Source organism: Heterodontus francisci, unplaced genomic scaffold, assembly GCF_036365525.1.
Source record: "Heterodontus francisci isolate sHetFra1 unplaced genomic scaffold, sHetFra1.hap1 HAP1_SCAFFOLD_221, whole genome shotgun sequence".
Classification (NCBI taxonomy): domain Eukaryota; kingdom Metazoa; phylum Chordata; class Chondrichthyes; order Heterodontiformes; family Heterodontidae; genus Heterodontus; species Heterodontus francisci.
The window spans coordinates 526269-592513 of NW_027141485.1; the positions used below are offsets into that span (position 1 = coordinate 526269).

At 44.6% G+C, this 66245-nt stretch overlaps 2 pseudogenes; both read left to right on the forward strand.

The window, feature by feature from the left end:
- Positions 1–52048: 52048 nt before the first annotated feature.
- On the forward strand, positions 52049–55023 carry LOC137363828 (histone H2B 1/2-like; annotated as a pseudogene).
- Positions 55024–62785: 7762 nt separating this feature from the next.
- Positions 62786–62894, forward strand: LOC137363836 (U2 spliceosomal RNA; annotated as a pseudogene).
- The last annotated feature ends 3351 nt before the right edge of the window (positions 62895–66245 follow it).

Sequence of the window (66245 nt, forward strand, 5' to 3'; positions counted from 1 at the left end):
GCGGAAAATGACTCGGGTGATCGCCACAGCGCAGGAATGGGGTATGGGCCAGACCTGTGCCACTTACAGCAACAACGTGAGCGCCTCGCACCTGAGGACCAGAGAGTTGCTGCTCCCACATGCTGAGCTTGTGTTGTACCCTGGCTACTCACTCCTTCCAGGTTTTGGTGCATGCCGCGGCCCTTCAGAACCATATCCCCTGCACCTTCAGGTAGTCTGACCTGACGGTGAAGGGGACAAAGGATCGGTCAGCCCAGTTCCCAAAGAACATGGCCTCTCTCTTGCCGTGGTTAACGTTGGCTCCCAAGGCTAGTGCGAACTGGTCGCAGATGCTCATCAGTCTGCGCACAGACAGCGGGTTCGAGCAGAAGGCTGCGACTTCATCCATGTCCAGGGAGGTTTTAACCTGAGTGCCTCCACTGTCTGGGATTGTCACCCCTCTTATGCTCGCATCCTTCCTAATAGACTCAGCAAAGGGTTCAATACAGCAAATAAACAAGACAGGGGAGAGAGGACAACCCTGTCTGACTCCAGATTGGATCGGGAAACTTTCTGATTCCCACCCATTGATTGAGACTGTGCTACTGATGTTTGTGTCGAGCAGTTTGATCCAATTGCAGATTCCCTCCCCTAACCCCATTTTCGAAAGTACGTCCATCATGTAGGTGTGCAATATCCTGTCAAAAGCCTTCTCCTGGTCCAGGCTGATGAGGCAGGTGTCCACCCTCCTGTCCCGAATGTGGGTGATCGTGTCCCTGAGTGGGTAAAGTACAGGTCTGATCAGGGTGGATCACCAACTCCAGAGCAGACTTGACTCGACTGGCTATGACTTTTGACAGTATCTTGTAGTCTACATTAAGCAGTGAGATGGGCCGCCAATTTCTGATTTCTGCCCTCTCCCCCTTTCCCTTGTAGATGAGGGTGATGATGCCTTTCCTCATGGATTCTGACATGCTGCCGGCTAGGAGCATACTGTCGTATACTTCCAGCAGGTCCGGGCCGACCCAGTCCTACAGGACCAAATGCAACTCAACCGGTAAGCCGTTGCTTCCGGGAGTTTTATTTATCTCGAAGGATTTGATGGCCTTAGTCAGCTCATCCAGAATTAGCGGTTTGTCCAGTCTCTCCCTCCTGCTGTCATCTAAGACCTCTGTGATAGATGACAGTAAGGACTGGGAGGCTCTGCTGTCTGTGGGCTTCGCATCATACAGCCCAGCATAAAAGGATTTGCTGATCCTTAGTATGTCGGACTGCGAAGACATTACCGAGCCATCCTCTTCCTGCAGGCTGCTGATAACAGAGCTCTCTGTGTGTACCTTTTAGAAGAAGTAACACAAGCACATCTCATCCTGCTCAATGGAGCGGACTCTGGACTGGAAGATGATCTTGTAGGCCTCCGTGGCAAAGAGCGAGGCCTGCTGGCTCTTCACCTCATGAAGGTCCTCCTTGACCTTGACCCCCATCGACTGAAGCCAGAGCAGATTTTGCATACTTTTCTGGAGTCGTGACATTTCCATCTGTCTATCTCTCTCGCCCTCTGAACCCCTTTGAAGATAAAGAACCTCTTGATGTTCTCCTTGATCGCTTCCCACCACTGAACTGGAGACTCTAAGGTGGGGTTTCACGGTCCTCCAACCTTTGTAATCCCTTTTGAGTTCCTCAACATTCTCTGGGGTTAGCAGTGTAGCATTGAGCTTCCATGTCCCCCTGCCAACCCGCTGGTCATCCTGTAAGTGAAAGTCAGCCAGTAAAAGGCAATGCTTGGAGAAGAACACCGGTTTGACGTCGGTGGATCTGACCGTGAAAACACGGGACACAAATAGGAAGTCAATCCTGGAATGGGCAGACCCGTCCGTTCTTGACCATGTGTATCTATGCTGCGCTCTGTCTGCAGGTTTGCTGAAGACGTCGTGCAGTTTGGCATCTTTTACTGTTTCTATTAAGGATCTGGACATAGCATCCAGTTTGCTGTCGTCCCTGCCGGATCATCCAGGTGCATCGATGATGCCTTTGAAGTCACCGCCTAGGATGACCGGCCTGGATGTCGCCAGCAGCAGTGGGAGATGCTGGAAGACGGTCAGCTGCTCGCTGCATTGAACCGGGGCGTAGACGTCAATCAACGAGAGCGGAGTATTGTTGTACATTACATCTGCTACGAGGTGATGACCGATAAATGGTTCTCCAGGACACGGGAAGCATCCAGGAGCTCCCACATAGCACAGGAGGTGGACTCTCGAGGTTGAAGCCCCCCTGCCATTCCTTTACGCTCACTGTTTTTCGGCTGCCGCATACGATGATGGGCCAAGTGGTCTCTTTCTCTGCCTTAAACCTTCTATGATTCTGTGATTCTATCATGCTCACTAACATTATCCTCTTTTCATATACAGCACCACAGAGAGAGAGAGAATCAGTCCGACCATTCGTAACAGTGTGTCCATATCACACTGTATTACACATTCTTATGTATCATCAGAGACAGTATTAGTAACACAATAAAGTGCATACATATCATCCTAAATAATGGTATCCCAAACATATCTACAGCATTAGAGAGGGAGTGTCAATAGTGCATTTTCTATTCGTGTGTCCATATCACACCCAATAACTGGATCCCACGTTTTTATGGAGCACTAGAGACAGAGCTGAAAGTGAATAAGTGAGAGAGAGAGATCCCCATCAGCAGTTACAGGCTGACCTGGAAGCCTCATTTTATCTTGAAAGATCCGTGGGAGACAGACGGTGCAGTCTCATCTCTAACTGATATTGTATCAGAAACAGACACATTATTATTCCTAGACTCTGGGTAACAGTTAGAGAGTGAGGTGAACAATGTTCCAAATTTAACGCTCTTGGCCCTGTTGATCTCTGTAATCTTTCAGCTCACACCGCTCGATATGACTGTCAGTGAGGGACAGTTTCAATGTGATGACATTAATCTGGGACTGTTACTGTCAGATATTAACTCCTGCGCGATCGCAGCAAACACAGCGACTCCCTCGGAGGATTGCTTTGAGAAGACGGGTGAATGAAGAGCAAACACACTGCAGGGAATGATGTCAAACTGAGCTTCAGAAAGGGGGAATCCCCCAGCTTGAAACGTTCTCTGACCTTTCCCCACAGCCCCAGTTCCTTTGCTCAAACTCAGAGAAAACTGAACTGGGGAAAGTTCCAGTTTATTTTTGTCAGTTCCGATGAAGGGTCACTGACCCGAAACGTTAACTCTGCTTCACTTTTCACAGATGCTGCCAGACCTGCTGAGTGGTTCCAGCATTTATTGTTTTTATTTCAGATTTCCAGCATCCGCAGTATTTTGCTTTTATTCCAATTTATTTTTTTTTGTAAATGAGTGGGGAAAGAAGCGCATGCGCGATGCGCCTCCTCCAGCCGTGTCCTTCTGCGTCATTTAATTAGTGAGCGGAAGAAGTTTGTTTGAAACAGACGGGAATGGAGACTTAGAGCCCCGGGGTAAGTGAGTAAACAGCAGTCTCCTTCCAGCAGCACATTGCTTTGAGAGCCTGTCCGCAGAGGGGCTCAGAGATCAGCATTGACGATGGAGCAAGTTCAGGGGGAGTTGGGGGCTGTTTGTAAGAGGCGGAGTGGAGCAGGAACATGGAGTGAGCGCGGAAGGAGAAGCCTTTCTCAGGCTGTTTGTGGACAAGGTAACGGAGACAGAGCAGGAAGAAGCTGCTGTTGAAAATCATTGTTGTTTTCTCTCCTCAAACCTGTAATGCATGTTCATGGTTTAGCTCCAGTTTCACACTGTGTTGTTATTGAGCAGTGAATAGAGGGAACAGAGCCAGACAGTAGGGATGGGGACAGTTATGCAAACAACACCTATTGCTGGCGCCAGGTGAGTAGTGTCAAGGAAACATTTTAAACAGCAGCTGTCGGTTTCCGTTGAACGATTGATCCAAGAGAAACAAGGAAATGGCAGATACTCTGAACAAGAATTTTTCATCTGTCTTCACAGAAGTAGACACAAAAAACATCCCAAGAATAGTAGAAAATCAAGGGGCGTAAGGAGGGGGGATCTTAAAACATCACCATCGCGAGAAAAACATGTTTTTGGAAAACTAATGGGACTAAAGGTTGACAAGTCCCCTGGATCTGATGGCCTACATTCTAAGGTTTAAAAGAAGTGTCTGCATAGATCGTGGATGCATTGGTTGTAATCTTCTTAAATTCCCTAGATCCTGCAACAGTTCCAGTGGATATTAAACTGCAAATGTAATGTCCCTGTTCAAGAAAGCAGTAAAGAGAAAGCAGGCAACGATAGGCCTGTTAGCCAAATGTCTGCCATTGAGAAAATACTGGAACCAATGATTAAGTCAGTCATCGCAGAAAACATAGAAAAATTGGAGCAGGAGTAGGCCATTCGGCCCTGCTCTGCCATTCAAAAATGATCAAGTCTGATCGTATAATTCAGTACCCTCTTCCCGCTTTCTCCCCATATCCCTTGATCCCTTTTGTATTAAGAAATATATCTATCTCCTTCCTGAATATATTTAATGACTTGGCCTCCACTGCCTTCTGCAGTACAAAATCATGAGAGGTATAGACAGGGTGGATAGCAAGAAGCTTTTTCCCAGAGTGGGGGATTCAATTATTAGGGGTCATGAGTTCAAAGTGAGAGGGGAAAAGTTTAGGGGGATATGTGTGGAAAGTTCTTTACGCAGAGGGTGGTGGGTGCCTGGAACGCGTTTCCAGCGGAGGTGGTAGACACGGGCATGATAGCGTCTTTTAAGATGTATCTGGACAGATACATGAATGGGCATGAAGCAAAGAGATACAGACCCTTAGAAAATAGGCGACATGTTTAGATAGAGGATCTGGATCGGCGCAGGCTTGGAGGGCCGAAGGGCCTGTTCCTGTTCTGTAATTTTCTTTGGAGAGAATTCCACAGGTTCATCACCCTCTGAGTGAAGAAATTTCTCCTCATCTCGGTTCTAAATGGCATACCCGTATCCTGAGACTGTGACCCCTGATTCTGGACTCCCCAGCCATCAGGAACATCCTCCCTGCATCTAGCCTGCCTAGTCCTGTTAGAATTTTTGTAGGTTTCTATGAGATTCCCTCTCATTGTTCTAAACTCTAGTGAATATAGGCCCAGTCAACCCAATCTCTCCTCATACGTCAATCCTGTCATCCCAGGAATCAGCCTGGTAAATCTTCTTTGCACTCCCTCCATGGCAAGAACATCCTTACTCAGATAAGGAGACCAAAACTGCACACTATACTCCAGATGTGCTCTCACCAAAGCCCTGTATAACTGTAGTAAGACTTCCTTGCTCCTGTACTCAAATCCGCTTGCAATGAAGGCCAACATACCATTTGCCTTCCTAACTGCTTGCTGCACCTGAATATTTGCTTTCAGCGACTGGTGTACAAGGACACCCAGGACTCTTTGCACCTCCCCCTTTCCCAATCTGTCACCATTCAGATAATAATCTGCCTTTCTGTTTTTACAACTGAAGTGAATAACCTCACATTAATCCAAGTTATACTGCATCTGCCATGCATTTGCCCACTCACCCAACTTGTCCAAATCACATTGGAGCCTCTTTGCATACTCCTCACAACTCAGTTTCCTCCCCAGCTTTGTGTCGTCTGCAAACCTGGAAATGTTCCCTCACCCAAGTCATTAATATATATTGTGAATAGCTGGGGCCCAGGCACTGATCCCTGTAGTACGCCACTCGTCACTGCCTGCCACCTGGCAAAAGGCCCGTTTATTCCTACTCTCTGTTTCCTGTTTGTCAACCAATTCTCAATCAATGCCAGTATATTACCCCCAATCCCATCTACTTTAATTTTGCACACGAACCTCTTATGTGGGACCTTATCAAAAGCCTTCTTAAAATCCAGATACAACACATCCCCTGGTTCTCCTTTATCTATTCTACTAGTTCCATCCTCAAAAAGCTCCAGTAGATTTGTTAAGCATGATTTCCCTTTCGTTAACCCATGCTGTCTTTGTCCAAACCCGTTTATGCTTTCCAGGTGTTCTGCTACCACATCCTTTATAATAGACTCTCACACTTTCCCCACTACTGATGTAAGGCTAACTGGTCCGTAATTCCCTGTTTTTTCTCTCTCTCCTTTTTTAAATAGTGAGGTTACATTTGCCTCCCTCAAATCTGTAGAACATTTAGAAAATTATAATACAATCATGCAGAGTCAACATGGATTTATGAAAAGGAAATCAAGTTTGCCAACATTATTAGCATTCTTTGAGGATGTAAGAAGCAGGGTCACTGAAGGGGAACCAGTAGATGTAGTGTAGTTGTATTTTGAAAAGGCATTCGCTAAAGTGCCATGCAAAATGTTACTACACAAGGTAAGAGCTCGTGGTGTTAACGGGTAATATATTATTTATTTTATTTATTTAGAGATACAGTACTGAAACAGGCCCTTCAGCCACCGAGTCTGTGCTGACCATCAACCACCCATTTATACTAATCCTACATTAATCCCATTACCCTCTCACATCCCCAACTTCCCTCAATTCCCCTACCACCTACCTATACTAGGGGCAATTTATAATGGCCAATTTACCTATCAACCTGCAAGTCTTTGGCTGTGGGAGGAAACCGGAGCACCCGGTGAAAACCCACGCAGACAAAGGGAGAACTTGCAAACTCTGCACAGGTAGTACCCAGAATCGAACCCAAGTCGCTGGTACATGCTTACTAACAAGAAACAGAGAACTAGGATAAAGGTGTCACTTTCAGGTTTGCAAACTGGAACTCGTGGAGTGCCCCAGGGATCAGTGCTGGGGCCTCAACTACTTACAGCCTATATTAATGATATGGATGAAGGGATCGAGTGTATTGTAACTAAATTTGCTGTTGATACAAAGAAAGGTGTGAAAGCAAGTTGTGCGGAGGACACAATGAGTCTGCAAAGAGATAAAGACAAGTTAAGTGTGTGGGAAAAATTTGGCATATTAAGTATAATGTGGGAAAATGTGAGGTTATCCACTTTGGTATGATGTAGAGAAAAGCAGAATGTTATTTAAATAGAGAGAGACTGCAGAATGCTGTGGTCTAGAGGGATCTGAGTGTCCTCTTATATGAATCACAAAAAGTTAGCATGGAAGTACAGCAAGTAATTAGGAAGGCTATTGGAATTTTGGCCTTTATTGCAATGGGGTTGGAGTAGAAATGTAGGGAAGTCTTGCTACCACTGTACAGCGTGTTGGTGAGACCACACCTTGAGTGTGTATACAGCTTTGGTCTCCTTATTTAAGTAGGAAAATACTTGCATTGGAGGTAGTTCAGGCAAACATCACTAGGTTGATTCCAGGGATGAAGATGTTGTCTTATGAGGAACGTTTGACCTGGTTGTGCTACACTCATTGGAGTTTAGAAGAATGAGAGGTGATCTTATGAAACATATAAGATACTGAAGGGGCTTGACAGGGTATTTACTGAGATGATGTTTCCCCTCATGAGGGAATCAAGAACTAGGGGGAACAGTTTCAACATAAGGGGGCTCCCATTTTCGATGGAATTGAAGAGGAATTTCTTCTCTCAAAGGGTTGTTGTTCTTTGGAATTCTCTACCCAAGAGGATGGTGGAGGCTGGTCATTGAATATATTCAAGGCTGAGTTAGAATGACTTTTGATTTACAAGGGAGTGAAGTGTTATTGGGACACGCAGGACAGTGGAGTTGAGACTATGATCAGATCTGCCATGATCTTATTGAATGGTGGAACAGACTTGAGTGGCGGAATGGCCTAATCCTGCTACTAGTTATTATGTTCTTGCATTATAATGCCAGGTGGAATTAAAAACTTGACTTGTGCAAAAATCCCTGCTCCAGCAGGTATTCCCATTCATGGAGCAGTGCAGATGTTGGGTTGTTCCTGGATGCCACTAAATTGTTATAAAACTACCAAAGAAAACCTGATCAGCAGAAGCTGAGTGCTGCAGTGGAATCAGACACTGACACTCTTTGTATTACTGATCATCCTGTGTGGTTGGTCATAATGATTATTAATTGAAATATTACATTCATGTCTTTTCTAGTTTCTACCTCAATTGATCTTGAGTAACAAGAGATATTTTTCTTTCCTTCTGTCAGCAAATACTTAAAGGAACCAGAAGGATTGTGATGATTCCCCGGCACAAGGATATGTCCAGTCCACTCCTTCTAACACAGAGTAGGTACATTATCACTCCCAGAGCTCAGAGACACAGACAGGCCATTAGTTCCACAGTCACAGAGAGCAGAAGCAGACAGACTCACACTGATCCCAAGTTCCAGAGACACATTTTCAATCCAGCAGATAATCAAACAAAGCAGGAGAGGCAGAAGTTGTTTCCAATTCACCCCAACTCAGTACTGCTGAAAGGTAGATCCATCAATCTCAGTTCAAAATCACACCCACTATCAGATTGAAAGGCACCGGATCAATCCCACAAGAGTGCACCCTAAGCTACAAATTAAATATGAGGTAGAGCAGCTGATGGAAAGGTACAGAATGAATCCTAATAATGTAGCCCAGACTGCAGACTGAGTGACAGATTACAATGTAGTACAAACATCTGATACAGTATCAAAAGGAAAGTTACAGTATTATGTCAATTAGTGCACACTGCACTACACATTGCATACCAATCCAATAATCTCTGCAAGAGCTGTACTGAATGATATCGTATCAATTGAATGATTCTGATTATACTGAGCATGCCATGTGTGAGTTTGAAATATATGTTGTCATTCACAAATGTGTTCATACAGTTGCAGACTAAATACTAGTCCAAAAAGCTCAGACCACAACTGAGTAAAACACACAGTTAAAATGTGCAGTGGTTTATATTTTAAAATACCAGTGAGACAAGAAAATAGTGATTCATTATGGTGTCCAACAAATAGTTCTCAATAGCATCCCGTAGATACATATTAAGTACAGGTACAGAAGAATTCCACACTCATACAGCACCAGCGTCACATAGATACAGAATGTATCACGTTTGCAGACAATACCAGTAGCTGGGAGATACAAAATTCATCCCACTGTAATGGACTGTCCTAGAGACTGACACATAAAAAATAAATTGTAACACACATTCAGTACCAGAGACTGCCAAATGCAAAATGAGCACTGGATATGCACACGCAGACTGTACCAGAAACTGACTGATACAGAATGAGACCCACACTCATACGTAGTACCAGAGGCTAACAGGTAAAGAATAAATACAATATTCACTTCCAGTACCAGAAAATAATATATGCATAACAGATATCACTCACATACACGAGCAGAGATTGACAGACAACAGAATGAATCCCACAATCTCATTCAGTACCAGATACTGACAGGTACAGAATGAATCCCATACACACTGTACTAGGCACTGAAAGACATAGGAAGAATTGCACAGTCACATACAATAGAAAACACTGACAGATACTGTAGGAGTCACATGCTCACAATCATTACCAGATACTGTTGAAAAGAGAGTTAATCCCACACTTGCATTCATTGCGAGAGACTGAGATACATAAAAGATATCCACACTCACATAGAGTAACAGAGACTGACATGCAGAACTTGAACCACACATATGCATAGTAGCAAAGTCTGAAAGGTATTGAGTCAATCCCATAATCAGATACAGTGTCAAAGACTGATAGGCATATTTGAGTTCACTTCCATAGAATAACAGAGATTTTCATGTACAGAATGAACCTTATTTCACATTCAGTCTGGATACTGATAGATACACAATGAATCCTGCAATCATGTTCAATACCAAGTTCAGACAGACACCATATATACCCCCCACTTATTCACAGTATCATAGACTGACAGACACAGAGTGAATCACAAAATCAATTAATTTCAGAGACCAGCAGAGAGAGAATTAATCTCACTCTCACAGAAAGAACCAGAGATTGACATATATACATTGATACCCAAGCTCACATAAAATGACAGACACATAATTAAAACCATGGCATATAAAATACTTTAGACTGACACATAGAGAATGAATCACACAGTCACATTCTGACTGTAAAGAGTGGTGCATACAGAATGAATCTCACACTCACATTTAGTTCCAGACACTGACAGATACAGAATGATATCCACATTCAGCCACAGTAGCAGATAGATACAGAAGCTGCCACGCATACAATACTCATGATTGACATACAGAATGAATCACACAATCACATTTAGTTGCATAGACTGATACTCAAATAATCTCACACTCAGACACAGTACCACAGACAGATAGATGTAGAACTAAACTCACTGTCACATAATGTACCAGAAAGTGTCAAAATTAATCTCATAAAGTACAAAAGATGGATGGAATTTGTCTCACACTCAATGTAATCACCTACACTGAGCACGCCAAGCGCAAGACGGTCACTGCCATGGATGTGGTGTAAGCTCTGAAACGGCAGGGCATCACTCTCTACGGATTCGGCGGCTGAACAATTCGACCCTTTTCAGCAAACACACAACAAAGGCTCTTCTAAGAGCCACCCACCGTCTCACAGAGCGAGCAGTGACCGAGAAACGGGAGCTGGGATAGGCTGTTCAGAACAGTTCAATCAATCTGAAATATTTCAGAATTCCAGCATTCGCAGTATTTTACTTTTAATTGTTTGTTCAATCAATCTGCTGTGTTCGGGATGAAAAAAAATGGAATCCCCGAATTTGACATTTCAGTTGCAGCAAGGATGTGCAGTGGATTTGATTTTCTAAACGGGCTGTGTAAACAGTGCCCGAGGCTCCACAGTTAGTCCCCAGTCGACACATGCCCTCAGTGAAAAGCCACATCACTCCTCCAGAATCACTCATTGTTTTCATAGAATTTCAAAATGATTTCGCTGCAATGAGGGAATCCGGGAGTTTTGCAGCAGCCGTTGAATCGGTCACTGGAACCAGACCCACTTGTGTTGTTATTTCCCCCGAGACGGTGTTTCCTGCACTGAAATTGACAGGGTTTGTGAAACTGATCAGTTTCAGCTCAATCATTCAGGGACCTGGAATTCCCACAGTTTGAGCCCGCGCTATCCCGAGCTCACTTCTGATTGGTCACCCTCTTCTCATTCACATGTCTTAACCAATCGCAGAGCTTCGAATTAGGAAATACAACAAATCACTGGCTTAAATTGGCAGACAGTTTGAATTCGAAAAAGCCGCCATTTCAGTGTCGGAAAGAAGCGAATTGATGGAAAATCTGGCGTTAGTTTAAAGCTGTTCGTTAAATCGCGCCACGAAATTGTGCTGATAAAAGCGGAATAAAAAAAGTTTGTGATGGGTTATATATATTACGTAGTTTTAATCTGTGATTTTTTGTCTACTTATCTGTAACTGGCGGTAAAAGACTCTATTCAGCAATCTGTAACGGGACAAATAACTCACTCAGTGTGGAAGTAATAAATTAGACAGGCTTTGGGGTGACAGTGAGAAATCACTGAAACAGATGCTTAAACATTTGAAATAGTTCTCAGTCGGTCCTGTTACTGACATTTTGGAATCAGACAGGAACCAGCCCTTTCACAGAGACTGTGGGTGGCTCTGAAAAGAGCCTTTGGTTTATTAGATGACATTTTGGCCGCTTTACTTTTTCTGGGAGCTCTGAGTGCTGGTTTTCTTGGGCAGCAGCACGGCCTGGATATTAGGCAGCACCCCACCCTGAGCGAGAGTCACTCCTCCCAGCAGCTTGTTGAGCTCCTCGTCGTTGCGCACGGCCAGCTGCAGGTGTCTGGGAATGATGCGGGTCTTCTTGTTGTCCCGGGCCGCGTTGCCAGCCAGCTCGAGGATTTCAGCGGTCAGATACTCGAGCACAGCAGCCAGATAGACCGGGGCTCCGGCACCCACACGCTCAGCATAGTTGCCCTTTCTTAGGTGCCTGTGAACACGGCCCACCGGGAACTGCAGCCCAGCCCGGGAGGAGCGAGACTTGGCCTTGGCCCGAGCTTTGCCGCTGGTCTTTCCTCTTCCAGACATTTCCACAATCTCACAAATACTTTCACAAAGAATGGATATTTTCCACAGCATTTACTTTACTTATGGACTGAAAACTCTCCCCATTGGTCGCTACTAAATTCACCTAATTTGCCTATATTCTTCACCAATCAGGTCACTGACAAACAGAAGTGGGCGGGATTTACCGCCACAACATCAGAAGCAGAAAATTTGTCAATTTCAAAAAGCCCGCCAATTTCATTGTCAGAAAGGAGTGGATTAAAATAAATGTCATCCTTAGTCAAATAATTAAAGCCCCTTCCCTTTATTTTGTTTTATTCAACTCTTTCCGTCACCAATTACAGACGCGGGTTTAAAATGTTGTTTAAATTGTGGATCTTTCTTCAATCGCTTTCAAACTGTCCCGGGCGGCACTAAATCCCTGTTCACAGCACTTCCCTGAAGGGAAACATTCAGTTTATCTTCAATCAGAGCCCAGTGTCCTTCTCTGAAAAGAGGGAGCCGGATCGAGTCCTCAAACAGCCCTTAGTCTGCTGTGTAACAACCCCATTCCGGGCTGTTACACTGCGGAGAGTTGCTGTTGATAAAATTATGAATCAGTTCACATTTCAGGAAGAGAGTGAAGGGACTGAGGTCTGACTCTTACCGCTGAAAGCAGCTGTTCATGCCGTCATTCAGGGGCTGTGAAAAACCACAAAAACAGCTTTAAGCAAAAAAGGAAAGGCGGATGAGCGGATTATGGGTTTTCGTTCGGTTTATGGGACAGCAGACAAAAACACAGCAGTGGGACATTTATTATGTTACACATTGTCTAAAAATGATTTCATAGAGATGTTCGGATGCAGCTTTTTCAGAGAGATTGTGGGTGGCTCTTAAAAGAGCCGTTGTGTTTGGGATCTTTTTCAGTCCATTGTGCAGTTTTACTTGGAGCTGGTGTACTTGGTCACCGCCTTTGTCCCTTCCGACACGGCGTGCTTGGTCAGCTCCCCGGGCAGCAGCAGGCGCACGGCGGTCTGGATCTCCCGGAAGCTGATGGTGCTGCGCTTGTTGTAATGGGCCAGGCGGGAAGCCTCACCCGCGATGCGCTCGAAAATATCGTTCACAAACGAGTTCATGATGCTCATGGCCTTGGAGGAGATGCCGGTGTCGGGGTGAACCTGCTTCATCACTTTGTAGATGTAGATGGAGTAACTCTCCTTCCTCGACTTTCTCCGCCTCTTACCGCCCTTTGCTGATGGTTTACTCACAGTTTTCTTGGCGCCCTTCTTAGCAGCTGCTTTCTTCTTCTCCTCAACCATCTTCAGTTTCAATTTCAGACTCAGAAATAAACCAAACCCCTTCCGAGTGCGGATTAAATAGACAATCCCACAGCTCTATGCTAATGAGGGATGGGGGAAAGTAAAGATTGTGATTGGGTGATTGGGAGTGATGTCACAATGGTTTTATATTGTAATTCTACAATTGGTCTCTTTCGCCATCCAATCAGATTAAATATTTGCAACCAATCACAAACACCCATACTGCAATCAGGAAGTATATTTCACAAATACTCTCTCCAGCCCCAGTTTCTGTTGAAAGAGCCGCTCCCTGTGTGGAGCTTCCTGGAAATGTCCTGGCTGTTGTTGGGAGGACACTTATTGACTGATTCTGTGTCGTTGTGTCTCTGCTATTGCATGTGAGTGTGCAATTAATTTCATTTTTAGTCTAGGCTACTGTGTTTGAGTGTTTTATGTAATTTGGTAACTCAGTCTCTGGTGCTGTATGGATTCATTCTGTCTCTGTCAGGTACTGTGTTTGAGTGTGAGGAGATGAGGTGGAGTCTTGCAGCAAGAAAGATGGAAAAGAGCATTGGTGCCGATGACACAGCCTTACATGACGTAGGTTGCACTCGGATTGGGTCAGTGATAGATCCGTTGGCAAGGATTACAGCTTGCATGTCGTAGTGCAGTATGTTTGAGGAGGACATTCCATAATCCCTCTCGGTTGGTAGAGTCGAAGGCCTTTGTCAGGTCAGAGAAGGCTATGTATAAAGGTTGCTGCTTCTCCTTACATTTTCTTGAAGTTGTCTTGCTGTGAAGATTATGTTCACTGTGCCTGTTGATGGACAGAATTCACATTGTGATTCCAGTAGGAGCTCTTCAGCCACGGGGAGGAGGCAGTTGAGAAGGACTCTTGTGATGACCTTCCCTGTGGTGGACAGCAGGGATACCCCTCTATAGTTAACACAGTCGGTCGTGTCAACGTTTTTTAAAGATGATCACAATTACCGCATCACGGCGATCCCCTGACATGCTCTCCTCCTTCTAGATGAGGGAAATGAGACATGCATTTGTGTCGAGTGTTTCTCTGCCATATTTTAGAATTTTGATGTGAATTCTATCTATTCTGGCAGTCTTATTGTTTTTTAGCTGTCCATCTCTAGTATCATGTGTGAATGTGGGATTCATTCTGTACCTGTCACTCACTGGTACTTTGTGAAAGTGTGAGATACATTCTGTATCTGTCAGTCTTCGGTATTGTATGTGAGTGTGGAATACATTCTGTCAGTGGCACTGTGTATGAGTATTTGATTCATTCTGTCAGTCTCTGGAATGTTATGTGATTTTGGACTTGGTCTTAATCTGTCAGTGGTTCTGTATGTGTGGAATTCAAGGTATATCTGTCAGTATCTCAGTGTGTGTGTGAGTTCATTCTTTATCTGTCTGTCTGTGGTGATTTATGTGAGTTTGGCAGTCACTGAATCTGCCAGGTACTGCAGGAGTATTTGAGAATGATTTTGTATGTGTCAGTCTTTGCTACTACATAGGAGTGTGGGATTAATTCTGTATCGGTCAGCCTTTGGTAGTGTGTGTGATTGTGGGATGAATTAATTCGCAGTCATTGGTGCCCAGTATGAATGTGGAAATCATTCTGTAACTCAGCCTGATATTGTTATGTGAGGGTAGAAATCACGTGTATCTTTCGATCCCGGGTGCTGACCGTGAGCATGGGATTAATTCTGTACCTGTCGGTGGTACTGTATCTATCTGTGGGATTAATTCTGTACCTTTCAGTCACTGGTATTGTGTATGAAAGTGGGATTAATTCTAGATCCACCACACATTGGTTGTGTGTGTGTGTGTGTGTGTGTGTGTGTGTGTGTGTGTGTGTGCGTGTGTGTGTGTGTAAGAACATAAGAAGATACGAAATAGGACAGGAGTAGACCATTTGGCCCATCAAGCCTGCTCTGCCACTCAATAAGATCATGGCAGTTCTGATTGTGGCCTTAACTTCACTTTCCTGCCTGCCCCCATAACCATTGACTCTGTTGTAGATCAAAAATCTGTCTATTGCTGCGTTGAATATATTCAATGACACAGCCTCCACAGTCCTCTGGAGAGCAGAATTCCAAAGATTAACAACCCTCTCAGAGAAGAAATTCCTCCTCATCTCCTTCTTGAAAGAGCGACTGCTCATCTTAAACTCTGGCCCCTAATTCTACAAACCCCCACAAGGAGAAACGTCCTCTCAGCATCTACCTGTCCAGCCCACTGAGAATCTTACAGGTTTCAATAAGATCACCTCTCAATCTTCTAAACTCCAGTGAGTATAGGCCCAGCCTGCTCAACATTTTCTCATAAGACAATCAAACATCCCAGCAATCAGCCGAGTGAACCTTCTTTGAAGTGATTCCAATGCAAGTATATTCCTCCTTATTTAAGGAGACCAAAACTGTATGGGGATGGGATGTCACTATTGCCCTGTAAAGTTATGGCAAAACTTCCTTACTTTTATACTCCATTCCCCTTGCTAAAAATGCCAATTACTTGCGATACCTTCATGCTAACATGTTTGTAATTCATGTACCTGGACACCCAGATTCCTTGGTACAGCAGCATTCTGCAGTCTCTCTCTATATAAATAATATTCTGTTTTTCTATTCTACCTGCCAAAGTAGACAATCTCACATTTCCCCATATTATACTCCATCTGCCAAATGTTTTCCCACTGACTTAACCTATCTATATCTCTTTGCAGACACATTTTGTCCTCCTCACAACTTTCTTTCCTACCTATCTTTGCACCATCTACAAATTTAGCAACAATATACTTGGTCCCTTCACTCAAGTTATTAATATAGACCATAAATATTTGAGGCCCCAGCACTGTACCTGTGGCACTCCATTAGTTACAGTTTGCCAATCTGAATATGCTCCATTTATCCCCACTCTCTGTTTTCTGTGAGTTAGCCAATCCCATATCCATGTGTGGATAGTTTTCAGTTTGTATCTGTCAGTGCCTGGTACTCTATGTGAGTTTTGGACTCTTTCTCAATCTCTCAGTGCTACTATTTGTGTGTTAGGTTGCTTCAGATGACTCAGGCTGAGGTACTGTGAGTGAGTGCAAAAATCAACCTATAGTTTTCAGCATCTGGCACTGAGCATGTGTTTCAGCATCACTTTATCTGTCAATATCTGGTCAATATCTATATATCATTATATAACCTTCCATCCCTGGGACTGTTTGCAAGTCTGGATTCATTCTCCATAAAATGTCAGCACAGCAACAGGCCACTGATGTGGTTGGTTTTAAGCAGACAATATGTTTGAAGTTTTGCCAAGTATTAAATATCTGTCACTGTGAACATAATAGTGAAAGATAATGTGTCTTTCAATCTGATACAGGATTGATGTGCAAATGTAACTCAGGCTGTACTAATCAATTTGATCAATGCCATTCAGTCTGACTCTGAGGGAGAATCTTTGACTTGTGTGTAAAATGAGCTCAGTCTGGAATTGTACAGTATCTTCCATCTGACACTGTATGAGGTTTGAGGACTGGTATGTAATTTATAGTTGAGACTAAACTCATCAAATTTGTATCTTTTAGTTTCACAATCCGGATGAGTTTTAAACTGGAATCTGAGTTTGTATCTCAGGTTATACTATATTTCAGAATCTCTCAATCTGATTATGCACTTGAGATTTTGACTTGTATCTAATGTACATGTCTGGACACATTATGGGAATTAATACTGATAATAAACTCGTAATGACCTGTGTAAATATTGGATCTCAGAAGATGTTTTTTTTTAGAATTAGAATTAGAACATTACAGCGCAGTACAGGCCCTTCGGCCCTCGATGTTGCGCCGACCTGTGAAACCATCTGACCTACACTATTCCATTTTCATCCATATGTCTATCCAATGACCACTTAAATGCCCTTAAAGTTGGTGAATCTACTACTGCTGCAGGCAGGGCGTTCCACGCCCTTACTACTCTCTGAGTAAAGAAACTACCTCTCACATCTGTCCTATATCTATCACCCCTCAACTTGAAGCGATGTCCCCTCGTGTTTGCCATCACCATCCGAGAAAAAAGACGCTCACTATCCACCCTATCTAACCCTCTGATTATCTTATATGTCTCTATTAAGTCACCTCTCCTCCTCCTTCTCTCCAACGAAAACAATCTCAAGTCCCTCAGCCTTTCCTCGTAAGACCTTCCCTCCATACCAGGCAACATCCTAGTAAATCTCCTCTGCACCCTTTCCATAGCTTCCACATCCTTCCTATAATGCGGTGACCAGAACTGCACGCAATACTCCAGGTGCGGTCTCACCAGAGTTTTGTACAGCTGCAGCATGACCTCGTGGCTCCGAAACTCGATCCCCCTACTAATAAAAGCTAACACACCATATGCCTTCTTAACAGCCCTATTAACCTGGGTAGCAACCTTCAGGGATTTATGCACCTGGACACCAAGATCTCTCTGCTCATCTGCACTAACAAGAATCTTCCCATTAGCCCAGTACTCTGCATTCCTGTTACTCCTTCCAAAGTGAATCACCTCGCACTTTTCCGCATTAAACTCCATTTGCCATCTCTCAGCCCAGCTCTGCAGCCTATCTATGTCCCTCTGTACCCTACAACATCCTTTGGCACTATCCACAACTCCACCGACCTTAGTGTCATCTGCAAATTTACTAACCCACCCTTCTACACCCTCTTCCAGGTCATTTATAAAAATGACAAACAGCAGTGGCCCCAAAACAGATCCTTGCAGTACACCACTAGTAACTAAACTCCAGGATGAACATTTGCCATCAACCACCACCCTCTGTCTTCTTTCAGCTAGCCAATTTCTGATCCAAAGCTCTAAATCACCTTCAACCCCATACTTCCGTATTTTCTGCAATAGCCTACCGTGGGGAACCTTATCAAACGCCTTACTGAAATCCATATACACCACATCCACTGCTTTACCCTCATCCACCTGTTTGGTCACCTTCTCGAAAAACTCAATAAGGTTTGTGAGGCACGACCTACCCGTCACAAAACCGTGCTGACTATCTCTAATGAACTTATTCTTTTCAAGATGATTATAAATCCTATCTCTTATAACCCTTTCCAACATTTTACCCACAATCGAAGTAAGGCTCACAGGTCTATAATTACCAGGGCTGTCTCTACTCCCCTTCTTGAACAAGGGGACAACATTTGCTATCCTCCAGTCTTCCGGCACTATTCCTGTCGACAATGACGACATAAAGATCAAGGACAAAGGCTCTGCAATCTCCTCCCTAGCTTCCCAGAGAATCCTAGGGTAAATCCCATCTGGCCCAGGGGACTTATCTATTTTCACACTTTCCAAAATTGCAAACACCTCCTCCTTGTGAACCTCAATCCCATCTAGCCTAGTAGCCTGAATCTCAGTATTCTCCTCAACAACATTTTCTTTCTCTACTGTAAATACTGATGCAAAATATTCATTTAACACTTCCCTATCTCCTCTGATTCCACACACAACTTCCCACTACTATCCTTGATTGGCCCTAATCTAACTCTCATCATTCTTTTATTCCTGATATACCTATAGAAAGCCTTAGGGTTTTCCCTGATCCTATGCGCCAATGACTTCTCGTGTCCTCTCCTTGCTGATCTTAGCTCTCCCTTTAGATCCTTCCTGGCTAGCTTGTAGCTCTCAAGCGCCCTAACTGAGCCTTCACGTCTCATCCTAACAGAAGCCTTCTTCTTCCTCTTGACAAGCGCTTCAACTTCTTTAGTAAACCACGGCTCCCTCGCTCGACAACTTCCTCCCTGCCTCACAGGTACATACTTATCAAGGACACGCAGTAGCTGCTCCTTGAATGTTATTGAGGTTAATTCTGTCACTTTGAAACAGGAACAATGTGTCAGTTCTATGTGTGTTTAATTTGTAGCTGAGGTTGCACTATTGTGGGATTGACACACTGATAATTTGATAGTGGGTGAGAATTTGGACTGGGATTTGTGAATCTACCTGTCAGTGGTACTGAGTTGGGGTGACATGGAAACAACGTCTGTCTCTCCTGCTCTATTTGATTGATGGATTGAAAATGTGTCTCTGGAACTATTTCTGCCGTCTGAGACTGTGGAACTGATGTCCTGTCTGTGTCTCTGCGCTCTGTGAGTGATAATGTACGGACTGTGTGTGAGAAGGAGCTGGTGACACTCTTCCTTGTAACTTGGTGGAGGAAACATGACATTTATTCTGGTTCATTCAATTATTTGTCTGTTTGAACAAAAGCATGTTTGTAACTAAAATACAGGTGAGATCAAAGATCCAGAGTTTTAATGAATTTAATCTCTCAAATAATAATGAGCCCCCACAAAGGAAGCCCAGCCATACAAATATTATCATTGTTTGACTGCATTGCAGTAACAGGTTCATCCCATTCTGTCTCCATCCCCCATCGACACACAACCCTAGAATGGCCTCTCCCTTCCCCCACTCACTCCATGTTCCGGGACCAGTTCCAGCTCCAATCCGACTCTTACAAACAGCCCCCGCCTCCCCCTGAACTTGCCCCGGACTCGATGCTGATCTCTGAGTCAATCTGCGGACACGCTCCCAAAGCGATGTGCTGCTGGAAGGAGGCTGCTGTTTGCTCCCTTTCCCAGGGACCGGGATCTCTCCATTCGCGGCTATTTTAAACCATCTTCTTCCGCTCACAGGCAGTGCTGGGGGAGGGGAGCGCTGGCGCAGCTTTCTGCAACAACTCCGCAAACAGAAACATGGAAAATTTCCGGCGCAGAATGAGGCCCTTCGGCCCATCGTGTCCGCGCCAGCTCAAAGAGAGCGATCCAGCCTGGTCCCGCAGTTTATTGTTATTGGACAGAGAAGTGTGGAAACAGAAACGGACAGTCAGAATGTGGGGAGTTACACAAAGAGAATCTATTATAGGCACCAGGTGAGAAGTGTGAAGGACACATTTTAAACAGCGGCTGTTTGGTTTCGCTTGAACGGTTAGACCATGGGAGCGAGAACTGGAAATCTGACCTGTGTAAAAGTCCCTGCTCCGTCGGTCAGTCCCATTCATGGCCCAGTGGATTGTTTCTGGATGTCATTTAATTGTTGTAAAACGGCCAAAGCCCCTGGTATGCAGCAGCTTGGGGCTGAAGGACTGCAGTGGAATCAGACACTGATTCTGTTTGTGTTGCTGGGTTTCCTTTGTGATTGTTCACAATGATTATTCATTGAATAATTATTTAGGTCTCTCTTGTAACTTCCACCACACCTCTTCCTGAATTAGAATAAATACTTTTTCTTTCTACAGGCAAATACTTGAAGGAAGCAGAATAAATATAATGATGCCTCAGCACAAGGGGAAGTGCAGCCGGCTTCTCACACACAGTAAGGACAGTATAATTCAGAGAGAAAAGAGACATCAGTTCCACAATCACTGCCAGCAGTACTAGTCAGACTGGCACTGATCCCAAGTTCCAGAGACTAACAGTCAATCCAACAGTCACACAGAGCATGACAGACTGAAGTTGTTTCCATTTCACCCCAACTCTGTCCCACTGACAGGTAGATACATCAATCCCAGTCCAAAATCACATCCACTGTCAGATTGCAAGGCACTGTGTCACTCTCACAAGAGAGCAGCCTTAACTACAAATTCAATGTCAGATCGAACAGACAAACAGTACCCGATTGTAAAGTACAGAATTAATCTCAATAATGTAACCAGACTGCAGACTGAGCTACATGTTACACACCACTCCACAAATCTCACAAATGGTCAGACTGGAGGAGACAGTATTAATTCCATTACTGCAAACTGAATGCACTGTTATCTACCAGGACATAAAACATATTGTAAAATGAAAGGACACAGACCTGAAATGTTAATTGTGTTTCTCCCTCCACAAATGCTGCCTAAACTGCTGAGTATTTCCAGCATTTTTGTTTATTTCAGATTTCCAGCATCTACAGACTTTTGCTTTTATTTTAAAGTTAACGAAACATTGCATTTTTTTTATTTATTTAGAGATACAGCACTGAAACAGGCTCTTCGGCCCACCGCGTCTGTGCCGACCAACAACCACCCATTTATACTAACCCAACAGTAATCCCTTATTCCCTATCACCTACCTACACTTGGGGCAATTGACAATAGCCAATTTACTTATCACCTGCAAGTCTTTGGCTGTGGGAGGAAACCGGAGCACCCGGGGAAAACCCACACAGACACAGGGAGAACTTGCAAACTCCACACAGGCAGTACCCAGAATCGAATCGGGGTCTCTGGAGCTGCGAGGCTGCGGTGCTAACCACTGCGCCACTGTGTCTTCTCGAGCCACCCCTTGAGAAGTGAGACCTTTTGCCCAGAGATGGGGCTCTGTTAGGTGAGAGTGACTGCCCTTGACATCAAGGCAGCCTTTGACGTGCATGGCAACAAGGCAGCCCTAGCAAAACCAGTGTAAATAGAAATCGGGGCAAAATGCTCTGCTGTTTGCAGTCATACCTGGCACTAAAGAAGATGGCTGTGGTTGTTCAGGTCAATCATCTCAGTCTCCGGCCATTACAGCTGGAATACCTCAGAGAGGTGTTGTAGGCCCAACCATCTTCAGCAGCTTCATCAATGACCTTCCCTCCATCACAAGGCCAGAAGTGTGGATGTTTTCTGATGATTGCACAATGTTCAGCACCATTCATGACTCCTCAGATACTGAAGCAGCCCGTGTCCAGATTCAGCAAGACCTGGACAACGTCCAGGCTTGGGTTGATAAGTGGCAAGTAACATTGGCATCAGATAAGTGCCAGGCAATGACCATCTCAAACAAGAGAGAATCTAATCATCTCCCCTTGATGTTCAATGGCATTACCATCACTGAATCCCCCACCATTAACATTGACTATTGGTTACCATTGACCAGAAACTGAACTGGACCAGCCATATAAATGCTGTGACTGCAAGAGCAGGTCACAGGCTACGAATTCTGCGGCGAGTAACTGACCTCCTGTTTCCCCACATCCGTCCACCATTCACAAGACACAAGTCAGGACTGTGATGGAATACTGTCCACTTGCCTGGATGAAGGCAGCTCCAACAACACTCAAGTAGCCTGTTTGATTGCCCACATCCACCACCTTCAATATTCACTCCATTCACCACTGATGCACAGTGGCAGCAGTGCGTACCAGCTAAAAGATGCACTGCAGCATCACACCAAGGCTTCTTCGACAGTACCTTCCAAACCCAGAACCTCCACCACCAACAAGGACAAGGGCAGCAGATGCATGGGAACACTACCACCTGCAAGTTCCCCTCCAAGCCACACACCATCCTGACTTGGAACTATATCACCATTCCTTCACTGTCGCTGGGTAAAAATCCTGGAACTCCCTTCCAAACAGCACTGCTGGAATTCCTGCAGCTCACGGACTGCAGCGGCTTAAGAAGGCAGCTCACCACCACTTTGTCAAGGGCAATTTGGAATGGGCAATAAATGCTGGCATAGCCAGTGATGCCTACATCACACTAACAAATGAAAAAAGTGAGGAAATAGTGAAGGGCTTTTATAGAATACACGGAGACACGTTTCCACTTGTGGTGTCTGAAACGAGCCAAAAATATAAAATCGACATTCATAAAACCAATGAGGAATTCATGAAAAATGTATTTACGTAGTGAGTGGTTAGAATCTGGAATTTACAACCACAGGGAGAGGTCGAGGCAAATAGTATTGATGCATTTAAGGGGAGGTGGAACAACTGCATGGGAAGAAAGGAATTGAGGGATATACATAATGGGCTTTATTTTTGTTTATTTGTGCATATGAAGCAGGGTGGCTGGAAATATGTGTAGAGCATAGAGAAGTTGGGACGATCCCAGTGCAGTGTTTTGTCTAGATGGATCTGCCCAGAATACTTGTGATGCAGGAGCTGGGAGCTTCAGTACTTCAGTGGAGACAGATACTGACACTGGTTTTCATTTGTGGGTGTTTTTAATGATTATTAATTGCGAAATTAAATTCACCTCTTTGATATTTTGCACCTCCCCTGTTCTTGAGTGAAGACATATTTTTTCTTCATGCAGGCAAATACTTGAAGGAATCGTGATGAATGTGATGGTTGCTGCACTCGAGGCACAAGGAACAGTGCAGCCAGCTCCTCTCACACACAGTAGGTACATTGTCACTCAGAGTACAGAGGGATAGACAGTTCATCAGTTCCCTAGTCTCAGACTGCAGAAGTAGTCAGGCCCACATTGATCCCGAGTTCCAGAGACACATTTTCAATCAAACAATCAAACAAAGCAGGAGAGAAATAAGTTGTTTCCATTTCACCCCAATTCAGTCCCATTGACAGTCAGATACATCAATCCCAGGTCAAAATCACGCACATTAACAGATTGAAATACAATGTGTCAATCTAAATATAATGCAGACTTAGCTATCAATTAAATATCAGATAGAATTGGCACACAGTATTGATTGAATGGCACAGAATCTCATGTAATGATGTATCCTGAGATTTAAATTAAATACCATACTTAAAGCTCACATCCATTCATGATAAAGGATGTTTAAACATCCCCATAGTGTACCCTGAGATACAAGTTACATACAAGTCCAACATTCATTACAGAGAAAGTTTCTAAGGTGCTGAAAGATATTGTAACCTGAGACACAAACTAGATACCAGTTCAGAACTCACCCACACTGTGAAATGGAAAGATACAGAATCAATTCCATTAGTGTAGATTGATCTAGATATTATATACCATTCTAAAAACTCAGACAATATCAAACTGAAATACAGTATCAATTCCATGAGTGTAGATTGATCTAAACATTGCCAGTCCAAAAATAAAACCGTATTAGATTAAGTAATGCTGATAGAAAGTGCAAACTGTGATGTAAATTAGATGCCTGAACTCACCCAGACTGCGGAATTTAAAAATACAGTCGACTGAGATACACATTATTTACCAGCCAAAAACATCTCAAACATTATCAGAGTGAAATAGATTATCAATTCCATTTGTGTAGACTGAAATCCACAGAACAAACCAGTAAAAAATCTCATACAGCGGTATGGTGGTTTTGTGGTGACATTACAGGACGAGTAATCCTGAAGTCTCCACGAATGGTCCAGAGAAACAAGTTCAATTTCCATTACAACAGCTGGGTAATTATAGTATCATAGAATCAAAGAAAGTTTAAGGCACAGAAAGAGGCCACTTGGCCCATCGTGTCTGTGCCAGATGAAAAACTTTCCACCCATTCTAATTCCACCTTCCAGCATTTGGTCTGTAGCCCTGCACTTGAAGTGTATATCCAAACTTCTTTTGAATGAATTGAGGCAGTGAGTTCCAGACCCCCACCACCCTCTGGCTGAAAAAAACTTTTCCTCATCTCCCCCGTAATCTTTCTACCAATCACTTTAAATCTATTTCCCCTAGTCACTGACCTCTCTGCTAAGGTAAATAGGCCGTTCACTTCAACTCTATCCAGGCACCTCAAAATTTTGTATGTTTCAATGAGATTTCTCCTCAGCCTTCTCTGTGCCAAGGAGAACAGCCTCAGCCTATCCAGTCTTTCCTCATAGCTGCATTTTTCCAATCCCGGCAACATCCTCGTGAATCTCCTCTGTACCCTCTCTAGTGCAATTACATCCTTTCTGTAATGAGGCGATCAGAACTGCATACAGCACTCGTTGTGGCCTGACTAATGATTTATACAGTTCCAGCATAACCTCCCTGCTCTTAAATCTATACATCGGCTAATAAAGGAAAGGATTCCATATGCCTTCTTACCACCTTATCGACCTGTCCTGCTACCTTCAGGGATCTGTGGACATTTACTCCAAGGTCCCTCACTTCCTCTACACCTCTCAGTACTCTCCCATTAATTGTGTATTCCTTTGCCTTGTTTGACCTCCCCAAATGCATCAACTCACACTTCTGAATTGAATTCTATTTGCCATTTTTCTGCCCATCTGACCAGACCATGAAGATCTTCCTGCAGCCTACAGCTATCCTCCTTGCTATTTACCACACAGCCAATCTTTGTGCCATCTGCAAACTCATACCCCCTACATTTACATCCATGTAGACTACATCAACTGCACTACCCTCATCTATCTTCCTTCTTAATTCTTCAAAATTCTCCTACAATCCTCCATCACCACACCTGTATCCAGTGAGGTCTGGAAAATGATGATCAGCTCTTCTGCTATTTCCTCTCTTGCTTCTTTTTAACAGCCTGAGGTGCATTCCATCCGGCGCTCGTGATTTATCAACTTTCATATGGACTAATCCCATTAATATGTCCTCTCTCCCTCTGTATGGATCACATCCATACTTCACACCCCTCTTCCTTATCTACAATATATGCATCTTCCCCCTCTTTTGTGAAGACAGATGCAAAGTATTTATTCAGAACAATGCCAGCATCTTCTGCTCTACACATAGGTTACCTTTTTGGTCTTTTCTGTGCCCTATTCTATCCTTATTTTTCCTTTTACTCTCAATGTATTGATAAAACATCTTTGGGTTCACCATGATTTTGATTGCCAATATTCTTTTATGCTCTCGCTTAACTTTCCTAATTTCAATGTTGATTTCCCCCCTCCACATTCTATACTCCTCTCGGCTTTCTGTAGTATTCAGTTCTCTGTGTTGGGCATAAAGTTTCCTTTACTGGCTTATTATACCCGTAAACTCCTTGACATCCATGGGGCTCTAGATTTGGCCTTCCCACCCTTTTTCTTTGTGGGAACATGTTGACTCTGAACCCCTTGAATCTCCCCTTTGAATTCTTCCCACTGCTCTGACACTGATTTACCTTCAAGTACCTGTTTCCAGTCCACTTTCGGTAAATCACTCCTCAGCTTAGTAAAGTTGGCGTTACCCCAATTGAGAACTCTAACTCCTGTTCTGTCCTTGTCCTTTCCATAATTATATTAAAAATGACTGAATTATGATCACTACCACCAAAATGCTCTCCCACCTGCCCTCTTCATTTCCTCAAACTAAGTCTAAAACTTCACCCTCTATTGTTGGACTTGCTACATATTGGCTAAAAAAGTTCTCCTGAATGCACCTCAAGAATTCTGCTCCCTCAATTCCCTCGACACGAAAAGTATCCCAGTTAATGTTGGGGTGGTTCAAATCCCCAACTGTTACTGCCCTATTGTTCTTGCACTTCTCAGATATTTGCCTACATATCTGCTCTTCTATCTCCCCCTGACAGTTTCGGGGTCTATAGTACACTCCCAGCAGTGTGATTGCCTCTTTTTTATTCCTCAGCTCAATCTATACGGTCTCATTTGATAAACCTTCCAACATATCATCTCTCCTCACAGCTTTAATAGTTTCTTTGACCAAAATTGCCACTCCCTCTCCTTTTTTATCCCCTTCTCTCTCACGTCTGAAAACCCTGTAACCAGGAAAATTGAGCTGCCATGCCTGCCCCTCCTTTAGCCATGTTTGTGTAATAGCTATGATATCATACTGCCATGTGTCTAACTGTGCCCTGATCTCATCTGCTTCATTTGCTATACTCCTTGCATTGATTTAGATATCCTTGAGCAGTGCCAACATTTTTTGTTTTGAATTTCCTAATCAGTGTTTCCTCTCTCTTCCAAACTGCATTAATTTTCTGCCTTCCATTTTCATTTCTGATTTTGTCCCATCTGACTCTACCTTCCCGTCCCCATCTCCCTGCCAAACTAGTTTAAACCCTCCCCAACAGCACTAGCAAAACATCCTGCAAGAAACTCCGTCCCAGCTCTGTTCAGGTGCGACCTATCCAACCTGTCCCAAGAATCTAATGTCCTCCCTCCTGCACCATCTTTCCAGCCATGCATTCATCTGTCTTATCCATCTATTCCTGTACTCACTTGCACGTGGCACTGGGAGTAATCCGGAGATTATTACTTATGATGTCCTGCTTGCTAATTTCTTACCTTGCTCCCTCCATTCTGACTGCAGCACAACATCCTTATATCTACCTATGTTGTTGGTTCTGATGTGGACTACCACTACTGGCTGTTCACCCTCCCCCTTCAGGATGCTCTGTAGCTGCTCAATGACATCCTTGACCCTGGCACCAGGGAGCCTACACTCCATTCCTGGATTCACGTCTGTGGCCACCGAAACACCTGATTGTTCCCTTGATGATTGAATCACCTATCACTATGGCTTTTCCAGTCTTCCCTGTACTCTCCTTTGCAGCTGAGTCACCCATGGTGCCATGGGCTTGGCTCTGGCTGCACTCCCCAGGTGAAGCATCATTGTCCTCTGTATTCAGAACTGAATACCTGCTGGAGAGTGAGACGCACTCGGGGTGTCCTGCACGACCTGCCTGATTCCTTTTGACTGCCTGGTGGTCACCCATTCCCTCTCTCCCTGCATACTCTTAAGCTGTGGGGTGACCACATCTATTAACGTGTTATCTATGTCGAAGGAACAAAGAACAGTACAGCACAGGAACAGGCCATTCGGCCCTCCAAGACTGCGCCGATCTTGATGCCTGTCTAAACTAAAACCTTCTGCACTTCCGGGGAGCATATCCCTCTATTCCCATCCTGTTCACGTATTTATCAAGATGCCTCTTAAACGTCGCTATCGTACCTGCTTCCACCACTTCCCCTGGCTGCAAGTTCCAGGCACTCACAACCCTCTATGTAAAGAACTTGCCTTGCACATCCCCTCTAAACTTTGCCCTCGCACCTTAAACCTATGTCCCCTCGTAACTGACTCTGCCACCTTGTGAAACAGCTTCTGACTATTCATTCTGTCCATGCCACTCATAACTTTGTAAGCCTCTACCATGTCGCTCCTCCACCTCCGTCGTTCCAGTGAAAACAATCCGAGTTTATCCAACCTCTGCTCATAGCTAATGCCCTCCAGACCAGGCAACATCCTGGTAAACCTCTTCTGTACCCTCTCCAAAGCCTCCATGTCCCTCTGGTAGTGTGGCGACCAGAATTGCACGCAATATTCTAAGTGTGGCCTAACTAAAGTTCTGTACAGCTGCAGCATGACTTACCAAATTTTATACTCTATGCCCCGACCGATGAAGGCAAGCATGCCATATGCCTTCTTGACTACCTTATCCACCTGCGTTGCCACTTTCAGTGACCTGTGGATCTGTACGCCCAGATCTCTCTGCCTGTCAATACTCCGAAGGGTTTTGCCATTTACTGTATACTTCACACCAGTACTTGATCTTCGAAAATGCATTACCTCACATTTGTCCGGATTAAGCTCCATCTGCCATTTCTTCGCCCAAGTCTCCAACCGATCTATATCCTGCTGTATCCTCTGACAATCATCATCACTATCCGCAACTCCACCAACCTTTGTGTCATCTGCAAACTTATTAATCAGACCAGCTACATTTTCCTCAAAATCATTTATATATACTACAAACAGCAAAGGTCCCAGCACTGATCCCTGCGGAACACCGCTAGTCACAGCCCTCCATTCAGAAAAGCACCCTTCCACTGCTACCTATGACCGAGCCAGTTCTGTATCAATCTTGCCAGCTCACCTCTGATCCCATGTGACTTCATTTTTTGTACTAGTCTGCCATGAGGGACCTTGTCAAAAGCTTTACTAAAGTCCATATAGACAACATCTACTGCCCTTCCTTCATCAATCATCTTCATCACTTCCTGAAAAAACTACATCAAGTTCGGGAAAACTATGCTGCCTCTCGCTAAGAAATCCATTTGTTTCCAAATGGGAGTAAATCCTGTCCCGAAGAATCCTCTCCAATAATTTCCCTACCACTGAATTAAGGCTCGCCGGCCTATAATTTCCTGGATTATCCTTGCTACCCTTCTTAAACAAAGGAACACCATTGGCTATTCTCCAGTCTTCTGGGACCTCACCTGTAGCCAGTGAGGATACAAAGATTTCTGTCAAGGCCCCAGCAATTTCTTCCCTTGCCTCCCTCAGTATTCTGGGGTAGATCTCATCAGGCCCAGGGGACTTATCTACCTTAATGCTTTGCAAGACGCCCAACACCTCCTCCTTTTTGATAACGACATGACCCAGACTATCTACACTCCCTTCCCTAGACTCATCATCCACCAAGTCCTTCTCTTTGGTCAATACTGATGCAAAGTACTCATTTAGTACCTCGCCATTTCCTCTGGCTCCACATATAGATGTAGCTCTCATCCTCACCAATGCAGCACAGTGTTGCCAGTTACCGCTCAAGTTCCAAAACCCAGAGCTCAAGCTGCCAAAGTTGACAATACTTCCTGGCACAAATGGTTCTCCAGGATACGGGAAGCATCTGGGAGCTCCCACATAGCACAGGAGGTGCACGCTAGAGATTGAAGCACCCCTGCCATTCCTTTATGTATTAGTTGACCCTTTGCTACTGCTAAAAAAAGCCTGACAAATTCTACAACACCTTAGAATTATGAATAAAACCTTACTAGTACTGATAAATCCTAATAAAAATCAATACAGTTCACTAGTTAAAATAAACCTTACTGAAAAAAACATACTCACCGACTACTCACTTGTTCCTTATTATTGATACTTTTTTTTTAAAGTCTGCCAGTTGTTGAGATGTGAGAACCCAGCTATTTACACATCCACCCCAACAGTGGTGTACTAACGATTTACTGATTCTCCTCAACAGCATTTGCTCACAACCAATCACCTTGCAGCTTTGCTGTGATGTCACTATTCACTTTGTTTTCACACTACGGCGGCCTGGACTTTTGTCCGCTCCACTCTCGCTGTTTCCCGCTCTTTGAGCGAACTCGAACCCGAACTCGATCTGTCTCTCGCTCTCACTCTCGCTCGCTCTCTGGGGTCTTTATGCTCCATTCCACTCTCGCTGCTCCCTACTCTCAATGTATCAATCTATGTTTGTTTTGTGTTTAATTTAAAATATGAATTAACTGTATTTTACAACTGTAGGTTTTATTTGGTAGTCCTATGCAAGTTGTGGATTGGTATTCAATATTTAGCTCTGTGAAAACGATCGTGAATGAAAATATAACTTCGATGGGCTGGTATGCAAGCTCCAAGTCCTTCAGTTTGTCATATTCGATTTGATACTGTATCATTCAGTCTTAAACTTTGTGGGATTTTTGGACTGTTATGTAATGTGTAGCTCGGTCTAACGTCTGATGTATATTATTGGGATTTATAGCATCATAGGAAATAGGGGCAGTAGACCATTCGGCCCATCGGCCTGCTCTACCATTCAAATAGCTCGTGGCTGATCATCTACCTCTACGCCATTTTTCGCCACTATCTCCATGTCCCTTGATCTCATTAGTATTCAGAAATCTATCAATTTCTGTCTTGAATATGTTCAATGATTGAGCCTCCACAGCCCTCTGGGGTAGAGAATTCCACGGATTTGCCACACCAAGTAAAGACATTCCTGCTCATCTAAGTCTCAAATGCCCGGCCCTTATTTTGAGACTGTGTCCCCTTGTTATAAACTCACTAGCCAGAAGAAACCTTCTATCCATATCTACCCTGTGAGACCCTGGAAGAATTTTGTAAGTTTCAATTAGATCATCTGTCATTCTTTGAAACTCCAGAGAATACAGGGCCAGTTTCAGCAATCTCTCATCATCTTCCATCCCAGGGGATTAGTCTGGTGAACATCTGTTGCACTCCCTCTATGACAAGTGTCAGGCAAATCCCCACCTGCCAAGACTGAGGGACACATTATTTCACCGCATGAACATTAAAACTTAAAAATTGCAAGCCCCAGACTGGAAAGACATTTGCACAGTAACAGATAGTGTTGAAACAATGGGGACCCAGTTGTTGCTTCCCCAACGCACAGAAGAAATGGTCAGACCAGTTTTAGTCACATGACTAACTGGCTATTGCAGAGGTTTGAACTGAGAGTTTTTAAATTGGAGAAAACAGTACTTGAAATCAGAAAGCACTTTTCTCCTGGACTGATAAGACCTCCCTCCTGCCTGCCTCCATCTCTTCCCCACGGAACTGAATCTTGTGAAAACAGATGAAGCTCAAAGAGAGAAAAGTCTCCTACGTGAACAAGGTTTAAGAAGAACACTAGGCCCCAACGAACAGCAAGACTAACTACAATCAAGTGAGCATGCAGCAGAGTAAAATAAAACGTTAGAGGCTGCCTCAAACCTTTCACCTAACAATTTCTTCTCTTTTCTGTCCTTATTTGCATGTGTGTATCGCGTATGCATGCTAGCGTGGGCACGTCGTATATCCGTATGGGTGAACCGTATTAGAGTTTAAGTAAGTTTAATAAATATCAGTTTTCTTCTTTAAACCAAAGAAAGCCTGTTTATGCTCATTACTTTGCCTTATAATTGGAAAGCTGTGAACAAGGATTCACAAAGGGGGAGCTCAAAACACAATGTGTTTAAAAATTAAGCCCTGTTACAATAAGACCAGGTGAAGAAATTAACAGACCCCTGGACACCTTTCTCACCTGGTCGTAACACAAGTATATACTTTCCGAGATAAAGAAACCACAATTGTCCAGAATATTCTCGGTGTGGACTCACCAAGTCATTATACAATTGAAGCAATACATCTTTACTCAGGTACTCAAATCCCCTTTCAATGAAGCCAACATACAATTTGCCTTCTTAATTGCTTGCTGCACCTGCATACTAGCTTCCAGTAGCTCATTAACAAGGACATCCATCTCCAACAAGAGAGAATCTAACCATCTCCCCATGACATTCAATGGTAGTACTATCACTGAATCCCCCACTATCAACATCCGAGGGGCTACCACTGGCCAGAAATTGAACTGGAGTAGCCATATCAATACCGTGGCTAAAAGAGCAGGTCAGAGGCTAGGAATCCTGTGGCGAGTAACTCATCTCCTGACTCCCCAAAGCATGTCCACCATGTCTTAGGCACAAGTCAGGAGTGTGATGGAATATTCTCCATTTGCCTGGATGGGTGCAGCTCCAACAACACTCAAGAAGCTCGACACCATCCAGGACAAAGCAGCCCACTTGATTGGCACCCCATTCACAAACATTCACTCCCTCCACCACTGACGCACAGTAGCACCAGTGTGTACCATCTACAAGATGCATGGCAGAAACACACCAAGGCTCCTTCGACAAAACCTTCCAAACCCGCAACCTCTACTACCTTGAACGACAAGGGCAGCAAATGCATGGGAACACCGCCACCTGCAAGTTCTCCCCCAAGCCACGCACCATCCTGACTTGGAACTATATTGCCATTCCTTCACAGTTGCTGGGTCAAAATTCTGGAACTCCCTAACAGCACTGTGGGTGTACCTACCCCACATGGACTGCAGCGGTTCAAGAAGGCAGCTCACCACCAACTTCTCAAGGGCAATTAGGGATGGGCAATACATGCTGGTCTCGCCAGTGACACCCACATCCCATGAATGAATAAAAAAGAAATCCAGGTCCCTTTGAACATCGACACTTCCCAACCTCTCACCATATAAGAAATACTCTGTCTTTCTGTTTATTCTACCAAAGTGGAGAACTTCACACTTATTCACATGATATTCCATCTGCGATGTTCTAGCCCATTCACTTAGTCTGTCCAAATCCCCTTGAAGCCTCCTTGCAGTCATTCTGTACCTTTCAATCATGTAAATTTTGTCTGTTCTATTTCAGATTTTAGATTTAAAATGTAACCATGGTGACAGAGTTTATTGAGATCTGATAGTGAGTTTGTTTTTGGACTGCGATTGATGTTTCAACCTGTCAGCTGTACTGAATTGCAGTGAAATGGAAACAACTTCTGTCTCTCCTGCTGTTGTTTGACTGTTGGATTGAAAATGTGTCTCTCGACTTTGGGATCAGTGTCTGTCTGACTACTTCATTGTTTGTTCCAGTGGAACTGATGAGCTGGCAGTATCTCTGTGCTTTGGGAGTGATCCTGTACCGACTGTGTGTTGGAGTGAGCTGCTGCACTTTTTCTTGTGGCCAGGAATCACCACATCACCACATCCATTCAGGTTCCTTCATGTATTTGCCTGCAGGAATGAAAAGTAACTCTTAAACCTGAAGATCTGGTGATGTAGAAGATACAAAAGTGATCAATGCAATCGTCCCAATAATTATTATTATGAACAATCACAAAATGAAAACCAGGAACACAAACAGTGTCAGTGTCTGACTCCACTGCAGTACTGCAGTATTCAGCTTCTGTTTACCAGGTGTTTGCAGTGGATTTACAAGAAGTTTGTGTCATTCAGAAACAACACAAGCCCTGCACTGCTCAATGACTGGGACTGTCCGATAGAGCAGTGACCTTGACACAGTCACATTTCTATTTCAATGGAAAACAAGCAGCCACTATTTAAAATGTGCCTTTCACACTTCTCACCTGGTGTCTGCAATAAATGCTCTTTGTCTAACTGTCCACATCGTTATTGTGCGGCTATTTTTCACCCACTGTTCACAATCCAACAAACAGTGAGAGACGAACTAAAGCAGGAAAATTCCCTCTCCTTTGGGTGGTGAAATTGTGACTGATTTTCAATAGTGATTTCCTCCCATTGTGTCTCCCTGAGCCTGCACAGACACTGTCCGAGAATGAACTCTCCCTTCCCCGTGTCCCCGGCTCACTCCATGTTCCGGGAGCAGCTCCTGCTCCACAGTGTCTGTTACAAACACTCCCCGACTCCCCCTCAACTTCCCACCACTCAATGCTCATCTCTGAGCACATCTGCGGACACGCTCCCAAAGCAGTGGCTGCTGGAAGCAGATGCTGTTTGTTCCCTTCCCCCGGGCCCGGGAAGTCTCCATTAGCAGCTGATTTAAAGCATCTTCCCCTGATTGAGTGAATGGCCTCACAGACTGGGTTGGGGAAAGGCTGCGCATGCGCGCTACTCATCATTGTGACTTCCCACGGGGGGCGGGGTTACAGCGCGCGTGCGCAGATCCCTGCAGCAATTCAGCATTCAAACATCAATGGGAACTTTCCGCACTTCACCCTCATCAAAGTCCCAAAGAAAGTGAAGAGGGGCTTGGACTGGAGGGAGGGGCGGGGTAGGGGGAACCTAGAACCCAGAAAGCTGCCCACTTGCCCCATTTAGATGCTCAGTTTGCGGTCATTCCCTGCAGGGGGTTTGTTATTATTGAGCCCCTCCTGGTAAAACAATCCGATAGAAAGAGGGGAGAAAGGAGGGAGCCGGTGTGTTTGCTGGGACCTTGCAGAATTCATTTCAGCAGCAAAAGTCCCGGGTTATATTAACCCGAGTGAAACACGCTCTCAGTGAGAGGAAAACCGAACGGCCCTTTTCATCTTTTCATTGGAAACAAAGTAGAGCCGGAAGTGCGGCGAGCAGAACAGACACACAAGCTCAATGACAGGAGAGCTCGGCCGTCCCTGAGTTTCAGCTCCCGGCTCTTCCATTTCCTCATCCACACTGTCTTTACTGTGGATGTCCAGGGGTTCCTTGTCGGATCTGAGGACTGTATCCATTAAACATTCTGAGTCAGGAGATCCACACACACTCTGTTATCAAGATTTATGGGCAGGAATGTTTCAAAACATTGTCTATTAAATCATTGTATTATTCACAGAACTAATGAGGCAATTGGTTCATTATTCAGGTCTTGAACTTGGTTTGGGTAGACAGAAAACTGAGAGGTTCAGCACTTTTCAAGTTCTTCACTAATATAACTGATTTTTTTGATGAAGAAACAGAAAAGGTTGATGAAGGGAAAGCAATGGATGTTGTCTATATGGATTTTAAGAAAGCGTTTGAGAAACTACCACATCAAAGGCTGGGTAACAAAACTGAGGCTCCTGGAATAAGAGGGTCTGTGTCTGATTCGATTAAAACATGGCTGAAATAACAAAAAAAGTGAGTATTTGGTTGTTTTTCAGAATGGAAGATGGTGAACAGTGATGTCCACAAGGGTCAGTATCAGGACCACCATATATATAAATGACTTGAATATTGGAATCACACAATTTTTACTGCACAGAAGGAGGCCATTTGGCCCATCGTGTCTGCACTGACTCTCCAAATGAGCAATTCACCTCATGTCATTCCCTGTCCTCTCCCCATAATCCTGTACATTCTTCCTTTTCAGATAACAGTCTAATTCCCCTTTGAATGCTTCAATTGAACCTGCCTCCATCACATTCTCAGGCAGTTCATACTTTCACCACTCGCTGCATGAAAAAGTTTTTCCTCATCTCGCTTTTGCTTCTTTTAGCTTTAAATCTGTGCCCTCTTGTTCTCGCTCCTTTCACAAGTGGGAACAGTTTCTCCCTATCCACTCTGTCTATTTTGAATACCACTATGAAATCTCCTCTTAGTCTTCGTTTCTCCAAGTAAAACAGTCCTAACTTCTCCAATCTATCTTCATAACTGAAGTTCCTCATCCCTGGAACCATTCTCATGAATTTTTCCCATAATCTCTCCAATGCCTTCACATCTTTCCTAAAGTGTGGCACCCAGAACTGGACGCAGTGCTTCAGCTGAGTCTAGTGTCTTGTGCAAGTTCAACATGACCTCCTTGTTCTTGTACTCCATGCATCTATTACTAAAGCTGAGGAAACTGTATGCTTTATTAACAACTCTCTCAACCTATCCTGCCACCTTCAATGACTTATACCCTCAGGACCCTCTGCTCCTGCACCCCCTTTAGAATTGTACCCTTTATTTTATATTGTCTCTCCATGTTCTTCTGACCAAAATTTATCAATTGACATTTCTCGACATTGAACTTCACCTGCCATCTGTCTGCCCTTTCCACCAACTTGTCCATGTCCTTTTGCAGTTCTGCACTACCCTCCTCAGAGTTCACAATGCTTCCAATTTTCATAACATCCACAAACTGTGGAATTCTGCCCTGCATACCAAGGTCTAGGTAATTAATATATATCAGGAAAAGCAGGAGTCCCAACATTGACTGCTGGGGAACTCCACTACAAACCTTCCTCGAGCCCGAAAAACATCCATTGATCACTACACTTTGTTTCCTGTCACTCAGCCAATTCCATTTTTTTTAGAGATTCAGCACTGAAACAGGCCCTTCGGCCCACCGAGTCTGTGCCGACCATCAACCACCCATATATACTAATCCTACACTAATCCCATATTCCGACCATATCCCCACCTAAACTAGGGGCAATTTATAATGGCCAATTTATTTACCAACCTGCAAGTCTTTTGGCTTGTGGGACGAAACCGGAACACCCAGAGAAAACCCATGCAGACACAGGGAGAACTTGCAAACTGCACACAGGCAGTACCCAGAATTGAACCCAGGTCGCTGGAGCTGTGAGGCTGCAGTGCTGCACTGTGCCACTGTGCCATCCATATCCCTGTTACTACTGTCCCTTTTACTCCATGAGTTATAAATTTGCTCACAAGTCTGTTGTGTTGCATTGTATCAAACACCTTTTGAAAGGCAATAAAAGCAAAATACTGCAGATGCTGGAAAACTGAAATAAGTTCACGTTTCAGGTCAGTGACCTTTCAGATGCTGCCAGACCTTTTGAAAGTCCATGTCCACCACATCAACAGCATTGCCCTCATCAACCCTCTCTGTTACCTCATCAAAAAAACTCCAGCAGCACAGTTAAACGTGATTTTCCCTTAGGAAATCTATGCTGCCTTTCTTGAATTAACCCACATTTGTCCAAGGGACTATTAATGTTGTCTCGAATTATTCTTTCGAGAAGTTTCCCCACCTTCGAAATTAAACTGACTGGGGAGTGGGACGAGGTGAGTTGCTCTGGCAGAGAGCCAGCACGGGTTCGACAGGCTGAATTGCCTGCTTCTATGCTGTAGCCATTCTATGATTTTATGATTCTAGCAGCAACTGTTGGTGGAGAGGCAGTGATGCAAGAATGTGTTGACAGAAAGCGGAAAGTCTGGGCTGGTGTGTGTTTGCAGCATTTGCAGCTTGTGTTCGGGTTTGTGAATAAAGGTGATTTGGAAGCTGTGTTCCTGATTGAAGTGTTGACTGGAAGCAAGAAGTTGATGTAAATAAAGAGTAAAATGTGTTAACACAAAGCGTTTTGTGATTGTGGGTAGCAGTAAATAATGTGTTGGTGAATTATTTGTGTTAATAAATTCCACTGCGCCCTCTGCTGTAGGCTGCTGTTTATATCCAGCTGTGTATTCATGCTGTGTGTTGGCCAGATAAAATGCTTGTTTCAACACTGTTTATAAAGAAATAGCATTGCACTCAAATAGTCCCAGACATAGCAACACACGTACAAAAGCAAAATACTGCGGATACTGGAAATCAGAAACATAAACAGAAAATGCTTGAAATGCTCAGTAGGTCTGGCAGCATCTGTGCAGAGAGAACAGTTAACATTTCAGGTCTGTTTCGTTAACTCATGTTAACTTTGTTTCTCTCTCCACAGATGCCGCCAGACCTACTGAGCATTTCCAACATTTTCTGTTTTTATTACAGCAACACAGGTGTTGGGAGGCTCAGCCTGGCTACACAATGTTACAAGGACGCTGAGTAACACCATCGACAATGGGACACAGAGAGAAAAACACAGAAACCCAAGAATAGACTATTAGGAAGCAGAAAGTGAGGGACAGACAGAGAGAGAGAGAGACAATGAGACTGAGATAGAGAAACAGAGCACTTGTCTGAAATAAACACAAGAAATGCTGGAAATATCCAGCAGCTCTGGCAGCATCTGTGGAGAGAGAAACAGAGTTAACGTTTCAGGTAGTGACCCTTCTTCAGAACTGACAAATATTAGAAATGTAAAAGATTTGAAGCAAGTAAAGCAGGTGGGGGTGGGTGGGGGGGGGGGGGGTGGGGGAAGAGATAACAAAAGAGAAGGTGTTGATCGGACAAGGTCACAGAGAATAACTGACCAGAGGTCAGGGAACAAAGGCCAACCGTATGTTAATGGTGTGCTGAAAGACAAAGCATTAGTACTGAGAGGGTGTAAATAGACTGTAAAGCACAGAGCACTCCAAGCACAAGCATTAAAAAAATTAAAAAGCAGAAACAGTAGAAACAAACTAAACACACTAAAAAACCTAAAATAAAATATGCAAATTAAAAAGAAAAAAAAGGAAAAATAACTACACATAAAAAGGAGAGGGCGGGGGGAGTGTGTGGTGGGTGCTGTCATGCTCGGAAATTATTGAATTCAATGTTCAGTAAAGGTTTTCCGTGTTATTGTTTTACTTTCTGTTACTCACCATCTCCTGACTGTGACCATTTGCCGTCGTTTTACATCTGCTGGTGGAGAGGAGGCGCTGCAGGAATGGTTTGACAAAGAGGAGAGACTGGGGTGAAACGTGTTTGCAGCTGGTGCAGCTTCTGTTCCTCTGCGCAACAAAGTGGTTTGTGAGACTTGTTGCTGATTGATGTGTTGAGTGGAAGAAAAAAGCTGATTGCAATAAAGCGTTTGAAGAAGCATGATGTGATTGTGGATAAACACTTGATGTTTTCAAAGGAAACAATTTGTGTTCCTACAAAACTTGAATAGCAGAGAATGGTTTCGATCCATCGACCTCTGGGTTATGGGCCCAGCACACTTCCACTGCGCCACTCTGCTACCGGATAATTTTAATTTCAATTGCCTATTAGTGAAATATGTTCAGTTCCCCAATTTGTTTTACAAAATAGGATTGTTGTCAGATTGCTCAACAACCCAGACTCAGCAACACACTCGCTGACCGACTCACCCTCACTGTACAATGGCACAAGGACACTGAGTAACAGCACCGACAATCAGGCAGGCAGAGAAAGACACACAGAAAACCAGGAAGAGATTTCAGGACCCAGAAAGGAACAGACAGAGAAAGTTGCTGAGCAAACCAGCAAGAGACAGCGAAAGATGGATGATTTATGGAAACGTGTTCTCTGTTAAGATGTCCCCTGTGTTCTTTTAAAGATATTTCCTGCTGCGTAATAGAATATTTTCAGTGTTTTCTGTTTTAAGCTCTCCCTCTTGTCCTGGCCAGTATTTATCCCTCAACGTCACTAAAACAAGTGATTATCTGCTCATTATCAGATTGATCTTAGTGGCAAATTGGATGCAGCATTTCCTACAACAGTGACTATGTATTAAACGTCCTTCACTGGCTGTCTGGGTCTTTCGGACAGCATGAGGCTGTGTGTGAGATCCCAGTCCAACCCACATTCCCTGTGTGAGAGCCCAGTCTACCCACATTCCCTGTGTGAGATCCCAGTCCATCCCACATTCCCTGTCTGAGATCACAATGCACCCCACATTCCCTGTGCACGATAAAAATTTGCTTCTTTTCTTTCTTACTGTATTCGCTGTTGTGTAAAGATGCTCTCTGGTGTTATGTAAAATGGTTCCCTGTTGGGTAAAGATCTTCTCAGTTGTGTAAATATGATCCGTCTTGTGTAAAAGTGTTCCCGGTTGTTTAAATATGTTCCCTGCTCTGTAATGCAGAGCTGAGTCTGCACTAATGGAATTGCGACAGCATCTTCCAGTCTGATACTGTATGAGGGCTGGAATATGATCCAAAGCTCAGTCTATACAAATTGAATTGCTATTGTATCTTTCAGTTTCACAATCTGGGTGAGTTTTAAACTGAAATCTCAGTTTGTATCTCAGGTTATACTATCTTTTAGATTCTCTCAATCTGATAACGCACTTTAGACTTAGACTTATATAGAGTCATAGAGTTATACAGTACAGAAACAGGCCCTTCAGCCCATCGTGTCTGTGCTGGCCATCAAGCACCAAAGTATTCTAATCCCATTTTCCTGCACTTGGCCCGCAGCCTTGTATGCTATGACGTTTCAAGTGCTCATCTAAATGCTTCTTAAATGTTGTGAGGGTTCCTACCTCTACCACCCCTTCAGGCAGTGTGTTCAGATTCCAACCACCCTCTGGGTGAAAAACAATGTCCTCAAATTCCCCTCTAAACCTCTTTCCCTTTACCTTAACTCTTTGCCCCCTGGTTATTGACCCCTCCGCTAAGGGAAGAAGTCTCTTCCTATCTAACCTATCAATGCCCCTCATAATTTTGTATACTTCAATGATGTCCCCCCTCAGCCTTCTCTGCTCTAAGGAAAACAACCTGAGCCTTTTCAGTTTCTCTTCATAGCAGAAATGCTCCAGCCCAGGCAACATCCTGGTGAATCTCCTCTGCACCCTCTCCAGTGCAATCACATCCTTCCTATAGTATGGTGTCCAGAACTGTACACAGTACTCCAGCTGTGGCCTAACTAGCGTTTTATACAGCTCCATCATAACCTCCCTGCTCTTATATTCTATGCCTCCGTTAAAAAAGACAAGTACCCCATATGCTTTCCGAACCACCTTATCTACCTGTGCTGCTGCCTTCAGTGATCTATGGACAATTACACCAAGGCCCCTCGGACCTTCTGTACTTCCTAGGGTGCCACCATCCATTGTCTATTCCCTTGCCTTGTTAGTCCTCCCAAAGTGCATCACCTCACACTTCTCAGGATGAAATTCCATTTGCCACTGCTCCATCCATCTTATCAGCCCATCGATACTGTCCTGTAACCTAAGGCTTTCCTCCTCACTATTACAACATCACCAATTTTTGTGTCATCTGCGAATTTACTTATCATACCTGCTATATTCACGTCTAAAACATTAATAATTATGTATCTAATGTATATGTCAGGATGCACTATGGAAATTAATACTAAAACTTATAAAATCATAACGTGAGTAAATATTGAGCTGGTATTTAATTTGAATCTCAGATTATCTTATTGAGGTTAATTCTGTAACTTTGAAACAGGAACCATGTGTCAGTTCTATGTGTATTTAATTTGTAGCTGAGGTTGCTCTATTGTGGGATTGACACACTGATAATTTGATAGTGGGTGAGAATTTGGACTGGGATTTATGTATCTACCTGTCAGTGGTACTGAGTTATGGTAACAGGGAAACAACGTCTGTCTCTCCTGCTCTGTTGGATAGATGGATTGAAAATGTGTCTCTGGAACTATTTCTGCTGTCTGAGACTGTGGAACTGATGACCTGTCTGTGTCTCTGCGCTCTGTGAGTGATAATGTACGGACTGTGTGTGAGAAGGAGCTGGTGACACTCTTCCTTGTGACTTGGTGGAGGAAACATCCCATTTACTCTGGCTTCTTCATTTATTTTCCTGTTGAAACAAAAGTATGTTTTACAACTCAAGTACAGGTGAGGTGGAAGATACAAAGACCATCAGCTTAATGTCTTGATTAATAATCATGATGAACGGCCACAAAGGAACCCCAGGGATACAAACATTATCAAATGTTTGACTCCACTGCAGTACTGCAGCACTCAGGGTCTGTATCCTTGGTGTATTGGGCGCTATGACAACAACGTAATGATATGTAGACAGAGCCCAAACCCTGCACTGCTCCATGAATGGAAACATCCGATGGAGCAGCGACATTTGCAGTGGTCAGATTTCCATTTTTTGCTCCCATGGCATTAACCTGTTTAAAATGAGCCTGTCTTAGTTCTCACCTGGCGACTTACAGATGCTCTTTGTATAACTCCCCACACTCTTCCTGTCTGGCTCTGTTTCCACTCTTCACTGTCAAATAGCAACAAACCGGCTGAGATTGGAACTAAACCAGGAATATTCACTGCTGGTCTGGGGAGAGGAAGCAGCATTGAATTTCAATAACAAATTCTTCCCATTCTGTCTCCATCCCTTTGTCCACACAGCCCGAGAATGGTCTCTCCCTTCCCCCACTCACTCCATGTTCCGAGACCAGTTCCTGCTCCATTCAGCCTCTTACAAACAGCCCTGCCTCTCCCTGAACTTGACCCCGGACTCGATGCTGATCTCTGAGTCTATCTGCGGACACGCTCCCAAAGCGATGTGCTGCTGGAAGGAGGCTGCTGTTTGCTCCCTTCCCCCGGGACCTGGATCTCTCCATTGGCGGCTGGGGGAGGGGAGCGCAGGCGCAGATTTCTGCAACAATTCCGCAAACAGAAACAAGGAAAATTTGGGGCAAACAATGAGTCCATTCGGCCCATCTTCTCCACGCCAGCGCAAAGAGAGCGATTCAGCCTCATCCCATAGTTGTTGTTATTCGACAGTGAAGTGTGGAAACAGAAGCGGACAGTCAGGATGTGGGGAGTTACACAAAGAGAATCTATTATAGGCACCAGGTGAGAAGTGTGAAGGACACATTTTAAACAGCAGCTGTTTGGTTTCGCTTGAACAGTTAGACCATGGGAGCGGGAACTGGAAATCTGACCTGTGTAAAAGTCCCTGCTCCGTCGGTCAGTCCCATTCATGGCCCAGTGGATTGTTTCTGGATGTCATTAAATTGTTGTAAAATGGCCAAAGCCCCTGGTATGCAGTAGCTGGGGGCTGAAGGACTGCAGTGGAATCAGACACTGACTCTGTTTGTATTGCTGGGTTTCCTTTGTGATTGTTCACAATGATTATTCATTGAAAAATTGTTTTGGTCACTTTTGTATCTTCTACCACATCTCTGCCTGAATTGTAATAAATACATCTCCTTTCTACAGGCAAATACTTGAAGGAAGTAAAATAAATGTAATGATTCCTCGACACAAGGGGAAGTGCAGCCAGCTCCTCACACACAGTAAGTACAGTATCACTCACAGAGAGCCGAGACATCAGTTCCACAATCACCGGCAGCAGAAGTAGTCAGACCGGCACTGATCCCAAGTTCCAGAGACATTTACTCAATCCAACAGTCACACAGAGCAGGAAAGACTGAAGTTGTTTCCATTTCACCCCAACTCAGTCCCACTGACAGGTAGATACATCAATCCCAGTCCAAAATCACACCCACTATCAGATTGCAAGGCATTGTGTCACTCTCACAAGACTGCAGCCTGAACTACAAATTCAATGTCAGATGGAACAGACAAACAGCACCTGATTGTAAAATACAGAATTAATCTCAATAATGTACCCAGACTGCAGACTGAGCTACATGTTACACACCACTCCACAAATCTGACAAATGGTCAGATTGGAAGACACAGTGTTCATTCCATTACTGCAAACTGAATGAACCTGATCTTACAAACAACAGATTATAAGATGAAAGGCCACAGACCTGAGAAATTAACTCTGCTTCTCTCTCAACATATGCTGCCTGACGTGCTGGGTATTTTCAGTATTTTATGTTTTTATTTCAGATTTCCAGCATCTGCAGAATTTTGCTTTTATTTTAGGGTTCAAGAAACATTGCATTGTGAGGTGAGAGTGACTGCCCTTGACATCAAGGCAGCCATTGACCTTGCATAGCATCAAAGAGCCCTAGCAAAACTGGAGTCAATGGGAATTAGGGGGAAAACATTTTTTTTTAAAAAGGAAGTTAATACCAAGCATAAAGGAAGATGGCTGTGGTTGTTCAGGTCAATCATCTCACTCCCAGGACATCACTGCAGTAGTTCCTCAGGGTATTGTCCAAACACCAACCATCTTCAGCTACTTCATTAATGACCTTCCCTCCATCAAAAGGCGAGAAGTGGGGATGTTGGCTGATGATTGCACAATGTTCAGCACCATTCATGACTCCTCAGATACTGAAGCAGCCCGTGTCCCGATGTAGCAAGACCTGGACAACATCCAGGCTTGGGCTGATACCTGGCAAGTAACATTCGTGCCACATAAATGCCAGGCAATGACCATCTCAAACAAGAGAGAATCTAATCATCTCCCCTTGATGTTCAATGACATTGCCATTGCTGAATCCCCCAATATTAACATCTTGGGGATACCATTGACCAGAAACTTAATTATACCAGCCACATAAATGCTGTGGCTGTCAGAGCAGGTCAGAGGCTAGAAATTCTTCAGCAAGTAACTCACCTCCTGTCTCCCCAATACCTGCCCACTATTTACAAGGCACAAGTCAGAAGTGTGATCAAATATTCTCCCCTTGCGTGGATGAATGCAGCTTTAACAACACTCAAGAAGCTCGACGCCATCCAGGACAAATTAGCCCGCTTGATTGGCATCGCATCCGCCACCTTAAATATTCACTCCCATTACCACTGATGCACAGTGACAGCAGTGTGTACCATCTACAAGCTGCACTGCAACAACTCACCAAGGCTTCCTGGACAGTACCTTCCAAACCCGCCACCTCTCCCACCTAAAAGGACAAGGGCAGCAGACACATTGGAAAACCACCATCTGAAAGTTCCCCTCCAAGCCACACACCATCCTGACTTGGAACTAAATTGCCAATCCTTCACTGTCACTGGGTCAAAATCCTGGTACTCCCTTCCAAACAGCGCTTTGGTTTTACCTACACAGCAAGGACTGCAGTGGTTCAAGAAGGCAGCTCACCACCACTATATCAAGGACAATAAGGAATGGACAATAAATGCTGGCCTGGCCAATGATGCCCACAACCTATGAGCAAATGAAAGAAAGGTAAGGAAATGGTGAAGGGCTTTGATAGGGTACACGGAGATATGTTTCTACTTGTGTTGGTGTCCGGAACAAGAGCCAAAAATATAAAATCATCATTAATAAAACCATTGACGAATTCTTGAAAACCCTATTTATGTAGTGAGTGGTGAGTGGAATCTGGAATTTGCTTTCACAAGGAGAGGCTGCGGCGGATAGTATTGACACATTTAAGGGGAGGTGGAACACGTGTATGGGGAGAAAGGAATTGTGGGATACACACATTGGGCTTTATTTTTCTTTCATTCATTCATATAAAGCAGGATGGCTGGAAATATGTGTAGAGCATAGAGCAGTTGGGATGTTCCCAGTGCAGTGTTTTGTCTGGATGGATCTGCCCAGAACACTTGTGTTGCAGGAGCTGGGAGCTTCAGTACTTCAGTGGAGGCAGACACTGACACTGGTTTTCATTTGTGGCTATTATTAATGATTATTCGTTGAGAGATTAAATTGATCACTTTGATATTTTACACCTCACCTGTTCTTGAGTTATAAGATATACTTTTTCTTCTTCCAGGCAAATACTTGAAGGAATCATGATGAATGTGATGGTTGCTGCACTCGAGGCACAAGGAACAGTGCAGCCAGCTCCTCTCACACACAGTAGGTACATTATCACTCAGAATGCAGAGCCACAGTTGGTTCATCAGTTCCACAGTGTCAGACTGCAGAAGTAGTCAGGCCCACATTGATCCCACGTTCCAGAGACATTATTTCAATCCAAGAATCAAACAAAGCAGGAGAGAAAGAAGTTGTTTCCATTTCACCCCAATTCAGTCCCACTGACAGTCAGATACATCAATCCCAGGTCAAAATCACACCCACTAGCAGATTAAAATGTAATGTGTCAATCTAAATATAATGCAGACTTAGCTATCAATTAAATATCAGATAGAATTGGCACATGGTACTGATTGGATGACACAGAATCTAACCTAATGGAATACCCTGACATTTAAATTAAATACCATAGGCAAAGTTCACATCGATTGATTATAAAGGATGTTTAAACATCCCCATAGTGTACCTTAAGATACAAGTTACATGCAAGTCCAACATTCATTACAGTGAAATATTTAAAGCTGCTGAAAGATATTGTAACCTGAGACACAAATTAGATGCCAGTTCAGAACTCACCCACACTGTAAAATTGAAAGATACAGAATCAATTCCATTAGATCTAAACATTATATACCATTCTAAAAACTCAAACAATATCAAACTGAAATACAGTATTGATTCCATTCATATAGATTGATCGAAACAATACCAGTGCAAAAATCACATGCAGTATCAGATTGAGCAATGCTGATATGAAGTCTAAACTGATGTAAATTAGATGCCAGTGCAGAACTTACCCAGACTGCGGAATTGAAAAATACAGTAGACTGAGATACGGATTATTTACCAGCCAAAAACATCTCATACATTATCAGAGTGAAATAGATTATCAATTCCATTTGTGTAGACTGAGCTCCACATTACAAACCAGTATAAAAAAAATCTCATATCAGGTTGTTTTAGTTATTATGCTACAAGACTAATAATCCAGAAGTCTCGAGTAATGATCCAGAGACATGAGTTCAAATTCTACGACAGAATCTGAGTAATTTAATTTCAGTTAATTAAAAAAATCTGGAATTAAAAAATCTAGTATCAATACTAGTGACCTTGGAACTACTAGATTCTTGCAAGAAAATCCATCAGATCCAGGAATGTCCTAAAGAGAAGGAAATCTGCCATTCTGACCCAGTCTGGCCGATAAGTGATTCCAGACCCACAGGAATGTGATTCAATCTTAACTGTCCTCTGAAATGGCCCAGTAAACCACTCAGCATAATTGTAAGAGTAATTACTGATGGGCAATAAATACTGACCTTGCCAGCGATGTCAACATCCTGTGAATGAATAAACAAGCAGTATCAGACTGAGAAATAACATTATATATTCCATTGGAACAGACTGAAGTACAGATAACATAGCACGCCATAAATCTATAGTGTTCGAATGAAAGATACTGTCTCAATTATTTATTGCAGCCTGAGCTACACATTACATACCTATTTTTCTTTTTTAGAATTAGAACATTACAGCGCAGTACAGGCCCTTCAGCCCTCGATGTTGCGCCGACCTGTGAAACCATCTGACCTACACTATTCCATTTTCATCCATATGTCTATCCAATGACCACTTAAATTTCCTTAAAGTTGGTGAGTCTACTACTGCTGCAGGCAGGGCGTTCCACGCCCCTACTACTCTCTGACTAAAGAAACTACCTCTGACATCTGTCCTATATCTATCACCCCTCAACTTAAAGCTATGTCTCCTCGTGTTTGCCATCACCATCCGAGGAAAAAGACGCTCACTATCCACCCTATCTAACCCTCTGATTATCTTATATGTCTCTATTAAGTCAACTCTCCTCCTCCTTCTCTCCAACGAAAACAACCTCAAGTCCCTCAGCCTTTCCTCGTAAGACCTTCCCTCCATACCAGGCAACATCCTAGTAAATCTCCTCTGCACCCTTTCCAAAGCTTCCACATCCTTCCTATAATGCGGTGACCAGAACTGCACGCAATACTCCAGGTGCGGTCTCACAGAGTTTTGGACAGCTGCAGCATGACCTCGTGGCTCCGAAACTCGATCCCCCTACTAATAACAGCTAACACACCATATGCCTTCTTAACAGCCCTATTAACCTGGGTAGCAATTTTCAGGGATTTATGTACCTGGACACCAAGATCTCTCTGTTCATCTACACTACCAAGAATCTTCCCATTAGCCCAGTACTCTGCATTCCTGTTACTCCTTCCAAAGTGAATCACCTCACACTTTTCCGCATTAAACTCCATTTGCCATCTCTCAGCCCAGCTCTGCAGCCTATCTATGTCCCTCTGTACCCTACAACATCCTTCGGCACTATCCACAACTCCACCGACCTTTGTGTCATCCGCAAATTTACTAACCCACCCTTCTACACCCTCATCCAAGTCATTTATAAAAAATGACAAACAGCAGTGGCCCCAAAACAGATCCTTGCGGTACACCACTAGTAACTAAACTCCAGGATGAACATGTGCCATCAACCACCACCCTCTGTCTTCTTTCAGCTAGCCAATTTCTGATACAAAGCTCTAAATCACTTTCAACCCCATACTTCCGTATTTTCTGCAATAGCCTACCATGGGGAACCTTATCAAACACCTTACTGAAATCCATATACACCACATCCACTGCTTTACCCTCATCCACCTGTTTGGTCACCTTCTCGAAAAACTCAATACGGTTTGTGAGGCACGACCTACCCTTCACAAAACCGTGCTGACTATCGCTAATGAACTTATTCTTTTCAAGATGATTATAAATCCTGTCTCTTATAACCTTTTCCAACATTTTACCCACAACCGATTTAAGGTTCACCGGTCTATAATTACCAGGGCTGTCTCTACTCCCCTTCTTGAACAAGGGGACAACATTTGCTATCCTCCAGTCTTCCGGCACTATTCCTGTCGACAATGACGACATAAAGATCAAGGACAAAGGCTCTGCAATCTCCTCCCTAGCTTCCCAGAGAATCCTCGGATAAATCCCATCTGGCCCAGGGGACTTATCCATTTTCACACTCTCCAAAATTGCTAACACCTCCTCCTTGTGAACCTCAATCCCATCTAGCCTAGTCGCCTGAATCTCATTATTCTCCTCGACAACATTTTCTTTCTCTACTGTAAATACTGATGAAAAATATTCATTTAACACTTCCCCTATCTCCTCTGATTCCACACACAACTTCCCACTACTATCCTTGATTGGCCCTAATCTAACTCTAGTCATTCTTTGATTCCTGATATACCAATAGAAACCGTTAGGGTTTTCCCTGATCCTATCCGCCAATGACTTCTCGTGTCCTCTCCTTGCTCTTCTTTGCTCTCCCTTTAGATCCTTCCTGGCTAGCCTGTAACTCTCAAGCGCCCTAACTGAGCCTTCACATCTCATCCGAACATAAGCCTTCTTCTTCCTCTTGACATGCGCTTCAACTTCTTTAGTAAACCACGGCTCCCTCGCTCGACAACTTCCTCTCTGCCTCACAGGTACATACTTATCAAGGACACACAGTAGCTGCTCCTTGAATAAGCTCCACATTTCGATTGTTCCCATCCCCTGCAGTTTCCTTCCCCATCCTACACATCCTAAATCTTGCCTAATCGCATCATAATTTCCTTTCCCCCAGCTATAATTCTTGCCCTGCGGTATATACCTGTCCCTGCCCATCGCTAAGGTAAACCTAACCGAGTTGTGATCACTATCACCAAAGTGCTCACCTACATCTAAATCTAACACCTGGCCGGGTTCATTACCCAGTACCAAATCCAATGTGGCATCGCCTCTGGTTGGCCTGTCTACATACTGTGTCAGAAAACCCTCCTGCACACACTGGACAAAAACTGACCCATCTGAAGTACTCAAACTATAGTATTTCCAGTCGATATTTGGAAAGTTAAAGTTCCCCATAACAACTACCCTGTTACTCTCACCCCTGTCGAGAATCATCTTCGCTATCCTTTCCTCTACATCTCTGGAACTATTCGGAGGTCTATAAAAGACTCCCAACAGGGTGACCTCACCTCTCCTGTTTCTACCCTTGGCCCATACTACCTCAGTAGACGAGTCCTCAAACGTCCTTTCTGTCGCTGTAATACTCTCCTTGATTAACAATGCCACACCCCCCCCCTCTTTTACCATCTTCTCTGTTCTTACTGAAACATCTAAATCCCGGAACCTGCAACATCCATTCCTGCCCCTGCTCTCGCCATGTCTCCAAAATGGCCACTACATCGAGAACCCAGGTACCAACCCATGCTGCAAGCTCACCCACCTTATTCCGGATGCTCCTGGCGTTGAAGTAGACACTCTTTAAACCAGGTTCTTGCTTGCCAGTGCCCTCTTGCGTCCTTGTAACCTTATCCCTGACCTCACTACTCTCAACATCCTGTACACTGGAACTACAATTTAGGTTCCCATTCCCCTGCTGAATTAGTTTAAACCCCCCGAAGAGCACTAGGAAATCTCCCCCCCAGGATATTGGTACCCCTCTGGTTCAGGTGAAGACCATCCTGTTTGTAGAGGTCCCACCTACCCCAGAAAGAGCCCCAATTATCCAGGAAACCAAAACCCTCCCTCCTACACCATCCCTGCAGCCACGTGTTCAACTCCTCTCTCTCCCGATTCCTCGCTTCGCTATCACGTGGCACGGGCAACAACCCAGAGATAACAACTCTGTTTGTTCTCGCTCTAAGCTTCCACCCTAGCTCCCTGAATTTCTGCCTTAAATCCCCATCTCTCTTCCTACCTATGTCGTTGGTGCCTATGTGGACCACGACTTGGGGCTGCTCCCCCTCCCCCCTAAGGATCCCAAAAACACGTTCCGAGACATCACTATCTAAAATCGCAGACAGTTTCAGACTGAGATACAGTATTTATTCCATTACTACAAACTGAGCTACTTGTTCCACAGGATTTCTAAATACTGAACAAGTCTGGTCTCTTTTGTTTGGAAAAGAGGAAGCTGAAGGATCACCTAATAGAAGCACTGAATTATATGAAAGGATTTGATAGGGTAGAGGTAGAGATATTTCCCATTTGTGGTGGAGTCAAAAGCTGTAAATATGAAATAGTCAGGAATAAATCAAATAATTAATTCAGGAGAAACTTCTTTAACCTGCTTTAGACCTGGTTCGAATCTGGAACATGCAGCACTTGGGTTGATGAGAATTGTTACATTTAACATCAAATTAAATGATTGATAAATTAAATATGAGGCAGAAAAGATTTGAGGGATTTGCAGATACAATTAGAGGAGGTAAGGTGGGAGGAGGCTCATGTGGAACCACCAGCACTTGGGCAGAATAGCTTGTCTCTGTGTTGTAAATTCTATGTAATTGTGTGTCGGATGAATTCTGAACTACAAACTATCCCAGAGATTAATGATTTCTGAATGCATCCCACACATAGAGTACCAGAGACTGACAGACACTGAACAAAACTCACACTCATAGGCAGTACCAGAAACTGACAGATACTGAATAAAACCCACACTCATAGGCAGTACCAGAGACTGACGGATGTTAAATGAGCCCAGATTCAAAGGTTTACAGTGGCAGAGAGGTACAACAGCAATCCTACTCTCACACACAGTACCAGAGGCTGACTGATACAGAATGAATCACACAGTTACATCCTGCAACAGAGACTTATTGGCAGTGTCTGAATCCTAAGCTCACATACAGAATTAGAGACTGACTGACGGAAGCATGAATTCCACATTCTCTTTCAGTAACGGAAACTGACAGATCGCCACAGATAAAGAATGATTCTTACTCTAAGGTACGGGACAACAGGCTCACTTATTTGGCACAGGTTCATCACTAACGTTTGGGCTAACTAAATGCAATAACAGCTCGTCTTGTTTCTTAGTATTTCTAAATCCCATCTGTCCAACAAAAGCTGAACAATTATTGCAGGTTGTGTCTGACTGTCTGATCTGTAAACTGCACTATATCACAAATTGCTGACGTTTTCTAGCTAAAAGTGAGAAATGCAACATAGGGGCAGAAATTGACATGGTCTGTCAGGGTTAAAGAAGCAGGTAATGTGAGGTAATAGATTTTTGTCTGTAAGTGCTGCACTGATATTGCTTCATATATTTATATTGAAAATAAAGATAATTGATTCGTAATAAAGGTTGTCTTCATTGATCCGATGATTGTAAATGTGCACTGTTATCTTTTACCAGTATTTACCATTGACCAGTATTTCTGTCTGTTTTTTCAGGATAGTATTTGCATTACTTCAAATAAAGAAAACATAACTACACAAAGAACTGAGCAGAATGCTGAAAGTTTCACAGCAAACAGTTAAAATAGAAAGCGATGAAATACAGAAAGATAAAAGCTAAAATACTGAAAACACTCAGCCAGTCCGGAAACAACTGTGGAGAAGTGAAGCTCGGGTTAATGGTCCAGTTCTGCGACCCTTCAATAAACCTGAAAGGTTGCTCCTACCTTCCTCTCTCCACAGATGCTGCGGGAAGTGCTGAGTGTTTCCAGAATCTTCTGTTATTATCCAGATTTCCAGTGTGTGCAAAAAGTCTCTTTTTGAATAAAATATTCCCTGGGAAGGAATTGTAAGATTTAGGTTCTGTGTTCACAGATACACAAAGAAGCGGGTCGAGCTCATAATGTCAAGCTCATAATAGTTTATTAAGAAGCAACAGTTTAAATATAATATTAAGAAGTAGCAGTTTACATATGAAGAGTTTAATTATGGTAATGCATAAGCTAAACAGACAGAAAAGACAAACAACCCGTAACAGATTGAATGGATGACCGGTCCCGGATCATACAGTGGGGAAGAACAGTGTTGACAGTCTCCCCGACGATGAGGCAGGTGAGGTGTTGGTGTCCTCAGTCTTCTTGAGCCAACCAAAGTGTCAATCTGAAGGCGACTCTTTCCCTCCCGAGCACCCAAAAAAGTGGCTCAACTTCGAGAGGCCGGAATGTGAGAAACTGCTGAGAATAAGGGACCCTCGCAGCCAGGACACATTTCCCGGTGGATTTTCCAATAGAAACTGGGACTGGAGAGAGTCTTTGGGAAATGGAATTCCTGAATGTAGTGAAGCAGTTAGTGATTGGTTTGTAGATGTTAAATCTGATTGGATGGCTGAAGAGACCAATTGTAGTATTACAATATAAAACCGTTGTGACATCATTGCCAATCGCCCAATCACAATCCTAACTTTCTCCCATCCCTCATTAGCATAGAGCATTTAATCCGCACTCGGAAGGGGTTTGGTTTATTTCTGTGTCTGAAATTGAATCTGAAAATGCCTGAAGAGAAGGCATCATCACCCTCATTTACAAGCAGAAGGGGGAGAGGGCAGAAATCAGAAATTGGCGGCCCATCTCACTGCTTAATGTTGATTACAAGATTCTGTCCAAAGTCATAGCCAGTCGAGTCAAGTCTTTTCTGGAGTTGGTGATTCACCCCGATCAGACCTGTACTGTACCCGGCAGGAAGATCTCTGATAGTCTCGCGCTACTCAGGGATACGATCGCCTCCGTACGGGACAGGAGGGTGGACACCTGCCTCATCAGCCTGGACCAGGAGAAGGCTTTTGACAGGATATCGCACACCTACATGATGGACGTGCTTTCCAAAATGGGGTTTGGGGAGGGAATCTGCAATTGGATCCAACTGCTCTACACAAACATCAGTAGCGCAGTCTCAATCAATGGGTGGGAATCTGAAACTTTCCCGATCAAATCTGGAGTCAGACAGAGCTGCCCTCTGTCCCCGGTCTTGTTTGTTTGCTGTATTGAACCCTTTGCTGAGTCTATTAGGAAGGATGCGAGCATGAGAGGGGTGACAATCCCAGGCAGCGGAGGCACTCAGGTCAAAACCTCCCTGTACATGGATGACGTCGCCGTTTTCTGCTCGGATCCGCTGTCCGTGCGCAGACTGATGAGCATCTGCGACCAGTTCGAACTGGCCACGGCAAGAGCGAGGCCATGTTCTTTGGCAACTGGGCTGACCGATCCTTTGTCCCCTTCACCGTCAGGTCAGACTACCTGAAGGTGCTGGGGATATGGTTCGGAAGGGCCGGGGCGTGCACCAAAACATGGGAGGAGCGAGTAGCCAAGGTACGACAAAAGTTGGGCATGTGGGGGCAGCGATCTCTCTCCATTGTGGGTAAGAACCTGGTCATCAGGTGCGAGGCGCTCACGTTGTTGCTCTACGTGGCGCAGGTCTGGCCCATACCCCACTCCTGCGCCGTGGCAGTCACCCGAGCCATTTTCCGCTTCGTCTGGGGATCTAAAATGGACCGGGTCCGGAGGGACACGATGTTCAAATCTCTGGACAAGGGCGGGAAAAATGTACCCAACGTGGCCCTCATCCTGATGACCACCTTCGTGTGTGGCTGCATCAAGCTGTGTGTAGATCCCCAGTACGCAAACTCCAAGTCTCACTACGTGCTGAGGTTCTATCTGTCCCCAGTGTTGCGAAGGATGGGCCTGGTCACATTGCCGCGGAACGCTCCATGCAGTTGGGTGGTGCCGTCCCACCTATCCTTCGTGGAGCATTTTCTGCGGGAAAACACCTTTGACCACCGGTCCATCAGGCAGTGGTCTGCACGGAATGTCCTCAAGGCCCGACGGGAAAAGGAAACGGTGGATCATGTCGGGTGGTTCCCCGAGCAGACTGTCAAAGTCATTTGGCGGAATGCCTCATCACCAGAACTTTCAAACAAGCACCAAGACTTAGCTTGGCTGGTGGTGAGAAGGGCCCTCCCCGTCAGATCCTTCCTGCACACCCGAAGTCTCGCGCCCTCCGCACAGTGCCCCTGCGTTGGCTGTGGTGGGGAAGAGACGGTCGCCCACCTCCTACTGGAAAGTGCCTTTGCAAAGCAGGTGTGGAAAGAGATGCAGTGGTTTTTGTCAAGGTTCATCCCAAGCAGCTCTGTAACACAGGAGTCTGTGCTCTCCGGGCTGTTCCCAGGGACGCACACCGAGACAAACATCAACTGCTGCTGGAGGACTATCAATTCGGTGAAAGACGCCCTTTGGTCTGCCCGAAGCTTGCTGGTCTTCCAGTGCAAAGAGTTGTCCACCACCGAATGTTGCAGACTGGCACATTCCAAGGTCCAGGACTACATGCTGAGGGACGCACTAAAGCTTGGGGCAGCCGCAGCAAAGGCTCAATGGGGAAAGACCACAGTGTAAGGTTCCCCCACCAAGCTGGACTGAGGGGCTGGATCCATGGGAAACCCCTCGAACTGTTTCGTTAATATTCTCAATTGCTGTAAATGTAAAACTGTAATTGGCATGACAATTGTGAAACGGAAGGGTTGGGAAGAAACTCATGACAGTATTGAAGGAAACTGATCTCCCTTGCAATGTTTGTATTTTTTGGTGCTGTTTGGAAACTGTTTGGCAATGTAATTTTTACAGATGTTTATGAATAAAGTATATTTTGGAAACAAAAAAAAAGAGAAGAAAACAGCTGCTAAGAAGGGCGCCAAGAAAGCCTTAAATAAACCGTCAGCAAAGGGCGGCAAGAGGCGCAGAAAGTCGAGGAAGGAGAGTTACTCCATCTACATCTACAAAGTGATGAAGCAGGTTCACCCCGACACCGGCATCTCCTCCAAGGCCATGAGCATCGTGAACTCGTTTGTGAACGATATTTTCGAGCGCATCGCGGGTGAGGCTTCCCGCCTGGCCCATTATAACAAGCGCAGCACCGTCAGCTCCCGGTAGATCCAGACCGCCGTGCGACTGCTGCTGCCCGGGGAGCTGGCCAAGCACGCCGTGTCGGAAGGGACAAAGGCGGTGACCAAGTCCACCAGCTCCAAGTAAAACTGCACAATGGACTGAAAAACATCCCAAACACAATGGCTCTTTTAAGAGCCACGCACAATCTCTCTGAAAAAGCTACATCATCTCAATGGTATCGATTTGGTTTTTTTGATGAAGAGTCTGGATCTTTCCAATTGCCTTTGTGATCTCTGCTTTAACCCCATGGATTCTGGGTGATTCACTTTCACTCTTGAGATCTTTGTGTCTCTACTTAATAATGCCGTGTAAATTAATTACTGATCACTGACCCCAAGTGCGCTTGGATCTCGGACGCGTTCATATTCGACCCCTTTCCTGTATCTCGTTAATAAAAGCTGACAGATCAGTTCTCAGTCACTTGTTTCCCTTGTTGAAGCTCGGCCTCAATAATTAATAAGTACATTATCTGGAAACCCCGCTGTTGTAGGAACCCTCAGTCTCACATTTCAACACCTGACAGTAAAAATCTTCTCTCCGCTTTTGTCTCCCACAAATAGGTTCAATCTAGAATCAGTGATGCGGTATCTTGACAAAGATTGATCTGAAATGTGTCAGCTTGCAGAATGCTGTGAATGAGACTTTCTGCCTCCGCTTACAGACTGTTTCAAAAAGGATTGAGAATAAACCCGAATAGATACCGGATTGTAAAAGTGTATCTGGAACTTGTGACAAAGTGTAGAATAATACAAGAGGAGAAAGATTTTAAATTGTTTTGCTGTAAAATGAAATTGCCTGTTAATGCGATATTCTATATTGAAGCTGCTCCTTGTTTTACAGATATATTAGCGGGCTTTTCAAATTTAAAAAATGGGTTGGAGTCTGACAATTTAGCGCCGTTATTTTCCGCCGTTATTCAGTGTGGAATCTCCGGATTGGTGAATTAAGCAGCTCTGGGATTGGAAACATGAACCACATCATGAGATGCAGTAACAGAGTGACCAAGCAGCAGCCTTCACCACTACCATCCCAGCCCAGAGGGACCAATGTCAGCGGATTTCAGCATTCTTTGTGAAAGTATTTGTGAGATTGTGGCCTGAGCAGACTGCCAAAGTCATTTGGCAGAATACCTCATCACCAGAACTTTCAAACAAGCACCAAGATGTAGCTTGGCTGGTGGTGAGAAGAGCCCTCCCCGTCAGATCCTTCCTGCACGCCCGGAGTGACACACCCTCTGCTCGATGCCCTCGAAGTGGCTGTGGTGGGGAAGAGACAGTTGCCCATCCTCGTTCTGGAATGTGTCTTTGCAAAGCAGGTGTGGAAAGAGATGCAGTGGTTTTTGTTGAGGTTCATCCTTAGCACCTCTGTAACACAGGACTCTGTGCTCTGCGGGCTGTTCCCAGGGACGAACTCCGAGACAAACATCAACTGCTGCTGGAGAACTATCAATTCGGTGAAAGACACCCTTTGGTCTGCCCGAAACTTTCTGGTCTTCCAGCGCAAAGAGTTGTCCAGGACCGAATGTTGCGGACTGGCACATTCCAAGGTCCAGGACTACGTGCTGAGGGACGCACTAAAGCTTGGGGCAGCCGCAGCAAAGGCTCAATGTGGAAAGATCACAGTGTAAGTTCCCCCCAGCAAAGTGAACGGAGGGGCTGGACCAATGGGAAACCCCTCAACTGTATCCAGAAAATATTTTGTTTGCTGTAAAATGTACATAGCATGTAAAATGAAATGGAAGGGTTGTGAGGCAACTCACTCCTGTATTGAAAGAAACTAATCTCATTTGCACTCCTTGTATTTTTCGACTTTGTGCTTTTTGGAACTGTTTGGTAATCTATATTGTTTTATAGTTTTTTATGAATAAAGTATACTTTGGAAATTTAAAAAAAGTGTCTGGAAGAGGGGCAGCCACTGCAAAGTCTCAATGAGGTATAAAAACTGTGTAAGGTTCTCCCACCAAAGTGAACTGAGGGGCTGGACCCATGGGAAGCCCCTCGGGCTGTATACACTGAATATGGGTTTGCTGCAAAATGGAAGGGTTGTGAGGAAACTCACTCCTGCATCAAAGAAAACTGATTTCCTTTGCACTTTTTGGGCTGTCAACTTGGTGTTATTTTGAACTGTTTTGTACTGTATTTTTTTACAGATTTTTATGAACAAAGTATATTTTGGGGGAAAAGAGGAAGAGGAAAAGACCAGCGGGAAAACTCGGGCCAGGGCCAAGGCCAAGTCTCACTCCTCCCGGGCTGGACTGCAGTTCCCGGTGGGCCGTGTTCATAGGCTCCTGAGAAAGGGCAACTATGCTGAGCGTGTGGGTGCCGGAGCCCCGGTCTATCTGGCTGCTGTGCTCGAGTATCTGACCACTGAAATCCTCGAGCTGGCCGGTAACTGGGCCCGGGACAACAAGAAGACCCGCATCATCCCCAGACACCTGCAACTGGCCGTCCGCAACGACGAAGAGCTCAACAAGCTGCTGGGAAGAGAGGCCATCGCTCAGGGCGGTGTGCTGCCTAATATCCAGGCCGTGCTGCTACCCAAGAAAACCAGCGCTCAGAGATCCCAGAAAAAGTAAAGCGGCCAAAATGTCATCTAATAAACCAAAGACTCTTTTCAGAGCCACCCACAGTATCTGTGAAAGGACTGGTTACTGTCAGGAGGGAGTCAGAGATGGAGTTATTGTAATGGTGCATTGACCAGTTTCACATCTGTCCAGGTGTGTTTTCCGTTCCCTCTCTGGATTTCGCTCTGCTCCTCTGCTCACACATCCCCCTGCACCCTCCCCCCCGCCACCCCCAATTAAATGAAGAACTGAACTACATGATGTCAATCAACAATTTAATAAATGCCGCCACCTTCAATTTCATAAATTTGGAGACCCCCTCGGTGCATTAATGATAAGTGGTTTGGTGCTGATGAATTAATTTAATAATGGAAGTATCTGGGTCAATTCTGGTCTGTTTTTCATTGAGACAGTTTGAATTCTTTTTTTCTCTCCGGTGATCAGAGCGCCGCTTCTCAATGAGAATTTGCTCCCGGAACAAAGTGCAGGAAGGAAGAGGCCTTTCTCGGGCTGTGTGTGGACAAGGTAAGGGAGACAGAACGGGAAGATTCTGCTATTGAAAATCATTGTTGTTTTCTGTCCTCAAACCTGTAATGCACGTTCCTGGTTTGGCTTTAGTTTCACACTGTTTGTTGTTCTTGAACAGTGAATAGAGGAAATAGAGCCGGGCAGTAGGGATGTGGGCAGTTATGCGAACAACAACTATTGCTGTCACTCGGTGAGAAGTATCGAGGAAATACTTTAAACAGCGGCTGTCGATTTCGGTTGAATGGTTGGTCCAATGAGAAACAAGGAAATGGCAGAGACTTTGAACAAGTATTTTAACTCAGTCTTCATGGTAGAAAACACTAAAAGCATCCAAAGAATAGTATAAAATCAAGGGGAAAAGGAGGGAAGGAACTTGAAACGATCATTGTCGCTGGAAAAAATGTATGAGGAAAACTAATGGGACTAAAATCTGACAGATCCCCTAGACCTGATGGCCTGCATCCCAGAGTTTAAAAGAAATGGCTCCAGCCATAGTGGATGCGTTGGTTGTAATCTTCGTCAATTCACGAGATTCTGGAACAGTGCCAGTGGATATTAAAACCACAAATGTAAAACCCCTATTCAAAAAGCAGGTAATGATAGGCCTGCTAGCCTAATGTCTGTCATTGGGAAAATGCTGGAATCCACGATTAAGTAAGTGGTAGCAGAACATTCAGAAAATTAAAGTACAATCATGCAAAGTCAACATGGATTTATGAAAGGGAAACCATGTTTGGCAAAATTATTAGAGTTCTTTGAGGATGTAACAAGCAGGGTATATGAAGGGGAACCAGTAGATGTAGTGTATTTGGATTTTAAAGGCGTTCGATAAAGTGCCATGTAAAAGGTTACAACACAAGATAAGAGCTCATGGTGTTCAGGTGTAATATATTAGCACGGATAGAGGATTGGCTAACTAACAAGAAACAGAGAATTGGGTTAAATGGGTCATTTTTCAGGTTGGCAAACTAATTAGTGGGGTGCCACAGGGATTGGTGTTGGGGCCTCAACTACTTACAATCTATATTAATAACTTGGATGAAGGGATCGAGTGTATTGTAATCAAATTTGCTGGGGATACAAAGATAGGTGGGAAAGCAAGTTGTGAGGAGGACACAATGAGTTTGCAAAGGGATAAAGACAGGTTAAGTGTGTGGACAAAAATTTGGCAATGAAGTATAATGTGGGAAAATGTGAGGTTATCCACTTTGGTATGACGTATAGAAAAGCAGAATATTATTTAATTAGAGAGTGAATGCAGAATACTGTGGTACAGAGGGATCTGGGTGTCCTCATATATGAATCACAAAATGTTAGCATGAAAACACAGCAAGTAATTAGGAAGGCAAATGGAATGTTGGTGTTTATTTCAAGGGGGATGGAGTATAAATGTGCAGGTTGTTGGTTCGACCACACCTTGAGTGTTGCATGCAGTTTTGGTCTCCTTATTTAAGGAGAGATATATTTGCATTGGAGGTAGTTCATGCAAGTACCACTAGGTTGATTTCTGGGATAAAGGTGTTGTGTTATGTGGAAAGGTTGACCTGGTTGTGGTGCACTCATTGGAGTTTAGAAGAATGAGAGTCAATCTTATTGAAATACATAAGATTCTGAGGGGGCTTGACAAGGTATTTGCTGAAATGATGTTTCCCCTCATGAGGGAATCGAGAACTATGGGGGAACAGTTTCAAAATAAGGAGTCTCTCATTTTAGATGGAGTTGAGGAGGAATTTCTTCTCACAAAGGGCTGCTATTCTTTGGAATTATCTACCCAAGAGGATGGTGGAGGTTGGTCATTGAATATATTCAAGGTTGAGTGAGACTGACTTTTGATCTACAAGGGAATAATTGGTTATAGGGGCAGGCAGGATAGTGGAGTTGAGGCCATGATTTGATCTGCCATGATCTTATTGAATGGTGGAACAGGCTCGAGTGGCAGAATAGCCTAATCCTGCTCCTAGTTATTATGTTCTTATGCTATAATGCCAGATGGAAATAAAAATATGACAGAGACTGCAATCTGAAGACAACAGAAGGCAGGTCCCTCCCTCTCTCACACACACACATGCAGAGTCCCAGAGACCCATGAGAGTAGCTCAACCCTCAAGACAGAAGACCAGCGAAACAAGTTTGAAAGTGTGCACTGGTCCCCAACAAGAACTGCAAGCCATAACAGCAATCAAAGACTTTACATCAAACCCAAAGCCAGCAACTGAACTCCAGCTATTGCTTCAAATCTTTTCCCCTTTTCCGTTTCTATTTGTGTGTCTGTTTATCACATATGTACGCTAGCGTGGTTGTGCTGCGTATCTTTATTCATTTTAACTGAATTAGATTTTTAAGGTTAATAAACTTACACTGTTCTTTTTTAAATCTGAGAAAACATGCCTGGTTGATTTCTTTGCCATTAGAATTAGGGAGTAGTGAAGCTAAAACGTGGTGTTTTAAAAAGTTAAACCCTGTTACAGGTAAGGAAGAGGCTGAGAGGGGGAGCCTTTCTCACCTGGTCGTAACAATGACTTTTCTAGCTTCTACCTCAATTGATCTTGAGTTACAGAGATATTTTTCTTTCTCTCTGTAGGAAAAACTTGAAGGAACCTGAAGGAAGGTGGTGATTCCCCAGCACAAGGAAAAGTGCAGTCCACTCCTTCTAACACAGAGTAGGTACATTATCACACCCAGAGCACAGAGACACAGACAGGCCATGAGTTCCACAGGCACAGAGAGCAGAAGTAGTCAGACTCGCACTGATCCCAAGTTCCAGAGACACATTTTCAATCCAGCAGACAATCAAACAATGCAGGAGAGGCAGAAGTTGTTTCCAATTCACCCCAACTCAGTACTGCTGAAAGGTAGGTCTATCAATCTCAGTTCAAAATCACACCCACCATCAGATTAAAAGGCACCGGACTAATCCCACAAAAGTGCAGCCTAAGCTACAAATTAAATATCAGGTAGAGCAGCTGATGGAAAGGTACAGAATGAATCCTTAGATTCCTTAGAGGCGGCTCAGTGGCGCAGTGGTTAGCACCGCAGCCTCACAGCTCCAGCGACCCGGGTTCAATTCTGAGTACTGCCTGTGTAGAGTTTGCAAGTTCTCCCTTGTCTGCGTGGGTTTCCTCCGGGTGCTCCGGTTTCCTCCCACATGCCAAAGACTTGCAGGTTGATAGGTAAATTGGCCATTATAAAATTGCCCCTTGTGTAGGTAGGTGGTCGGGAAATGTTGGGATGTGGTAGGAATATGGAATTAGTGCAGGATTAGTATAAATGGGTGGTTGATGGTTGGCACAGACTCGGTGGGCCGAAGGGCCTGTTTCAGTGCTGTATCTCTAAATAAATAAATAAAATAAATGTAGCCCAGACTGCATACCCAGTGACAGATTACAATGTAGGACAAACATCTCATACAGTATCAAAAATAAAGTTATAGTATTATGTCAATTAGTGCACACTGCACTACTCATTTCATACCAGTCCAATAATCTCTGGAAGAGCGGTAACGAAATATAGAGTATCAATTCAATGATTCTAATTGTACTGAGCACACCATTTGTGAGTTTGAAACATTTGCCATCATTCACAAATGTGTTCAGAGTTACAGACTAAATATTAGTCCAAAACAGATAGCAATGAGGAAAAACCTCTTTACTCAGAGCGTTGTTAAACATTTGGAATTCTGTACCCCAGAGGGCTGTGGAAGCTCAGTCATTGAGTATGTTTAAAGCAGAGAGTGACAGATTTCTAAATACAAATGACATAAGGGGATATGAGGATAGTGTGTGAAAAAGGCATTGAAGTGGATGATCAGCCATGATCATCTTGAATGGCAGAGCATGCTGAATGTCCTGCTCCTATGATCCTATGTTCCTAAAACTCTCACACCACAACTCAATAAAACACACAGTTAAAATGTGATCCATATTTTGAAATACAAATGAGGCAAGCAAATCGTGACACATCATGGCATTAAACAAATAGTTCTTAATACCATCACTGAGATACATATTAAGTGCAGGTACAGAGGAATCCTGCAACAGAATTTCATAGATACACAATGTATCACATTTGCAGACAATGGCAGTAGCTGAGAGATACAAAATTAATCCCACTGTAACTGACTGTCCCAGAAACAGACACATAAAAAATGAATTGTAACACACATTCAGTACCAGAGACTGCCAAATGCAGAATGAGCCCTGGATGTGCACATGCAGAGTGTACCAGAAATTGACTGATACTGAATGAGACCCAGACTCATATGCAGTACCAGAAACTAACAGCTGAAGAATAAATCCAACATTCACTTCCAGTACCAGAAAATAATATATGCATAACAGATATCACTCATGTACAGTAGCAGAGATTGACAAACAACAGAATGCAGCTTGACAGTAGCGAAGGTGCGAGAGCGAGCTTCCAGCTGGGAAGTCAATTTCAGTGGAAGTTTAAAAGTTAATTCCCTTTTGTTTTCGGAGGACCAGGGGACTGCTGGGGAAGTAAAAACTATATATTTGGGTGGTTTATAATCTCTTTCTTTTAGCTTTGGTGACTGCAGCTTGACAGTAGCGAAGGTGCGAGAGCGGGCTTACAGCTGGGAAGTCAATTTCAGTGGGAGTTTAAAAGTTAATTCCCTTTTGTTTTCGGAGGACCAGGGGACTGCTGGGTAAGTAAAAACTATATATTTGGGTGGTGGCTGTACCCGATACACTACACGTGTCGTGTCTCCCACCCACCCTCCTCCTCTAACAAAAAAAAAGGACTTCTCGGCCTTTTGGCTAAGATCAAGTGTAGTATCTGTTCTTATCAGTGCTTATTTGATTGAGAAGAGACCATGATCATTGCCTTTTGATCCTGGGGAAGCTTTGAGTAAAATGGCTATAACCAATTTTCGAGCTTCGGGCCAGGGAGTGCGGAACACCGTTCGGGTGGTCGTGAAGGACAAGGAAGGAGATGCACCGGTTGATCGCACCTTCTTCATCAAGAAAATTCTCTTCGATTGCTGCGGATTTCAAGCGACGGACGTCTTCTGCCTGCAGGATTTACCCAGCAGTGGATACTTTGACGTGACGTTCCGGAACGTGGCGGGATGCATCAAGTTCCTGAAGGCGTTCAAGGAGAAAGGGGACCGGGCGCCACTGTCCTCACAGCGGAGCCGCTCTTCACACTTCCGTCACAACGGGACCGGGTGGTGACAATTCACCTCTACAACCCCCATGTTCCGGTGGTTGATGTACTCACCTTTCTCGCCAGGTATGTCGAGGTGGCCAGCACTGATGTCAAGGACCCCTTTGGGATCTGGACCAGCAAGCGGCAGGTCAAGGTGACATTGAAGGTAGATCCCAGTGGAGCCATCATCCACCCTCCCTCCAGCTTCGCTATTGGGGGAAGTCGAGGCTTCTTGGTCTACGCTGGGCAGCCCAGAGTTTGCCGCACCTGTGGCAAATCTAGTCACATGGCAGCCAACTGCAGCACGGTTGTTTGCAAGAACTGCAAGGAGGAAGGCCATCAGACCAAGGACTGTAAGCAGACTAAGTGTTGCAACTTGTGCGGTGCGGCAGGCCATCTCTACAAGACCTGCCCCAAACGTTGCCTCAGCTATGCTCAGGCGGCAAGGTCCAAGGAAAGGCCGCGAGAAGGTTCGACGAAGGCGTCCGCAGTTCGAAAGGAGACCAGCAACCTTCTCCGCAGTGAGGAACTTCAACCTGAGAAGGAAGGGGAGGCAGCTGAAACCAACGACCCAGCACCTACCCAGCGCCCGGAAACCCCTCCTCCACAGACAGAATCAATGGAGGAGGAGGCAGCAGATGGACAAACAGGTCAGTGGCAAGTGGTCCAGAGGAAAACCACAAGGAAAAAACATCCCAAAGCCACCACCCAAACCAGTGGCAAGAGGAGGCTCTCTTCTGAATCAGACTGCAACAACTCCTCTTCACTGGACGGGGAAATGCTGGAACGACAGCCCCTTCAAAAGAGGCGGCAGAACTCCGAGATGGATGATAAAGCATCCCAGCCCCCGGGCACTGGAAGCTGTGATGGGCCCAGCGTGCCCCAACCCCAATGCCCCACACGTAACGAAGTGGCCAACGCATCTCAGCTCTGCGACACCGGGAGCAAAGACACGTCTGGCGCACCTGAGCTCCGGGAGACCGGGAGCTGTGATGTTTTCCAGGAGGAACAGATGGAAGCAGCTGAGGACAACCCAATCCTCTCTGCCTACAAGACTCCCCCGATGTCACCCGAGCGGAATAAACCCTGCATGAAAAATCAGGAGGGGTTTCTGAGCCCAACCAACGTGAAACTGCTTGCGCATACGATGGGTATGCAGGAACATCCCGAAGGGGAAGGACTGGGACTAGCGAGGACAAATGGTATGGGAAGCAACAACTAATTTTTAGTAAAAAATGGGTGTAAGAATTGCTTCCATTAATGTGCGTAGCATTAAATCTACTACGCGATGTGTTTCAACCTTGGATTACCTTGCCAAGGTCAAAGCTGACCTACTGTTTCTGCAGGAGTGTGGAATACCACACCTCAGCACCTACAGGCAGTGGTCGCGATGGTGGTCCCACGGGCCATCGATCTGGTCGGGGGGTAATGACTGCCGTTCCTCCGGCCTGGGGATTCTGCTGCGGGGAGGTAACTTCACCATCTCCGAAGTTAAGGAGGTGGTGGGCGGCCGCCTCCTCGTAGCAGACGTGATGTACAACAACGCTCCGCTCCGGTTGATCAACTGTACGCCCCGGTACAACGCAACGAGCGGCTGACCGTCTTCCAGCAGCTCCCACTGCTGCTGGCGACGTCCAGGCCGGTCATCCTAGGCGGTGACTTCAACTGCATCATCGATGCGGCTGGACGATTCGGCAGTGACGACAGCAAACTGGACGCTACGTCCAGATTCCTTGTGGAAACAGTTAAGGATGCCAAACTGCACGACGTCTTCAGCAAACCTGCAGACGGAGCGCAGCGCAGATACACATGGTCAAGATCGAACGGGTCTGCCCGTTCCAGGATTGACTTCCTGTTTGTGTCCCGTGCTGTCACGGTCGGATCCACCGACGTCAAGCCGGTGTTCTTCTCCGACCACTGCCTCTTACTGGCCGACTGTCACTTACAGGACGACCAGCGGGTTGGCAGAGGGACGTGGAAGCTCAATGCGACACTGCTGACCCCAGAGAACGTTGAGGAACTCAAAAGGGATTACAAAGGTTGGAGGACCGTGAAACCCCTCTTTGAGTCTCCAGTTCACTGGTGGGAAGCGATAAAGGAGAACATCAAGAGGTTCTTCATCCACAAAGGTGTTCAGAAGGCGAGAGAGAGACAGAGGGAACTGTCCCGACTCCAGAAAATTATGCAAAATCTACTCCGGTTGCAGTCAATGGGGGTCGAGGTCAAGGAGGACCTCCAAGAGGTGAAGAGCCAGCAGGCCTCGCTCTTTGCCAAGGAGGCCTCCAAGATCATCTTCCGGTCCAGAGTCCGCTCCATCGAGCAGGATGAGACGTGCTCGCGTTACTTCTTCCAAAAGGTACACAGAGAGAGCTCTGTTATCAGCAGCCTGAAGGAAGAAGATGGCTCGATAACGTCTTCGCAGTCCGACATACTAAGGATCAGCAAATCCTTTTATGCTGGGCTGTATGACGCGAATCCCACAGACAGCAGAGCCTCCCAGTCCTTACTGTCATCTATCACAGAGGTCCTAGATGACAGCAGGAGGGAGAGACTGGACAAGCCGCTAATTCTGGACGAGCTGACAAAGGCCGTCGAGTCTTTCGAGACGAGTAAAACCCCCGGGAGCGACGGCTTACCGGTCGAGTTGTACTCGGCCCTGTGGGACTGGGTCGGCCCGGACCTGCTGGAAGTATACGAGAGTATGCTCCTGGCCGGCAGCATGTCAGAGACTATGAGAAAAGGCATCATCACCCTCATTTACAAGCAGAAGGGGGAGAGGGCAGAAATCAGAAATTGGTGGCCCATCTCACTGCTTAATGTTGATTACAAGATTCTGTCCAAAGTCATAGCCAGTCGAGTCAAGTCTGCTCTGGAGTTGGTGATTCACCCCGATCAGACCTGTACTGTACCCGGCAGGAAGATCTCTGATAGTCTCGCGCTACTCAGGGATACGATCGCCTACGTACGGGACAGGAGGGTGGACACCTGCCTCATCAGCCTGGACTTTTGACAGGATATCGCACACCTACATGATGGACGTGCTTTCCAA